A 72089-nucleotide genomic window follows, 5' to 3' on the forward strand; every position below is an offset into this window, starting at 1 on the left:
AACTGGTGGTTCTTCTGGTCTCTATTCTTCAACTAGATCTGGTTCACATTGAATATTTTGTATGATCTAGATTTCTTCTTCATCATCTGAATCAAGCTTTGCATCCTCAATTCTGTTACTGAGATCATTTAGGCTTGAAGATTCATTAGTGACAGATGTTTCATCAAAAACAACATGTATAGATTCTTCAACTGTTAGAGATTTAGTATTATATACCCTACAAGCTTTACTAACAGATGAATATCCAAGAAACAAACCAGCATCTGATCTGACATCGAGTGTAGTCAGATGAGTCTTACCATTGTTGTGAATGAAACATTTGCAACAAAATACCTTGAAGTATGATATCACTGGAACTTTACCATACCAGATCTCATAAGGTGTTTTTCCAACTTTCTTATTAATTATTGATCTGTTCTGAGTGTAACAAGCTGTGTTTACAGCTTCTGCCCAAAACTTTTGTGAAATACCTGAATCAGCAATCATTGTTCTAGCAGCTTCCTTTAGAGTTCTATTTCTCCTTTCTGCAACACCATTTTGTTGTGGCGTTCTAGCTGCTGAATACTCATGCTTGATTCCATGATTTTCAAGATAAGTAGACAGAGTTTGATTTGTAAACTCGGTTCCTCTGTCACTTCTAATTTTATCAATCGATTGAGATTTCTCATTTTGAAGTCTTAAAAGGAGTTTAATCAATTGGGTGGCAGTTTGATCTTTGGATTTTAAAAATATCACCCAAGTGAATCTTGAGAAATCATCAACAATAACCAAGGTGTACTTCATTCCTCCTAAGCTTGTTACTGGTATAGGACCAAAAAGATCCATGTGCAATAGTTCTAAGCTTTTGGAGGATGACTTACATCCTTTGTTTTTAAAAGTTGATCTGATCTGCTTACCTAGTTGGCAGGAAGAACAAATTTTATCTTTTGAAAACTCAATTTTAGGCAAACCTGTAACCAATTCATGTTTACTCAGATTGGCTAAAGCTTTGAAGTTCAAGTGATTGAGTCTCTTGTGCCATAACCAATTTTGGTCCACTTTTGCTGCTACCAGACAGACTGAAGTGGATGGTTGATCCGACCAATTGACTTTATAAGTGTTTCCATTTCTTTCACCTGTCATAATGATTAGTCCAAATTGATCTTTTACAGTGCAAGTGTGCTTTTGGAACTCTACGCAGTAGTCATAGTCACACAATTGACTAATACTAATCAGATTGTATTTCAAATTTTTCTACGAGTAATACATCTTTAATATGAATATTTCCATGGATAAGCTTACCCTTACCCATGGTTGTACCTTTAGAGTTATCTCCGAAAGTAATCTTAGGTCTTGATCCTGGTATATATTCAGATAGCATTCTTCTGTCTCCTATCATATGCCTTGAGCATCCACTATCCAGATACCACACTGTTTGTTTGATCAAATCGCCCTTGTTTTCATACAAAAAGAAAGTAAAATAACTTTGGTCCCCATTCCTACTTGGGTCCACGCTGGATTAATCCCTTTGGAATCCATACTTGGATTATCCTTACAGGCTTTCCATGATGTTGTCCTTTGGGAATAACATATTTATCTGATGACCATTGTGCTTTGTGCTGTGTGTGCCAAGTTTTGTGATCAGATCGATTATTCCCATTTGAATTCCAATACTTTATATACGAGCTGTTAGAATGTGGTTTATGTTGAGTTGACGAAGTTCTCTGTCTTTCAGAACTATTTCTAGACCAATTTGATCCAGATCTAGTCCATCCTGACTTAGATCTATCTGGCTCAACATATCCCAGCCCTCTGTGTAAGAGTTTGCTCTGATGAGGTATTGAATATGTCATAGGGATCTCTGGTTCATATATCGTGCTGGATCTCACAAACTTCATATACTTTAAGCCGTTATTTTCCAGACACGATTGAGTGATTGGAGTAGATGAACTTCCTTCATTTGTGCTGTAGCCTAAGCCAGATTTATCTCCAGCTTTCTTTTGCATTCCGGTAAGTTTATCTAAGGATATCGATGCTTTATTCCAAGAGTTTACTAGATATGTTAATCTCTGATTTTCAGATAAAGTTTCTTGTAGCTTGCTTCTCATATCATTGTTTTCGGTCATTAGCAAATTTATCTGAGCTCTTAGACTGTCTGATCCAGTGTACTCATTCGAGTTACTTTGATCTGACTTATCTATTGTGCTCTTTCCATTTATTCTGACTTCATCAAACTTAAGAGATAGCATGCGATATTCATTAACCATCTCATTTAATGCATTGATAAGATCTTCCTTATTAAATTCATCAGAAGTAAAGTCAAGTACCTCTCCATCATCTGGAATGTCAGCGTTATTAGCCATAAGACATTTGACAGCTTCATCTTCACTTTCACTTGACGATGCTTCTGAGTCGGATGAGGTGGAATCTGATTCTGCCCATTTGCTATTGCTTTCATCTGCTAAGAGGGCCTTTTGTTCTTTCTTCCTGCTGAATCTTTTCCTTTCTTCTCTTGAGTTCTTCTTGTATGATGTTCTTTTCTCATTCTTTTTGGGTTTGGTACAGTCAGCTATGAAGTTCCTTCTTTTCCACAGTTGTAACAAGCTCGATTTTCTTCAACTGGTTCTTTTGGTTTGAAGCTTGATCTGTTAGCTCTTTGGAAACTGTTGTGATTCTTTCTCATGAATCTTCCAAACTTCTTTACAAATAGCGACATTGCATCGCTACTGATTTGTTCTGCAGTCTTGGTTGTTGGAATTTCATCTGCTGCAGTGAGAGCTTTGGTAACTTGTGATGTTGATGTGTCTTCCTCAGTTCGAACTCCCAGTTCGAATTCATAAGCTTTAAGATCTGCAAATAGATCATGTAGTTTGATCTTATTAAGATCCTTGGATTCCCTCATAGCGACTGTCTTTACATCCCATTCTCGTGGCAGAGCTCTCATGACTTTGAGTGTTACTTCACGATTGCTGTAACTCTTTCCAAGTGCATTTAGCTCGATCATAATGCTGCTGAATCTTTCATCAAATTCATTCATTGTTTCTCCTGATTTCATCTTGATATTGTCAAACTTTTGAATAGCCACCATGAGTTTGTTTTCTTTCGTTTGATCATTTCCTTCACATAATTGAGTGAGCTTCTCCCATATTTCTTTGGCAGTAGTGCAGCTTTTGATCTTGCTAAACATGTTTTTGTCCAGAGATTTTTATAGAATATCTCTGGTAACATTGTCAAGATTGGCTTTCCTTTTATCTTCAGAAGTCCATTCAGATCGAGACTTTTCTATCATCTGAGGAGCACCTTCAGTAATAGCAACAGCAGTGTTGACTTTCATAATCTTCATTGGTCCATCTGTTACAACGAACCACATATCATCATCCAGTGCTGATAGATGTGCCTGCATACGAATTTTCCAGTCATCATAATCTTCTTTTGAAAACATAGGGATTTTGCTAAACGATGTCATAGCTAAAGATGCCATAGTTTAAGAGACGATTCAGGTGATAAGCAAGAACCGCTCTGATACCACTTGTTAGGATCGAAATATGTGTAGAGGGGGGGTGAATACACATATTAAATTTTGCGAGTACTTCGATCTGATTTGTAAGATTCAAACAGAAGTTTTGTTTGCTTAAAACTTTTGATCTGTTCGAAAGATCTGAGCAAGTCAGGCGGAAATAATCTTCTTCACAGATTGAATGCCTAATAGTATTAATGCAAATGAAATGAAATAATTGCAGTAAAGAGATAGAGTTGTTTCTGGATGTTCGGAGATGAATTCTCCTACGTCACCCCTTCTTCTATTTCCAGAAGGATTCCACTAGAAGACTGTGACTTATACAATTCCTTTAACAAATCCAATCCAATCAATCCTTTGATAGGAACTCCTAGCAATACTCTAACTCGAAGTAGAACAATTTTTCTACTTAGAGTTTACAAGATGAAGCAACAGAGTATGCTTCGATGGTTTGAACTGGGAAGCTGCAGCTTTGATCTGGATCGATTTTGTAGTGACCCAACCCGGATCCACTACCTAATCAGAGTTATAGTAAAAGCGTACGCAATAAAAGCTTAAAGCGTAAAGTGCGGATAATTAAAATACAACAAATCCAATCGTCAGAATACAACCGACGCTATCACAAGTGTATAAGTACTGTTATATAACCAAATCGAAGGTTCAGGGTAATTAAATCCCTACCCTCTACAACCTCGCACTCTCCAAATCTCAATTCTACTGAGAGCCTCCTGGACCATCCAGCCTCAAACCTGCCCCGCCACAAGGTACACAATACCCAAACACAGGGGCGTGAGCTAGAACGCTCAATACGAAGCAATGATATAAATACAAATATGCGCATACAGATGATTTAAAACTCAAGTGAAAACACTTGCTCATGACGCCGATAATATACAGTACCGGCTAGAGGGCGACTCCGCGGGGTACTCGTATACTCCATATCAGGGCTGAGCCAACCCCATCCTGACCCGAATCCAAAATAGGATACAAGCCTCATATGGAAACTGTCATACCTGACTCAAGTCCAAAATGAGATCATTGTTCCCTATGGAGACTGTCAATGACTCACATCTCTCCGGATGCAGTCACACGTAAAATCATGTATGTGCTAAGACGGTAAAACATGCTAAAACATGATAAAACATATAGCACATACTCATGCAACATACAAGAAAATATATCATGCCGGCTATCTCGGTTAGTACTTACGTACCTCTAACACTGCTGGTCAAACCTAGCTCCACTGACCTAGACTCCAAGCCTACTAGTCCAGTCTACTGCTACTACAATGCAAATATCCATGCATCAACAATAAAGCTCTAAAAGCCTTAATTAAGCTATTGCATACTCCTAAATATTTTTAGGATGCCAAAGCTATACCTGCGTCCGTCGTTAGCCCTTTGCTGTTGATAGCCTCAAAACTAGGCCATAGCTCCGCGACGACGTCTAGATCACTAAGCCACTTCTGGATTCCCCGTAGGATGCCTAGATCTCCCTAGATCTGAGTTAGAAGGCTTAGGAATCAGAGAGAAGAGAGGAAATTGGTGCGAGAAAATTAATTCTCGGACCCTCTATTTATAGACAGCGTTCGGAACGTCCGAACTCGATCGGAATCTCAGATCGCACCTTCGGAGCTTCCGATCGCTCAATATTACGTCATCCATGATGTCACCTTGCTGACATAAGCAATGACATGTGCCCTGGTTCAGATCGGAGCTTCCGATCTCGCCGACGGAGCTTCCGATCTCGATCGGAGCCTCCGATCCTGGCACTGAGCTTCCGATCCACTTCCGATCCTCCAAACTCCTCTTCGGATCGTTCGATCCTGCTGAACCAATTCAACTAATTCGAGTGCTCCGAATCCATTTCTGAAGTCCGTTATCCCAACAGGAACTTACGTAATCATGTTTTACTTAATCTAACTATGATCACATGATTAATTACTCATTAATCACTAATTAGAAATGCGGGTTACTACATTCTCCCCCACTTAAGAAATTTCGTCCTCGAAATTTAAGTATTAGAGGAAAACATAAATAGCCAACCAAACGTTCTTTATTACAACTGAACAAGTATAAACTTGATACAAGGAAATACAGGAGCTTAAAACAACTCGGGGTGTTCGGCTCGCATCCGGTCTTCCAATTCCCAAGTAGCTTCCTCTATCCCTCTGCATTGCCACTGTACCATCACCAACGGTATACGCTTGTTACGAAGTACCTTGTCCTTCCTGTCAAGAATCCGCAGGGGTTTCTCCACATACGATAGATCCCGATCTACCTTTACCTCAGTCGGATGCAAAATGTGCGAGCCACATACTGCCTCAACAAGGACACGTGGAACACATTGTGGATCTCCGAAAGATCGAGTGGCAAGGCCAGACGATAAGAAACATCCCCAACCTTCTCGAGAATCTCGAAAGGACCAATAAATCTTGTTGTCAGCTTACCCTTGCAACCAAACCTCATCACCTTCCTGAAAGGTGACACACGCAAGAAAACGTATTCCCCTACCTAAAAATGAAGTGGCCTGCGGTGAGTGTTCGCATAGCTAGCCTGTCGATCCTGGGCTGCCTTAATCCTGCGTCGGATCAACTCTACTGCATCAATCATCTGCTGAATCATCTGAGGACCCTCAACCTGACGCTCGCCAACCTCGTCCCAAAACAAAGGTGTACGACAACGGCGTCCATAAAGAGCCTTAAATGGTGCCATGCCAATACTGCGATGGAAACTATTGTTGTAGGCGAACTCCACCAAGGGTAAAGGATCATGCCACGCTGGACCAAAATCCATCACCGCCGCGCGAAGCATATCCTCTAAAGTGCGAATAGTACGCTCCGACTGTCCGTCCGTCTCTGGATGATAAGCCGTACTCAATATTAAAGTAGTACCAAGGGCTCGCTGGAAACTACCCCAAAACCTCGAAGTGAATCTTGGATCTCTATCGCTGACAATGCTCAATGGAATCCCATGCAATCGCACAATCTCCCGCACATACAATTGCGCCATCCTATTAAAGGTGTAATCGCGGTTATAGGGAAGAAAATGCGCTGACTTCGACAACCGATCCACGATAACCCAAATAGCATCACAATTCCTGAAATACATAGGCAAGTGGGTGACAAAGTCCATCGTCACATGCTCCCACTTCCATTCAGGAATCTCTAGGTTGTGAAGTAACCCCCCTGGTCATCTAAACTCTGCCTTGACTTGTTGAGACACAAGGCATCGGGATACAAACTGATAAACGCTGCGCTTCATCCCTTTCCACCAAAATCGAAAGCGAAGATCTTTATACATATTCATGCTGCCTGGATGTACAGAGAATCGACTGCGGTGAGCTTGCGATAAGATCTCATCCCTCAAAGTAGAGTCCTCGGGTACCACAACTCGACCAGAAAGACACAACATACCGTCTCCCTGCAAATGGAAACCAGAAGTATTATCACCCTCAGCCAAACGGGTTAACTTCTGCGTCTTCAGATCAGAATTCTGAGCTTCCCGAATTCGTCTGTATAGTGCTGGCTCTGCAAGCACAGAAGAGACACGAATCCCTTGTTGTTCTTTCTTATGACGGAATGTGAATCCTGAAGAACAACACTCCTCCACTGCCTTCGAAACCGAACTGGTACGAAGGGAACTTGCATAAACTTTGCGACTAAGCGCGTCAGCAACAGGATTTGAAGAACCTGGATGGTACTTGATCTCACAATCGTAATCCTTCAACAGATCCATCCAACGACGCTGCCGCATGTTCAACTCAGCCTAAGTGAACAGATACTTCAAACTCTTATGATCGGTGAAGATCTCAAATCGTTCTGCGTACAAATAGTGACGCCATATCTTAAGAGCAAAGACAATGGCTGCAAGCTCTAAATCATGTACGGGATAGTTCTCCTCGTGAGTCTTCAACTGTCTGGAGGCATAAGCAATCACGTGGCCATTCTGATTCAACACACACCCCAAACCCTGGAGAGAAGCATCAGTGAAGACTACAAAACCACCTGATCTAGACGGTAAAGCAAGAACTGGATCTGTCGTAAAACGACGTCTCAACTCACAAAAACTGTCTTCACAAGCATCAGACCAAACGAAAGAAACGTCTTTCTTCGTCAACTGAGTCAAAGACTTAGCTATCTGAGAGAAATTCTCCACAAAACGATGATAGTATCCTGCTAAACCAAGGAAACTACGAATCTCAGAAGCTGTAGTCGGACGTGACCAATTCAAAATAGCCTCTGTCTTGCTAGGATCAACAGATACGCCCTCCTGAGAAATAACATGACCAAGGAACACAACTCGGTCAATCCAGAAGTCACACTTACTCAGCTTTGTGTACAACTGTCTCTCCCTCAAGATCTGCAGTACAGTATAGAGATGGTAGGCATGCTAATCCATGCTGCGAGAATACACCAAAATGTCATCGATGAACACCACCACAAACTTATCCAGAAAGTCGCGGAAAACTCTGTTCATTTGATCCATAAAAACAGGTGGAGCATTCGTCAAACCAAACGGCATCACTAGAAACTCATAGTGTCCATACCGAGTACGAAATGCTGTCTTAGGAACATCCTCTTGTCGAACTCGCAACTGATGATACCCAGACCGAAGATCAATCTTCAAATAGACAGAAGTACCCTGCAACTGATTAAAGAGATCATCTATCTGCGGAAGAGGATACTTATTCTTCACTGTCACCTGATTCAACTGACGGTAGTCAATACACAACCGCATCGAACCATCCTTCTTCTTGACAAACAGTACTGGGGCTCCCCATGGAGAAACACTAGGTCTAATATAACCCTTATCAAGAAGATCTTGCAATTTCTTCTGCAGCTCTTTCATTTCTGACGGTGCCAATCGGTAAGGAGTTCTGGAAATCGGTGCAGTCCCTGGCACTAACTCAATGCCAAACTCAATCTTCCTTACTGGTGGCAAACCTGGAATATCCTCCGTAAACACATCTGGAAAGTCACAAACCACTGGTATCTCTTGGATATCTGTCTCTCCTAAGGATGCGTCAATGGCGTAGATAAGGTAGCCTTTCCCGCCAGACTCTAAAGCACGTCGGGCCTTCAGAGCTGAAACCACTGGCATCGGGGTCGCGCTCCCTCACCATAGAAATACCATGACTCGTCATCCTCTGGACGAAACTGAACAAACCTTTGATAGCAATCCACTATCTCTCGGTAGGTAGTCAATAGATCTATCCCAATGATGCAATCGAAATCCTCCATTGCTAGAATCATCAGGTTAGCACTAAGCTGATGTCCCTCGAAATCCAAAACACAACCCACAACTAGACGCTTGGCTAAAAACTCGCTCCCCATAGGAGTAGAAACCACTAGCAACACGTCTAAAGGAATAAACAACAATCTATATTTCTTAGCAAAATGTGCTGAGACAAAAGAATGCGATGCACCGGTATCAATTAAAACATATGCAGGAAAACCACATAAACTACAGATACCTGCAATCATCCGATCACTGTCAGCCTCTGCTTGCTCCTGGTTAAGCGAAATGACCTGACCCTGGGTACATGGCCTCAAAGAAGAATGACCCCGAGAAGGAGTCTGAGTAAGCTGTCTCTGAGACTGCTGCGGCTGCTGGCGCTGCTGCGAATACTGCTGCTGAAAAGGTGGCTGCTGGTACTGAAGTGGCTGAACAGATGCCTGAGAACCTCCGGAACCACTCACTGCCCCAATCAGCATAGGACAATCTCTCTTCATGTGACCCTCCTGGCCACACTGGAAACATGCAGTGGTCGATCGACCACACTACCCTGGCGGATGTCTGCGTCTGCACTGACGACAACGGTTCGGCCTTTGACCACCAAAGTTATGCACTCCACCAGATCTAGAGGAAGAAGAAGAAGTACCTCCTGGCTTCTTGAAGGACTGCCCCCTAGGGCCCAAAGCACTAGCACTCGCTGACCTGGAAGAAGAAGAGTAAAGTCCCCTGTTCCTCCGAATACTGTCCTCGGCCTGGCGACAACGGTCCACCAAATCCTCGTAAGTCCCATCGCCGCCCACAGCAACCATCCGATGAATATCAGGGTTCAACTCTTGAAGGAAATGATCAAACTTTGCCATAGAACTATCAGCAACATGAGAACAAAAAGGTAGCAGATCAAAGAACTTCTGCTGGTACTCCTCGATCGTCATCGTCCCCTGTCGCAAACTCAACAACTCACTGGCTTTCGCCTGACGAAGAGCTGGAGGAAAATACAGTCTCTGATAAGCAGTACGAAACTAAACCCAAGTATTAGCACCTATAGCTGCTATGAATGGTGCGGAAGTAGATCTCTACCACTTCCTTACTCTGCCCTCAAGCATAAAGGCAAGAATCTCCATCCTATCCTCAGTCGTGCAATGGAACTCCTGGAAGCACTGTTCCATCCTCTCAAGCCAATCTTCCGCCTCTTCAGCTGTCTCATCACCCGTCAAAGGCTTCGGGCTAACCTCCTTGAATCTACGCATGCTCACTCGCCTGCGCTCCTCGGGCTATCCCCGACGTTTATGATCATCCGGATCGCCCCAATGACCGCCGTCTATGCTACCATGGCTCTCTTCGTAATCTGCCATCTGTTGCACAAGAATAGATAATTACTTAATCCGCTTTACGATATTCCCAGTGCAATGCGTCGCTCTGATACCAAAAATGTAGTGACCCAACCCGGATCCACTACCTAATCAGAGTTATAGTAAAAGCGCACGCAATAAAAGTTTAAAGCGTAAAGTGCGGATAATTAAAATACAACAAATCCAATCGGTAGAATACAACCGACGCTATCACAAGTGTATAAGTACTGTTATACAACCAAATCGAAGGTTCAGGGTAATTAAATCGCTACCCTCTACAACCTCGCACTCTCCAAAGCTCAATCCTGCTGAGAGCCGCCTAGACCGTCCAGCCTCAAACCTGCCCCGCCACAAGGTACACAATACCCAAACACAGGGGCGTGAGCTAGAACGCTCAATACGAAGCAATGATATAAATACAAATATGCGCATACAGATGATTTAAAACTCAAGTGAAAACACTTGCTCATGGCGCCGAGAATATACAGTACCGGCTAGAGGGAGACTCTGCGGGGTACTCGTATACTCCATATCAGGGCTGAGCCAACCCCATCCTGACCCGAATCCAAAATAGGATACAAGCCTCATATGGAAACTTTCATACCTAACTCGACTCCAAAATGAGATCATTGTTCCCTATGGAGACTGTCAATAACTCACATCTCTCCGGATGCAGTCACACGTAAAATCATGTATGTGCTAAGACGGTAAAACATGCTAAAACATGATAAAACATATAGCACATACTCATGCAACATACAAGCAAATATATCATGCCGGCTATCTCGGTCAGTACTTACGTACCTCTAACACTGCTGGTCAAACCTAGCTCCACTGACCTAGACTCCAAGCCTACTAGTCCAGTCTACTGCTATTACAATGCAAATATCCATGCATCAACAATAAAGCTCTAAAAGCCTTAATTAAGCTATTGCATACTCCTAAATATTTTTAGGATGCCAAAGCTATACCTGCGTCCATCATTAGCCCTTTGCTGTCGATAGCCTCAAAACTAGGCCATAGCTCTGCGACGACGTCTAGATCACTAAGCCACTTCCGGATTCCCCGTAGGATGCCTAGATCTCCCTAGATCTGAGTTAGAAGGCTTAGGAATCAGAGAGAAGAGAGGAAATTGGTGCGAGAAAATAAATTCTTGGACCCTCTATTTATAGACAGTGTTCGGAGCCTCCGAACCTGGTTCGGAACGTCCGAACTCGATCGGAACCTCCGATCGCACCTTCGGAGCTTCCGATCGCTCAATATTACGTCAGCCATGAAGTCACCTTGCTAACATAAGCGATGACGTGTGCCCTGGTTCAGATCGGAGCTTCCGATCCACTTCGGATCCTCCGAACTTCTCTTCGGATCGTCCGATCCTGCTGAACCAATTCAACTAATTGGAGTGCTCCGAATCCATTTCTGAAGTCCGTTATCCCAACAGGAACTTACTTAATCATGTTTTACTTAATCTAAACATGATCATGTAATTAATTACTCATTAATCACTAATTAAAAATGCGGGTTACTATAGATTTGAAGTGTATCTTTGAGCTTGATCGATCTATGTTGTGTTCTAACTCAAAATATCGATACTTTGATCTGATGAAATAAGTATCTGAGTTGGTATATTGAGTGAAGGCTTTTTCGACTTTTAATTTGATTGCTTTGTAATTTTCACTCTTGGTCTCCTGTCTTGAATCTTCGAAATGCTTGAGTATTTATAGTTTCCAAAAGTAGATAGTGAGCCGCCAACAATTTCTGATATTGGGCTGCCAGCATATCTCATAAATAGCTCACAAATCTTGACTTAAAGCAAAGACCGATCAACGTTCAAATTCTCATTAAATGATTTTGTCGTTTTCTTCAATTACAGCAACGGATAGATTCCTGATGAAGCTTCGATCTGGTTGTTGACCATTTGGTCTTGTGTCAATCGATCCGGTGTAATAAGATCTGTGGAGCTTGATCTGTATCTTGGTTTAATCACGATACTTTGATCTGGAAACTTTCGTAGAAATCTTTAGTCTTTAATATTTGATGAGTCCGATTAATTTATTTACTATGTTTTGTTTTGACTTTGTAATCACCAAAATTCTAGAGTTTGATCTCCAACATACTTGGAGCTCTTTTTGGAGGAAGTTTTATTGTCCTTGAAGTTCAAGGTAGCCTTGAGGAAGCCGAATTTTTGAGACAGAAGTTTTGCGCCCCAGCGGGATAAATCATCCGCTCGAGCGCGAGAATTAGCCGCCCAGCGGGACAAACACACCGCTCGAGCGCGAACCGAGCAACTTGAAAATCTGGGCAGAAACTTTGGCGCTCTAGTGGGAAAAAGACACGCACTAGCGCGACGAGTTTTCACACAGTGCGACGTGTACTATGTGTGAGAGATTTTAATTATTATTTGTTATATTTTTGCCTATTTTGTGTGTTTTAAGTCTACTAGGAAACTTTCTTATGATATCTTTTGATATCTTTTGCATTATATTTTATCTTTTTGAGTTGTAATATAAATACAACATATACATTCATTATTGAATACAATACAATACAATTCAGTTTTTTTTATTATTATCAATCCAAAAATCTTTCTAAAATTTTACTTGAAGCTTTGTGCTTTATTCAAATCAAACTTATCAAAGTTTAATTACTTTGTGGCATTTGTCGGTTGTTCTTCATCATAGATTGTCAAATACAAGTTATTTGAAGGTTTCTTTGAATCACAATTGTTTTTGTGATTATTTATTACTAATTTTTCATCAATTAGGGGTGAATATCCAAACTTATATGTTTATTTTTACTTGTTTCAAGGTCGGGACAAAATCTTTGATTCTTTCTTGTTATTGAATTAAGGGCGCGATTCCTACAATAATCATGTTTGTTTTTCATAGCTAGTCAGATTCATATCAGTTGGTATCAAGAGCAAAGGTTTGAAACAAATAAGTTTTCAGTATCTTTGATTCTTATCAGTTCTTCGTGTTCTTTGTTCTTCGTCTGAGTCTATTCGTCGTTGATTTTCTGCGTCTTTTTTGTCAATCTTGTCGTCCAATTTTCGGTCAAAAAAATATTGAAAGGACCGAAAAGCTTCGAAATAAATTGAGGAAGCAAGATAACTTGTGGTAAATTCTTTTGTCTTTGTTCATTCTTGGGTGCAAGTAAAAAAAAAATTCAAATTTTCCAAAATTCCTTTTGCTTGTTATTGTGCAGTCTACGTGAGTCAATCCTCAAGTGTCTACAAGTTTTGGACTTGTGAGTTTGATACACTTCCATACAAAGTAAAAGCTCTTCCATAAATTTTTGAGTGAAAAAAAGGAGTGTTTGAGTGAATTTCTTTGGAGTGACTTGTGAGATTTTGGGTGAGAAATTTTATTACTAACCTTTTTTTGCAGGTATAATGAGTTCTAGTAGAGAAGGAGGAGATAGCTCGAGCCAAGGATTTTCCAAGGCTCAAGCGGAGGAGTTGTATAGAATGATGAGGGCCGTGATGAGGGCCGAATTGGAGTTGGTGAATGAAAGAATAACTAGGATTGAAGTTAGTGTTAGTGGAGGTAAAAATAAAAATAAAATTTGTGAGGAAGAGGATGATGATGGTGAAGATGAGGATAGTCTTGGTAAAAATTGGGGTAGAAATAGGCGAGGTCAAGAGGGTGAAAAAAAATAAAAAGGGAGCGATGCATGGGAGATACGTTGATGGGGCTAGATAAGATGAAAACATTAGTAGTATTAAGATGAAGATCTCTTCGTTTCATGGAAAATATTATTCGGAGGCATATTTGGAGTGGGAGAAGAGAGTGGAGTTTGTGTTTGATTGCCATCACTATTCTGAGCTTAAAAAGGTGAGGTTGGCGGTGGTGGAGTTTATAGATTATGCTTTAATTTGGTGGGATCAGTTGGTTACCACTAGGAAGAGATGTGGAGAGCGACCTATTGAGACGTGGGATGAGATGAAGCAGGTTATGAGAAAGATATTTGTGACTAATCACTATTATCGTGAAATTTTTAGGCAATTGCAGAATTTGAAGCAAGGTTCGAGGAGCGTAGAGGATTATTTCAAAGAGTTGGAGACTACCATGATTCGAACCAACATTGAAGAAGATGGTGAGGCGACCATGGAACAATTCATGTGGCTTGAATCGAGAGATTCAAGATCAGGTGGAGCTTCGACATTGTTTTGATCTTGATGAGATGGTGCAGACGGCCATGAAAGTGGAGCAACAACTCAAAAGAAGAGGGGCTGGTCGAGTGGTTGCAGATGGAGGTTCGTCGACTTCTTGGCTTCCAAACATTGTAAAACGGAAGGATGACAAGATGGTGTCCAAGCCTAAAATCGACACCAAGAAAGAGACACCAAAGCTAGGAGTGCAAGGTAAGTCTGGAACTCCTAATAATCGTTCTAAAGATATTAAATGCTTTAGATGTCAAGGTTTTGATCCTATTTCTAGCCAATTACCAAATAAAAATTGATGATTGTAAATGCATGTTGATAATTATGATGACATGCCTGCGTTGGAGGATCCAGATGATGTGGGATATGGTGTGGTTGTTGGAGAATTTTTGGTGACTAGGAGGATTTGAATGCTCAACATAAGGAGGAGGAAGATAGCTAAAGGAGAATTTATTTCACACTCAGTGTTTTGTGAATAAAAAAGTTTGCAGCCTTATTATTGATGGTGGGAGTTGCACAAACGTGGCAAGTTGTGAGCTTATGGAGAAGTTGGGTTTGCCTACTCTAAAACATCCTCAACCATATCATGTACAATGGTTTAATGATTGTGCGGAGGTGAGAGTGACCAAGCAGATATTGGTTTTATTTTCTATTGGTAAGTATGTAGATGAGGTATTATGTGATGCTATGCATGCTTGTCATATTTTGTTGGGTAGACCATGATAATTTGATAGGAGGGTGTTACATGATGGGTTCAAGAATCGTTATTCTTTTACTATGAAAAAAGAACCTATTGTATTATTGCCTATGACTTCAAAACAAGTGTTGGAGGATCAAATGAAAAAAAAGAAGAGGCCGAAAAAAAGAGTGATCAAAAAAGTGAGATGGTCTTAGAAAAAAAAATGAGAGAAAAAAATATGAGAAACAGATTGAGAGGAAAGAGGCTGAAAAAAAAATGTATGGCCTAAAAGAGTGAGTTGCGAGAGATTTTACATGCACATGTTCCACTTGTGTTAGTTTTCTATAAGAAGTTTCTCCTCAACACAAGTGATATAGCCGGAAATCTTCCGAGCAATGTTGTCTCTCTCTTGCAAGAGTTTGAAGACTTATTTCCGGAGGAGCTACCTCAAGTATTACCACCTTTGAGGGAGATCGAACATCAAGTTGATTTTGTACCCGAAAGTGTGTGGCCAAATCGTCCAGCTTATAGGATAAACCCGGAGGAAACTAAAGAGGTACAAAGACAGATAAGTGAGATTTTAGATAAAGGTTTTGTGCATAAGTCGATGTCACCGTATGTTGTGCCTATTCTCTTAGTTCCTAAGAAAGATGGTTCATGGACGATGTGTGTTGATTGTAGAGCCATAAATAATATTACCATAAAGTATAGGCATCTCATACCTAGATTAGATGATATATTGGATGAATTGCATGGTTCTAGTATTTTTAGTAAAATTGATCTTAAGAGTGGTTATCATCAGATTAGGATGAGAGAGGGAGATGAATGGAAAACTGCTTTTAAAACTAAATATGGTTTGTATGAGTGGTTAGTTATATCTTTTGGATTATCTAATGCACCTAGCACTTTTATGAGGTTAATGAATCATGTCTTGCGTGCATATATTGGAAAATTTTTGTTGTTTATTTTGATGACATCTTGGTGTATAGCAAGAATTTGAATGATCATGGAACAATTGAGAATTGTGCTAGTCACATTGAAAGCTGAACATTTATATGATAACTTGAAAAAATATGTGTTTCGTACAAGAGAACTTGTGTTTTTGGGTTTTGTGGTAAGTGCTCAAGGGGTGAAAGTTGATGAGGAAAAGGTAAGTGTTATTCGAATTGGCCAACGCCTATTTTTATTGGTCAAGTTCAAAGTTTTCATGGTCTTGCAAGTTTCTATAGGAGATTTGTGATAGATTTCAGCACGTTGGCGGCACCTATGACTGCGGTGATCAAGAATAACGTTCCATAACATTGGGGCGAGAGCAAGTGAAGTCTTTTAATATCATTAAACAACAATTAGTTAATGCTCCTTTACTTGTATTACTTGATTTTGCTAATACTTTTGAAATTGAATGCGATGCATCAGGTGTAGGGATTGGAGGTGTCTTGATGCAAGGTGGACGGCCGATTGCATACTTTAGCGAGAAATTGATTGGATCAGCATTGAACTACCCTACTTATGATAAGGAGTTCTATGCGTTGGTGAGAATGCTTGAGACATGATAGCACTACTTGAGGCCTAAAGAGTTTGTGATTCGCACAGATCATGATTCTTTGAAACATCTTAAGGAACAACAAAAGTTGAACAAGAGACATGCCAAGTGGATAGGGTTTGTGGAGACTTTTTCATACGTTATCAAGTACAAGCAAGGTAAGAAAAACTTGGTAGCAGATGCACTATCATGGAGGTATGTACTTTTAACTACTTTGGATTCTAAATTCTTGGGTTTTGAGCATGTTAAGGAGTTATATGTTGTTGATAGTGATTTTTATGGAATATTTGAGTCATGTATGCATGGTCCAATGGATAAATTTTACTTGCATGATGGATATTTGTTTAAGTAAGATAAGTTGTGTATTCCTAAATCTTCTATTCATGAGTTACTTGTTAGGGAATCACATGGGGGAGGTTTAATGAGACACTTCGATGTGGCTAAAACTTATCAAGAATTGCATGAACATTTTTATTGGCCTAACATGAAGCATGATGTTGAGAAGGTATGTGAGAGATGTGTGACTTGTAGGAAAGTTAAGTCTAGACAACAACCACATGGATTGTATATACCATTTCCTATTCCTAGTGAATCGTGGGTAGATATTTCTATGGATTTTGTTCTAGGACTACCAAGGTCTAAGTAGGGGAGGGATTTTATTTTTGTTGTGGTTGACCGGTTTTAAAAAATGACTCATTTTATTGCGTGTCATAAATCTGATGATGCTTCACATGTTGCTGATTTGTTCTTTAATGAGATTGTTAGATTTCATGGCATGCCTAGAAGTATTGTTTTTGATAGAGATACTCGTTTCTTGAGCTACTTTTGGAAAATATTATGGTGCAAACTTGGTACTAAACTACTATTTTTGACTACATGTAATCCTCAAATGGATGGTCAAACTAAAGTTGTTAATAGGACGTTAGGAACTTTGTTGCATACTATAATTAAAAAGAATTTGAAAAGTTGGGAAGAATGTTTGCTTTTCGTTGAATTTGCATATAATCGTAGTGTCCATTCTACTACGAATTATTTTTCGTTCAAAATTGTGTATGGTTTTAATCCTTTAACTCCGTTGGATTTGATGTCTTTGCCGATGAGTGAAAGTGTTAACATGGATGGTAAGAAAAAAACGGAGCTTGTGAAGAGTTTTCATGAGAAGGTGAAGGCGAACATTGAGAAGAAGAACTTGCAATATACTAAAAAAGCAAATAAGGGTAAGAAGAAGGTTGTCGTTGAACCGGGTGATTGGGTGTGGTTGCACTTGAGAAAGGAAAGATTCTCAGAAAAGCGGTGTTCAAAGCTTCTACCTAGGGGAGATGGATCATTTCAAGTCCTTGAGAGAATCAATGACAATGCCTACAAATTGGACTTGTCAGGTGAGTAAAATGTGAGTACAAATTTTAATGTTTCTGACTTGTCTTTGTTCGATGTATGTGATGATCAAGATTTGAGGACAAATCCATTTCAAAAAGGGGAGGATGATGCAATCATGGAGGGCTCGCGTGTTGATCAAGTGGCTAAGGAAGCTAAGGATCCATTAGAAATGCCGCGAGGACCAATTACGAGAGGCCGTAGCAAAAAGTTCAAGGATACAGTTCAAGGATGTGCTTCAATATTTGATGATAAATTATCAAGAAGGAGTTGGGATACTTGGAGCTCTTTTTGGAGGAACTTTTATTGTCCTTGAAGTGCAAGGAAGCCTTGAGGAAGCCGAATTTTCGAGACATAATTTTCGCGCCCCAGCGGGATAAATCATCCGCTTGAGCGCGAGAATTCGTGCCCCAGCGGGACAAACATGCCGCTCGAGCGCAAACCGAGCAACTTGAAAATCTGGACAGAAACTTTGGCGCTCTAGCGGGCAAAAGACGCGCTCCAGCTCGATGAGTATTCACACAGTGCGGAGAGTACTGTGTTTGTGAGATTTTTTTTATTTTTTTTGATATTTTTTCATATTTTGAGTGTTTTAAGTCTACTAGGAAACTTTCTTATGATATCTTCTGATATCTTTTGCATTATATTTTATCTTTTTTAGTTGTAATATAAATACAACATATACATTGATTATTGAATACAATACAATACAATTCAGTTTTTTTTATTATTATCAATCCAAAATTCTTTCTAGAATTTTACTTGAAGCTTTGTGCTTTATTCAAATCAAAATTATCAAATTTTAATTACTTTGTGGCGTTTGTCGGTTTTTATTTATCGTAGATTGTCAAATACAAGTTATTTGAAGGTCTCTTTGAATCACAATTGTTTTCGCGATTATTTATTACTAATTGTTCATCAATTAGCAGTGAATATCCAAACCTATCTGTTTATTTTTACTTGTTTCAAGGTCGGGAAAAAAATCTTTGATTCTTTCTTGTTATTGAATTAAGGGCGCGATTCCTATAATAATCGTGTTTGTTTTTCATAGCTAGTCAGATTCATATCACCTAAGTTATCATCTTTGATTATTTCTTGTTCATCAATTAGGGGTGAATATCCAACTTATCATCTTTACCCATAGTCAAAATAGAATCAAGTTTGGTTGAGCTCGAATTATATCTGGCAAGAGTTGTTTTTGCTTTTTCAAGTTTACTATTCAGCAAACCTAGTTTCAGATATTTCTTACTCATGAGAACTTCCAGTTTAGCCACATCAACTTTCAATTCTGCATTCTTTTTAGAAAGAGTTGTATTTAGCTTGTTTCTCTTGATCCAGTCATTATACAACTCCTCATAAAGTTTCTGGACACCTTCCAGAGTAAACTCTTCAGCTACCTGCTCTTCATGATCACTGGAATTATCAAAATTAGAAGCCACAAAACATACAGATTTTTTATTTGTGTTGCGCCCAGGTGTTGCAACATCGAAGCCAACACCAAGTGAGTTTACCTGAAAAATTTTCTTACCTTTCAGCAAAGCAGTAAAAGATATAAGGTGTACCTATTCACTCTTTTTCTATTTTTTCTCAGAATCCTCATCACTCAGGGAGACGTTCATACCTTTTCGAAGTTGATTGACACATTCATACACATAATGTCCATATCCATGACACTCCATGCATTGAATACCATCAAAAATTTTACTGGAGTTCTGATTCTTACTCTCATACTTTTGACGAGGTCCTCGAGTAGTCGCTTGTTTCTGAGGTTTTTCCGACGTAGGTAGACTAGAAAATTTTGAAGGTTGTCCACCTTTTTCACTTTTCTTCTTTTCTCTCATCACATTAAGATAATCACCAAATTTCTTTGTAATCAAGGAAATAGAGTCATCTCCTAGATCTGATTCACTTAATTCCTGCTTCATCTCAGAAAAATCACTATAAGAATCATTAGACACTTGAAAGGCCATGGAATTACCTTTGTAATAATCTTGTTCTTCCATCTCTATCTCATATGTGCGAAGAGAACTTATAAATTCATCCAATCACATTATAGATGTATCCTTAGATTCATCTATAGCACATACTTTATTATTGAACCTTTTTGGAATAGATCGAAGCACTTTACTAACAAGCCGTTTGTTGGAGATTGGATCGCCAAGAACAGATGCTTAATTAGCTAAGCCCTTCAATCTATTGGGTCCACCTAGTTCATCATCATTCATTGGTGGTGACAAACCATCTAGAACACGTTGTCAAGCCCTGAAATTGATGGATTGTATGTATATGTTCATCTTCAGTTTCCATGGGCCGTAATTTGTTCTATTCAAAATTGGTGGACGAATTGAAATATTTGAGTACGGAGTATCCATAACAAACCTGCAACAATAACCAGGAACTCACTTAGTAAAGTCGAGAGTTGGCTCTGATGCCACGTGAAAGAAACGTTGTATGCAATTTTTATTTAAACAGGCAGTGTTGTGCTTGGTGTTACAATACCAAAGACAACATATTGCAGCGGAAATAAAAGTGTAAAGTAAATAACACAAGTAATTAATTTTGCACGAGTAAAGAATACTCGTGTGGATGTCTTAGGGCTAAATATTACTAGAAAAGAGTATATCTGTCTTTACAAAGTAATACTTGTGAGAGCCCATTCGTGATTAGTATTTAATGACCATACAATCAATATTGATTAATGTAATCAGCGAAAACGAGTTAAAAATTTTGATTTCGGGCCTATTGAAAATTCGGCATGACCTCCCCGTAAATCAAACATACCGGGGAAATCAAAACTCAGACAGCAATACGTTACTCGAAAATAGAATCCAATTCAAAAACACTAACCTACAGCCGCACTGGCCAGGACTAAACACATGCAAGACGGCAAGGCTAAACACACCAACAAGCAAATCTCAAATATCGTAAAAATATCGATACAGATACACGGGTCATCTCCCCGACAAATAAAAGACTCCAATAATAATACATAATATCTGGGAACTCGATGACGACTTAATACCCTCCCTGGGCTCCACTGGCAGATGCACCACCAGAGGCAACAGAACCACCTGTATTACCTGCCATGGCAATAACAACAAAATCACAGCAGTCCCGAGGGACAAGGGTCAAACCCCAGTACGAATATCAAATAAATTACAACAAAATAAATTATATGTAAAACAACTAATACAATGCAAGTGAATGGTACCAAAGAACATCGGGTATCAAATCTGGATCCAAAGAGTAATATCTAATCTGTGGTCAACTGTGCTAGGGGGACAGTTTCAAACACTGCGCGGCCCTGCATCAGTATGCGTCAAGGGGGAAAATCTGCAGAACTGCGCGGCCCTTACGCTAGCATCAGAGGTGAGAGTCAAAACACCCTCGGCTATGATGTTTAAACAACTCATTAAAGAGTGGATAACAATCTCATAAATAAGAGGATAATGGCTCAATATGAATGCAATGCATCATTCATCACAATCATCATATAAAACATATAAACAAGCCAATACCTCAAATAGCAATTAGACATTTTACATATCCTCATAAAGGTTGTAAGATAGCGATCAATCCGTACCTTAATTTTCAAATAATTACCAGAGTAATTCTTACAAACTTGATGCAAATCCTAATTACTCCAAACCTGAGGCAATTATCAATATCATCAATTCTAACATAAATTTCAATTCCCAAACAATTCAAATATTCAATCCTGAGGTCGAAAATGCCCAAAATCTTATTCTGAAATTCTCGAAAAATTTCAATAATTTCCAGAACTATTATATACTAATTCTAAGGCATTCCAAGACTCAAACATTCGATAATTCAACACCATAATTCAAAAATCCCTAATATATACATACTAAATTTTCGAAATAAATTCCAGAAAAAAAGGAAAATTCGATCGATACCTCCAATCGGGTCAAATATAGCACCTACAACCAACAAATAATCATATATCAATTATCTAGATTCGAATTTAACCAAAAATTCCCAAATTCAAACCCTAACTCGAAAAATATCTCAAGACTTTGAATTAAAGGTCTAAACAACCAGAACAACACTTCTCCTTGCTCCGGCGACGAACGGCGGCAACAGGGGCGGCGAACAGTGGCGTCGATCGAAAAATGAGTTTTTGGCCAACACGAGAAAAGCCTACGAAATTGGTACCAAAAGAAAGCCCTTGTTGCAAGGATTTCGGAACTACGCTCAGAATAATTTTTGGAGCAACGAGCGACGAGAATCAGCAAAAGAAGAAACAAAAATGGAAGAAGAAATGGAACGAGGAAGATGACGCGCGAAGGAGAGAGAGAATGGAGAGATATTATGTATCTTGTATGCATATGTGTGTGTATATATTTAATTGGGTTCAAAGCTTGACCCGGTCAATTTAATTCTAACTCTCGTGTGCCATAAAAATTAAATATGTATTTTAATACCGTCTATACACCGATATTTTTTAATACATATTTTTAACACACAAATTAATTATCTTGCTTAATTATTTTAATTCACCACTTTAAAATAAATATTAACAAATCTAGCCAAATAATAGGGTAATTAACATCGGGTCCATACAATACTAGTGATTTTATGAAAAATCATTAAATCCTAAATTTCTCAACAAGTTCAGAAATCAAACTTGCATCCAAAATAATCAGAGTTTAAAATAAATAGATGCAACTCCCGTAAGACAAAATTTGAAGAGACAGAAAAGATCTTCGAACAACACTGTGTACTAAGTGTTGTCTCCGATATCTTCAACACCAATGGCAACAAGGGGACAAGCAATAATGATGATTGAAAAATTGGCTTCAGAAACCTTCAAATTCTCGAATGGAATTCTTTAGTTGATGCGCAGTGAATTATACGTCTGAAGCTCTTTGCTACTTGTGCGTGGAAATCCTCTTTAAATTTGAATCCAAAAAAAGTTGATTTTCATAAATAGAGTCCTACAAGAATAAAGAAACAATTGTAAATAAGAATAAAAATATATTAAGCATATCAAATCATATCTTGATAATATTACATAAGCATATATCAATAATTTTCCTTATCAATATATATTTGAACAAGACAAATATGTATCTCATAGATTTTGAATTAATCATAGAATATTTACTATACCTTTTAATTTGTCTAGAAAGTAAAATCGAATAATATTCAATTTAACCAAGGTTGATAATTTCAAGGAATTAAAATTCCTTTCAAACGACAATGTTATGATATGATTTTGAAGTGGTAGAAATATGATAAATATGGCCCTCAACCGGTGGGTATAAAACCGTTATATTATCTATTTTGAATTTTGTTTCTGCCATGTTTTGACTCATGTCATGACACGTCCTGTGACATGTCACATCCAGAATCATTCTTATATGAATAATTAATCATGATACGTACAATAATATGAACTTGATGAACTCAGTATTGTACATATATATACGTCCATGCTTAGTTCTAATATGTTTTAAGGTTTCGCTTGCGTACTATATCTATCTTGTCTTGACTCGTGTTGTGACATGTTCTGCAACATGTCACGTCCAGAATTATTTTCCAATATATATATATTTTGTTATTTGGGTTTACAAATGTCCCCCACCTACTGAGTGTTTTTTCAAACACTCACCACTTACTTCCCTCCAAGATAGGATCGAATATCAAGTAGACGAGGATGAACAAAACATGTTTTGGGGTTGGTGATGAAGTTTCAAGACAAGAAGACCTTTGGAATTATTTTTAACTTGGTTTCCTTTATTTTATCGCTTTCGCCCTCATATTTTGCATTGTAAAGACAATTTCGTTTTATGTATTAGATTGACTATATGGTATTTTGATGAACTATGAGGATTATTGTTGCTAGTAAATTGTTTAACAATGTCGGTGTCGCGTCTCGGTCTCGGGGCATGATAGTTTACCAGTTACCAAGTCATTTGTGTGCATCATGTTAGTCTGTATACTCATATTTATGTATTGAGCAAGTGTCGCTCATGTCTGTGTGTTTACCATGGACACCCTATTCGACGAGACAATTGTAGCTAGGTTGCTCAGGAGTTGGACCTGTGCATAGTTGGTGACCTAGGATTGGATGCAGAGGTTGCTGGTAGTTTAGTGTAATATATTTCAGTGGTGTTAATTCGATTTGGTTGTATAATCGATTTTATTTGGGTTTTCAGTTTTATTCCGGTTCTATACTGCTGATTAGTATTTGTTTAAGTTTCCGTCGTTAACTATATTTTTTATTTCTGCTTACGTTAATTACATACCTAAGTTTCTGATTAGTAGTCGATCTGAGTTCTGTCACTACATTTATGAATTAGATCATGCATGTATTAGAATCTTTGGGACATATTTTTTGTTATTTGGGTTAGTGTTTGTTTTTTAGATAACCGATTATGATGATGGCAATAGTCGTGGCAGTAACAGACATTGTGGTGATGAGGATGCCTTGAAACATTCCCGAAGACATCATCATTGTCAAGAGGCTGGTCGTCATATGTTTGATCTGCATAGGTTTATCCGTATTGGACCTAAGCTGATGTTAGGCTGTAGGACTTCTGATGTGGCAGAGAATTGATTGAAGAATATAGAACGTACTTCAGACCATTCCATTCTTTGGAAGAAAAACCTGTGAATATTCTCCAGATGTTGGAGAGAACATTATGAAGATCCTCCCCATCTACCAATTCATCATCCTCAATATTGTAAAGATTGGGTAGATCTTGGTACGAATGGTTTCAACAAGAAGGCTGAAATGAGATTATCACGTTTTGTATAGGCAGAATGTAATGTATTAGAATTCGGATTGTAAGTATAGAATAGCTTGTAAGAAACAAACTTGATGTAAAGAATGTGTTTTATTGTATAAGCATTTGAATCATTTGTATTATTGTTTTCGGACATTTGTATATTAGTTAGCAATATTATTGCACATCTTTCGATGTTGATTGATTAAATTAAATGCTAAGTATTTATCAAGTTATCATAAATTTATTAGAACAAGACGATTAACTGATCTTGATGTTTGTTTCTAATGATGACTATTTGCATCATAGGCATGGTTTTTTAAAGGATATCGAGTTCTGTTGACTGTATTGTTTCATAGGGAATGATTGTCTTTGATTTGACTATAGAGGGAGCGCGACCATATGCCAGTCTTTTACTTTAGAAGTTTATCGTGCTTTAGAGATTGTACATGGGAGGCTACCTCAGTCTTGATAGATTACACAGTCAGAGCAGGTTTAGATATCCTAGCATTTCAGTGGCGAGATTTAGTTTGGTACTGGATTTAGTGCCAATGGTTAACTCTTATCCTCTAACATTGTCAAATATAATGAATGTGAGATCTTTGGTTGTGAGATTTCTTTGATTGTAGTTTCCTTGGGATAAAGTAGTTCCTTATGAACACATTTTAAGATTTGAATAAAGTGAAACTATAAGTTCAGGGTATGCTGATCAATGGTGTAAGATTCCAGAAAGAACCAGAACAAAAAATTGTTTTTTTAAGGCTATGTACAGATCCACTATGGATTGATATCAGTAAATGGTTTCGTTTTGTTCGGTAGGTGACGATATGTAGTTTTGTAATGAGGAACATGAACCCCGATGTCGATTGTAATTGTTCTAGAAGTCTGTCGTGCTTTAGAACCCGACGGAGGAGGAAAGTTACCCTTTGGAGACCATCGATCCATCCATGGAAAGTGTTGATACTAAGGAAAAATTACATTTTGGTCCAGTAATGTGCATTTTTTTTATTATAATTTTAGTGTTATTATGAATCAATTTGAAGTATTCATGCAATGATTTACAATTTTCCGTTTTCTGTGTTTTTTTGCCCAAAATAAATTTTTTCACGACTAATTACCTAGCTGTCAGTCGGGAGTGCTGAGTTGGTTAATGCAAATAGGAACAATCTAGGGCAAAGTACACGTGATCCTAAAAATAAAATTCAAAAAAAAATTAATGAAATTTACGTCTTCTCAATGGACTTTGGTTTTTCTTTTCTTTTCTGTTTTTTTTTATTTGCTCAAGTGGGAATTTTATTTTATTTTTTTTAAAAGAGACATGGATTATTTTCCTTTAACAAATTTTCTCAAACTCAGCTTACTTGGCCACCAGCTAGGTAATGTCCGGTGACCAATTTCAATTTTGAACCAAAAAAAAGGGTAATTATTTTAAAATCCCTAAACTTAAACATAAATTTCTCCTAACTCCCTACATTCAAATTTTTTAGTTTGAACTCTCTAGTGGTCCCCAATTTTGATTAAACAAGTATTCAACTAATCTTTTGTACTTTGGCGTTGTTTTACCTATCGAACCAGTTCATGTCGTGAAGAACTATTGGTTGCGCAAGGTTTCCAGCCTATATACTTTAGATTAGGGTCCAACATGCTTCCGTAAAGTAAATCAAATTTAAATACCTCTTTGACCATAATGTCGTCGGGTCATACCTGCCGAGTTTTACGAAGTGCTCATCACACTCGAACCACGCAGTCGCAACAGATGGTTTCTGCACAAGCTCCTTCAACGACACCCAGCACAGCCTTAATTCATTTTCTACCTTAAGGCGTATGGTATATAAATTTAATTATAAAATATGAACATGAAAGAACAAGAGACTTTAGAAAAATTATTCAGACATAATATTATTACATAAATCAACTCCTTTGAAGAGCAGAAGACAACTTGTTTAGCTACTCATAGTAGCCTCGTTCTTGAAATACATAAACGAAAACTTATTACAATAGAAAAGAAATATTACAACAATTTTATTCGTAAGAAAACTGAAGGAAATGATCGATGTCTTCAACTTCCTCAAATGCCTGTATTTATAGCTGTAGTTCCACTCGTTTCACCGAGAAACTTCAGGGAATCTTACAGCTGTCTTGTATTTCTTTATGCCATTATTGATGGCATCTTTTACTAGTGGAGGAGGCAGTTGTCTTAAATTTTTTTTTTTATGCCATTATTGATGGCATCTTTTACTAGTGGAGGAATCACATGCCTGCCACTTTCTTTTGGCTTTATTCTCCTCACATGCCTGCTTTATTGTTGTCGGGGCATCTTTTGCTTTTGAAGTAGACCCCTGTGAAAACGCATCTTTGGTGGTCCTTGTCCACCTTTGCTTGTCTCGGAAAAATCCTTTCGATCCGTTCGGGGTCTAAAGGTTTTTCCAAATTCTGGCTCCTTCTGATTTGGGCATTCTGGGCAGATATTCTCTGACCATCGTCCAATATGAGTCATGTTACAAAATTTTCGGCGAGTTTCTTTACTCCCTGACAGCTTGTTGTTCCACAAAATATTTCTCTTCTTTTCGAAGAGTTCTTCCGCAAATGCTGTAGTTTTTCCTGTCATTGTGTTCAACAGGAACGATCCGTTCACAGAATTCTGATAAAATTTGAATGGAAACTTGAATTTTTCCATCTCAGTAAGACAGACCCAAATACCCCATGCCCTTCTGGTTGAGATCTCATTTTCCCCAAAAGTGGACACCAAGGGTATTTCTTCAGTTTTAGGATCCTTGATAAATTTATGACTGTTTATATCAGGTCTCCTCAGCTTGATAAAATGAAAGGGTTCGTGTGATCCTTTCACTGTTGGTTCTGGAGCTGCACTGAAAAAATATAACTCAAGCACATCTCCTCTGGACAAATGATCATTATTTGCTCATGTTTCTTGGACTGCTTCCTGAATCCATTTTGGTAACTGTGATATCTCCAGAAAGCTTGGTGACGTTGTATAAACTGAGGTCAAAGCCCCAAATTCATACCAGAGTTTTACATCTTTAGGATTGACATTTTTTTTTAGCCAAACCCTTGGATATATTCCTGCAACATCAACCCTGCAAGTGTTCGGGTTGATTTCATTCCTTGTATTCAATTTCTTCCACTTCTGTTGATAAACCTGGAATGGAGAAATAATAGATGGATTAGTATCAATCTTAGATTTTCCCTTGTCAGTGTTGGGCCTAAGATTGATCTCTTTCTCTTTTACCCCAGAGGCGGAGGGTTGACTTGATGAGTTATCCTCATCAATTATTGCTTCATCCAGATCATCAAAGGCTGATGATAGATTAGCTCTTGTTTCTTGAGTTTTAGATTCCTCAACATCTTGTTTCACAACCGGTGGTTGTATTTCTTGTTCTTGTAAAACCAATGGTTTTAGTATATCTTGTTTATGAGAAACCAATGGTTTCTCTATAGCCTTCACAATTGGCCCTTGAATAGCAGCCCATAGTTGTGTTTGAGCTTGCATACATTCTATAATTCGATTAGATACTTTGATCCGATCAACTTGTTGTAATCTGCCGGCCATTTCAACATTAATGGCTAACTGGTTGAACTCGTTTTGAAGCAACCCAAGGTGTTCCCTGAGATGCCTCTGCATTTTCAGGATGGAATCCACGTCACTGCCTTCCATCTCTTGTTAAAAAATCTGCAAGAATATTTTCATGAGATTTAATAATAACAATATCAAAAATATAATTTTGACATAATGCTTGCCATCTTAATAACCTAGCTTTCTCAGGTTTAGATTCAATCTTATTCTTTAGGAAAGCTTTTACCTGGGTGTTATCAACCTTCAGAGTGAATTTTTTAGCAAGTAAAAATAATGGCCATTTTTCAAAAGCCCTTTTAACCGCATAAAATTCCTTCTCGTTGATATGCCATCTAATGGCCTCAGATTTTGAAAAAAGGCCGCTACAGTATCTGCATGGTATTTCCCCATCTGGAGTGATTTTGGTAAGGACTGCCGCCCACCAATCGTCACTGGCATCTGTAAATAATACCAGATCATCTTCATCTACGGGTATAGCCATTTTTGGGAGATTCTTACATATCTCTTTTAATTGGTTTACCCCTTTAGTATGGTCATCGGTCCATATAAACCTAGCATCCTTTTTTAACAAAGGACTGAACACCTTTCCGTACATTGCTAGATTGTTAATGAACATCCCTGCAAAATTAACTACTCCAAGAAAACTCTGGAGTTTTTTTACATCTTTGAGTTTATCTGGAAAATTCTTTACCTTTTCCACAATATGGGGTTGTAGAATTATTCTAGTTTCATCAATCTCAATACCGAGGAATTCAATTTTCCTTGTTGCTATGACTGTTTTCTTTTCAGATAACACCAGTCCTTCTTGTTTACAAATTTTAGAGAAAATCTCTAAGTGTTTAACGTGTTCGTCTATATTTTTTGATGCTATAAGAATATCATCAATATAAACAAACATAAAGTTGAAATAATCTTTAAAAAGGTTATCCATCTTTTTTTGAAATATCTGGGGTGCATTAGCCAATCTATAGGCATAACTTCCCAAATATAGTGTCCTTGTGGAGTAGAGAAGGCTGTGAATTTCTTACTGCCTTCTTCCATTCTTATCTGGTAGAATCCAGACTTACAATCAAATTTTGAGAACACTCTAGCATTTCGTACACAACTAATTAGATGTTCTCTACTAGGTATGAAGTACCCGTCAAACTCCAGGATTTTATTAATACCTTGGTAGTTAATAACTAACCTGGGTTTTCCTCTTTTTATTTCACCATGATTTCTGACCAAAAAACATGGGCTACTATATGGTGAAACTCCTTCTTTGATTAGACCAAGGTCCAAATGTTCCTTGATAATCATTCTCATATCCCTTTGATCTGTTATGTTCATCGGGATAGGCTTATACCTGACGAATTCATACTCTTTGTCTTCCTTTAGAGTAAGGCTGGCTTTGAGTTGATTTCTATCCCACCATGCCAAAGGATGCTCATTATAACTTTCTTTGAGCCTCTTTTTGACATCTTCAAGGGATACCTTATTTTCTAACTCTATATCTCTATGATTTAGAGTTACCTTGAGAAGCTCCATATCCTCTGTTTGGATTTCTTGTTCTGTTGTTATTTTCAACATGGTTTCTCCAAACCTTCTTGGATCTTTCATTTTTGGGTGAAAAAGTTGTCCCTTATCACCACGCTAGCTACGAAATATTATCGGCAATTGTCGATAAAAAGCAACTTTGAGTCTTTGAACGATAATTTTATGATCACAAATTGTAGTGAACATAAGTCTACTTGACTCATTGTCTTGTGTGTACTTCTTAAACATTTGTAAGAAGTTATTTCCTAACATAATATCAGCTCCTGTATCATGGAAATAGATTGGTGGTGTCTTTACTGTTGGAAAACTGGCGAGTTCCCAGACCAATTACGATTGATACCCGGTGCAGCGGAAGTTTAAAAATTTTTTTCTCATGGAACGATTCCATGGTGTGGGTATCAACCATACAACGATTGAATTATTGTGTGTGTAAAATTTAAATAACAATTAAATAAATTTTACCTCAAATCTCGCAACGAGATTAATGGACACCAACAGAACAATTCTGCTCTTGTTGTCTCTCCCTGGAACCGATGAACGCCTTCAATCAGGTCCACGAACAGAGGTTTAATCCCTCTGATAGATTGCACTAGAAAATCTATCAGAAGTTTTCTGCGAAGAGAATACACGAATTTGATTCGTTATTCCTTACTGCGATTCAAAATCACAGACCGGAAAATCTCGGGCAGAGGTAGGGAGGGGCGGCCGAAATATTCTTAAGAGAGGCTAGGGTTTTTCGAAAATTAGCTCTCAAAAATTATGACCTGTTGTGTAATTTCTGTACTGAAATAACTTATTTATAATGCAGGCCACTAACACCTTAGGGCCCATTAGTCATAAGCTGGGGCCCGACAAGCAAAGCCCGCTCGTTCAGAAATTAATATAAAATTCATCGTGACTCCGATTGATGAAACGATTTCACCAATGTGCACAGAAACTATTTCTGCACGTTTTAAAGTCAAAATAAATTTTCCTGAATCCGAATTCAGTGGTTTCCAAAAATGTCCATCCCTATGTCATTTTAGGAAATCCTACTCCCTTACTCTTATTTAAGAAGTCCAACTCCTTAGTTCATTAAATTTAACTCTTTAAATTTAACTATCTCAACGGGGATTAAAACTCCATTACACTGTGTGACCCTCAATGGTTCAGGGATACAGCTAGCCGTGGGCTCACAACTCCTTGTGACTCGGAACAACACTTTCCGACTTGCCCAACGAATCATGGTAAAGCGCCTAGCAACATCGCCCCATGATTCCCTAGGTATCACTGATAGTGCCTACAAGAACCAGTAGATTTTGGTTAACGTACAGTACGGTCCCTTCATCCATATATCCCGATCGAATCAACAACCATTGGTATATCGAGAGTCGCTCAAGATTCGATAACTATGCAATACATCTTGAAGATCAAATTAGTGACATCGCATGTGCTACTAAGAAACCATTTCTTAAATCACATCAAGTACTCTGGCCAGAGATTTGTCACACTAATATCTCCTCAGATCGCATAGGATATCCACACTCGCAAGTATGTGGTGAATCCTTGACAACAATGCATTGACTCCTATATGTGTCGTAACTGTACCCAATCTCGACACCTGATGACCCCCTCAGAGTCGGTAAACGAGTCAAAGCACAGTACTAGCATATAGAGTCTCCATGATGTTTCAAGTCGTAAGGACTAATGGTGTACAACCAAAACCGCGGACTTTATCCACTCGATAAGTGATAACCACTTGGAAAGTCCGGATAGGGTAGTTCGACTATTCATCCTATGAATATCCATTTGCATGCTTCGAACATCTCCATGTTCCCTACCAATGAAACGTGGTACTCCGCATCGCAAATGCTAGTCTCAAACTCGAGCGATCCTTATCCTTATTATCGGACGGCTCAATCGACTAGGAACGGTTTTAGAATATACAGTGACTATAAGATGTATTTCATGATAGACATCTCCATGTTCTACCACATCTTACATACACTATAGTATATTCAAGGTCTTTATCAAAACAACAATAGTATATCACAATATAACAATATGAAGTAATATAAAGTCATTGCCATAAAAGTGTAAATAATATTAAACAAAAGATTGTTTATACAAAGAGTCAACAAAGCCCATAGCCACACAGTTGGCTCACTGGGCACCCACTCTTACAATCTCCCACTTGCCCTATAGCCAACTAGTCATACTACGTAGACCCATTGCTTCGCGATGTTTGTCAAACAATGGTCCTGGCAAAGGCTTAGTAAGTGGATCAGCGATATTGTCTGCAGAGGCCACTCGTTCGACACTGATGTCTCCTCTTTCCACAATCTCCCGGATTATGTGGTATTTCCTCAGTACGTGTTTGGATCTTTGATGAGACCTTGGTTCCTTTGCTTGAGCAACGGCACCCGTGTTGTCGCAGTACACCGGGACTGGACCAACAAATTCAGGAATGACGCCCAACTCTTGGACGAAATTCCTCATCCAAACGGCCTCTTTAGCAGCAGCTGATGCTGCAATGTATTCAGCCTCAGTGGTGGAATCCGCTGTGGTGTCCTGCTTGGAACTCTTCCAAGAGACAGCACCGCCATTGAGCATGAACACAAATCCAGAGGTTGACTTCGAGTCATCCACATCACTTTGGAAGCTAGAGTCGGTATAGCCTTCCAGTTTGAGTTCTCGTCCTCCATAAACCATGAACATATTCTTAGTCCTTCGCAAGTACTTAAGAATGTCCTTCACGGCTTTCCAATGCATCTGACCAGGATTAGACTGATATCTGCTCGTGACACTCAGAGCAAATGCTACATCCGGTCTGGTAGATATCATCCCATACATGATACTACCTATAGCTGACGCATATGGTACATGTGTCATATTCTCTATCTCTGCATCAGTCTTGGGACACATAGACTTGGATAGAGAAACTCCATGACACATGGGTAGATGTCCTCTCTTGGACCCATCCATTGAAAACCGTTTCAATATGGTATCGATGTAGGTTGATTGAGTGAGTCCTATCATTCTCTTAGATCTATCCCTATAGATCTGTATCCCAAGAATGTAGGATGCCTCACCCAAATCCTTCATCGAAAATCTACCTGATAACCATATCTTCGTTGACTGCAACATCCCTACATCATTCCCAATGAGTAGGATGTCATCAACATAAAGTACTAAGAATGTCACCGCATCCTTAACTACTTTCTTGTACACGCAAGGTTCCTCCGGGTTCTTGATGAAACCAAAATCTTTTATTGTTTCATCAAATTTCTGGTTCCAACTTCTTGATGCTTGTTTTAGACCATAAATTGATCTCTGAAGCTTGCATACCTTATGCTCGCTTCCCATGGATGTGAACCCCTCAGGCTGCCTCATATAGATTTCTTCCTTAATGTCTCCATTAAGAAAAGCAGTCTTCACATCCATCTGCCATATCTCATAGTCATACCATGCAGCTATGGCAATTAGGATTCTTATGGACTTGAACATTGCAACTGGTGAAAAGGTTTCGTCATAGTCAACTCCTTGCCTTTGAGTATAACCTTTAGCCACCAATCGCGCCTTGTAGGTCAATACCTTACCATCAGGCCCAAGCTTTCTTTTGTAGATCCATTTACACCCTATTGGAACAATTCCATCGGGAGGATCCACTAAAGACCAGACTTGGTTAGTATGCATCGAATCCAATTCTGACTGCATAGCTTCAAGCCATAAATTCGAATCCGCATCAGAAATTGCTTCCTTGAAGCTTCTTGGATCACATCCAATGTCGGGTTCATCTTGACCCTCTTCAAGAAGAAGACCATATCGAACTGGAGGTCCAGAAGTCCTTTCGGATCTTCTAGGTGCAGGCGTGTCCAGCAATGGTTCCTGAGGTGTGGGATCGTTATTTTGTATTTCGGGTTCTTCTCGAACTTCTTCGAGTTCCATCATCTCGCCTTTCTTATCCAATAAGAACTCCTTCTCCAAGAAGGTGGCATTCCTAGAAACAAACACCTTTGTTTCAGCAGGATAATAGAAATAATATCCGATTGAATTCTTCGGATACCCCACAAAATAACACAAGCTGGATCGACTATCCAACTTATCTCCCACTGTCCGCTTCACGTAAGCAGGACATCCCCAAATCCTCAAGTATGAATACTTAGGAGCTTTGCCATTCCATAACTCGTATGGTGTTTTGTCCACTGCTTTAGTGTGGACGTTATTTAACAACAATACCGCCGTTTCAAGCGCATAGCCCCAAAACGAAGGTGGAAGCTCAGTGAAGCTCATCATGGATCGAACCATGTCCAACAAAGTTCGATTACGACGCTCCGATACACCATTAAGCTGTGGTGTCATAGGAGGAGTCCACTGAGAGAGAATCCCATTCTCTTTTAGATAGTCCAAAAACTCGGTACTCAAGTATTCTCCACCTCGATCCGATCGAAGTGCTTTAATACTTTTACCTAGCTTGTTTTCTACTTCAGCCTTGAATTCTTTGAACTTTTCAAATGCTTCAGACTTATATTTCATTAAATATAAATACCCATACCTAGAATAATCATCAGTAAAGGTAATGAAGTAGGTGTGGCCATGTTGAGTCCCTACTCTAAATGGACCACAAACATCTGTATGGATCAAATCCAACAGATTTTGACTACGCTCAGGCTTCCCCTTAAAAGGAGATTTAGTCATTTTTCCTTTTAGGCAGGATTTACAAGTAGGTAGAGAGTTAATATCAGACATATCAAACATGCCCTCTCCCACTAGCTTGTTCATCCTCCTTGAGGAAATATGACCTAGTCTAGCGTGCCATAGGTTTGCCGGGTTTTGACTATCGATTTTCCTTTTGTTTGTTGTTGCCGGTTTGTCAATACAATTCACTGGAACGTCTTTTAGTTTTAAATTATATAGATCGTTTTCAAGTTGTCCATTTCCAATTAAACATTCATTCTTGTAAATACTGCAAATCCCATTCACAAAATTACAAGAATAACCATCTCTATCAAGCATAGAAATAGAAATAATGTTTTTAATTAAATCTGGCACAAATAAAACATCTCTCAACAATAATTTAAAACCATTCTGCAAAATCAAACAAACATCTCCAATGGCCGTAGCTTCAACTCTGGAACCATTCCCGAGCCTCAGCTGGGTCTCACCCATTCTAAGCCTGCGACTTCTTGTCATCATCTGCAAATCATTGCAAATGTGAGATCCACATCCGGTATCCAATACCCAAGAAGTTGTATTAAGTGACATGTTTATTTCGATATAGAACATACCCTTTGCAGTTCCTAACTGCCCAAGATACTCCTTGCAGTTGCGCTTCCAATGACCCGGCTTCTTGCAGTAATGGCAAACATCCTTGGATTTTCCATCGTTTGAAGCCTTTGTCTTTTGCTTCTTCTCGGGTTCCACTTTCTTGGGTGGGGCAGAACGTTTCTTGCCCTTCATACTTGGCCCCTTCTTAGCAGAAGATGAGGAGCCCACCAAGAAAGCTGGCTTATCCTTCTTAAGTGTGGATTCATATGTAACGAGCATATTGACCATCTCTTCAAGGGTGGCCTCTATCTTGTTCATATTAAAATTTATCACGAATCCATCAAATGAGGAAGGAAGAGATAGAAGCAACAAGTCCACATTGAGTTCATGCTCCAACACCAAATCAAGGGTCGCTAACTTCTGTATGAGCCAAATCACTCGTACCCCATGATCACGGACCGAAGTCCCTTCACGCATGCGGCACGTCATCAACTCCTTAACAGTAGAGAACCTTTCAGCCCTCGACTGAGCCCCAAAAAGTTCCTTGAGTTGCGTGTGAATGTCAGCAGCATTCACCGTGTCCTCAAATCGCCTCTGGAGTTCATCAGACATCGAGGCTTGCATATAGCATTTGGTCTTGATGTCATGGTCACACCATGCATCAAGTTTGGCCAATTCCTCCGGACTTATGTCAGCTGGTGCTTCCTTCGGAGGTGCTTTCTCTAACACGTAGAGCATTTTCTCCGAAGTTAAGACAATCTTCAACTTCCGGAACCATTCCGTATAGTTGGCGCCAGTCAGCTTGTTTTGTTCGAGGATCGAGAATAAAGGATTTCGCGAATTCATTGTATGAAATACTGAAAAGGAAAACAGACATATATCAATGATTGTTTAACAATTTACTAAGACATAAAATAGGCGAATTTAATTTTATGAATCTCACTCCCACTATTTTAACGATTTCACCACCCTCTAGTGAAAACGGGAAACTTTTTCCTTAGTGAGAACATGGAGTCCAATTGACAAACTTATGGTCCCGAATAATATCAGCCAACCATAATTCTCAAAAGGTAGAGCCCAATTGCTTCCAAAGCAACCCCCATGCATTTACCTCATGTCCAATAAGGGCCCAATAATATGACGCCGTTTAAAGTGACATGTCAAGATGACCCATCAATATTAAGTTGTGATGGACGGTCGCCATGTGGATCCCCAAATAATATGAGCCGATCCCATGGGAGTTCCACCCAACTTACAACATTTGTCGATCCAATGTACAGCTTTCCGACGGACGGGCCCCCCCAATAATATGCGCCGGACCGTATCCGCGGGTAGCATCACATACATTGACCGTTGATGGAAGGTAGGAACATTTAAACAATATTTAAATTTCCTTTATTTATCTTGATATAAATTTTAAATCATATTTAAAATGAGGGATTTTATTTATAAAATATTTGTCTCATCATATTTAATTTATTGCATGCATTGCCGGATTCACGCAATTTATGTCTAAACATGCATACAATCATAATATCACATATTATATAGGATGATCGATTCCATTTCTAATTGACCCGTGGTTGCCAATCACGGGTCTTAGTCCAATCCTAGGTAATATGCAGTATGCAAATGCAATCCTATTACATATGCTTCCAATTTACATTTCTTCAGTCTTCATTGTCTGCTGGGCCCACCATCTTCAAATCTTGATCTCCCACTAAATCTAATGTATTTACAATAAATAACAATGACAAGTAGGGGATACATTTTTAGGGGGTGGGAACGGGCTATAAACCAAGCCCACTTTTATTACATATGACATTCATATCGGGCCATAAACCAGGCCCATTAATAAAACCAACAACAATAAAGACAAAATGTAAATTCCTAACATACACCTACAAAATTGGTCATGGCAATCGATCATCCTTATCCAATAACATTTAATTCAAAATTAATTTATTGGATAACATGCTGTGGCAATTCAAATTTAAACAAGATAAAATCATATTTTATATATAAAATCACATTTCACATATAAAATCATATTTTATCTCCATATCAAATAAAATCATATTTTATCTATAAAATCCAATTTTACAAATAAAATCATATTTTATCTAATATATCATAAGATCATATCTTATCATCAATTGTACCAAAATAATTGATTTCAAAATTCAATTTACGGATAAAATATTAAAATTTTCCAAAAATTCAAATTTATCCAAAATCAATTTTAAAATTTACGGACTCGAACAATTCGATCCGAAATCTCGTGAACCAATCAAAAACAATTTTTGACCGGACCAAAAATAAAATTTTAACATATTAAAATTAATTTTAATAAAAATAATAATTTTTCCCGCGGGCCGCCCGGGACACTCCCGGGTTGGCCCGCACCCGGGGCGCGGGCCGGGGCAGCCCGGCTGCCCCCTTAGGGCAGCAACACTTGCTGCCCTGGCGGCGCCTGGCGCCGCCGCTGGGCGGCGCCGTGCGTCGCCCTGGGCGGCGCCGAGCGCCGCCCTGGGCAGCGCCGAGCGCTGCCCTGCGCAGCGCCCAGCGCTGCGCTGGGCAGCGCACAGCGCTGCCCTGGGCAGCGCCGTGCGCCGCCCTGGGCGGCGCCGTGCGCCGCCCCTGGGGGCAGCGACCATCGCTGCCCCCTCCGGGCAGCGATCCAATCGCTGCCCGGGTTTCGCCCCCGAAAAAAATTTTTTTATTAAAAATATTTATTTTGTTTCAAAAACCGAGACTCAAAAAATTTTGTACAATTGATTAATTCAATCGATTGATCTGAGCAACCTGGCTCTGATACCACTGTTGGAAAACTGGCGAGTTCCCAGACCAATTACGATTGATACCCGGTGCAGCGGAAGTTTAAAAATTTTTTTCTCATGGAACGATTCCATGGTGTGGGTATCAACCATACAACGATTGAATTATTGTGTGTGTAAAATTTAAATAACAATTAAATAAATTTTACCTCAAATCTCGCAACGAGATTAATGGACACCAACAGAACAATTCTGCTCTTGTTGTCTCTCCCTGGAACCGATGAACGCCTTCAATCAGGTCCACGAACAGAGGTTTAATCCCTCTGATAGATTGCACTAGAAAATCTATCAGAAGTTTTCTGCGAAGAGAATACACGAATTTGATTCGTTATTCCTTACTGCGATTCAAAATCACAGACCGGAAAATCTCGGGCAGAGGTAGGGAGGGGCGGCCGAAATATTCTTAAGAGAGGCTAGGGTTTTTCGAAAATTAGCTCTCAAAAATTATGACCTGTTGTGTGTAATTTCTGTACTGAAATAACTTATTTATAATGCAGGCCACTAACACCTTAGGGCCCATTAGTCATAAGCTGGGGCCCGACAAGCAAAGCCCGCTCGTTCAGAAATTAATATAAAATTCATCGTGACTCCGATTGATGAAACGATTTCACCAATGTGCACAGAAACTATTTCTGCACGTTTTAAAGTCAAAATAAATTTTCCTGAATCCGAATTCAGTGGTTTCCAAAAATGTCCATCCCTATGTCATTTTAGGAAATCCTACTCCCTTACTCTTATTTAAGAAGTCCAACTCCTTAGTTCATTAAATTTAACTCTTTAAATTTAACTATCTCAACGGGGATTAAAACTCCATTACACTGTGTGACCCTCAATGGTTCAGGGATACAGCTAGCCGTGGGCTCACAACTCCTTGTGACTCGGAACAACACTTTCCGACTTGCCCAACGAATCATGGTAAAGCGCCTAGCAACATCGCCCCATGATTCCCTAGGTATCACTGATAGTGCCTACAAGAACCAGTAGATTTTGGTTAACGTACAGTACGGTCCCTTCATCCATATATCCCGATCGAATCAACAACCATTGGTATATCGAGAGTCGCTCAAGATTCGATAACTATGCAATACATCTTGAAGATCAAATTAGTGACATCGCATGTGCTACTAAGAAACCATTTCTTAAATCACATCAAGTACTCTGGCCAGAGATTTGTCACACTAATATCTCCTCAGATCGCATAGGATATCCACACTCGCAAGTATGTGGTGAATCCTTGACAACAATGCATTGACTCCTATATGTGTCGTAACTGTACCCAATCTCGACACCTGATGACCCCCTCAGAGTCGGTAAACGAGTCAAAGCACAGTACTAGCATATAGAGTCTCCATGATGTTTCAAGTCGTAAGGACTAATGGTGTACAACCAAAACCGCGGACTTTATCCACTCGATAAGTGATAACCACTTGGAAAGTCCGGATAGGGTAGTTCGACTATTCATCCTATGAATATCCATTTGCATGCTTCGAACATCTCCATGTTCCCTACCAATGAAACGTGGTACTCCGCATCGCAAATGCTAGTCTCAAACTCGAGCGATCCTTATCCTTATTATCGGACGGCTCAATCGACTAGGAACGGTTTTAGAATATACAGTGACTATAAGATGTATTTCATGATAGACATCTCCATGTTCTACCACATCTTACATACACTATAGTATATTCAAGGTCTTTATCAAAACAACAATAGTATATCACAATATAACAATATGAAGTAATATAAAGTCATTGCCATAAAAGTGTAAATAATATTAAACAAAAGATTGTTTATACAAAGAGTCAACAAAGCCCATAGCCACACAGTTGGCTCACTGGGCACCCACTCTTACATTTACCTTGTACCAAGGTGTCTGACCTGCTCCTCCTATAAGGATCTCTGCTTGTTTTATTCCTTTTCAAAGAATTAAAATTCTTCGATAGAAATCTCGTCCAGCAATTTTTGGCAAATCTTCTTCACATTTTTCAGGGAAGACTCCTCTTTTTGCTGTACAAATTCCTGCTCCCGAATCAATATAAGCTGCAAAGTATTCAGCCTTATATTGTTCATACAACATCCCTATCGGAATGTATATGGAGAAAGGACTTGCTGTCATTTTTTAAAGGGATTACTAAATGGCCCTGCCATTTTTAACAGACTGTGTTGTAACTCAGTAATCCGATTAAGACTATTCACCTTTAGTCTTCCTAAGGCTTCAGAAGGTAGAGTATGGTTACTCTTTTCTACCTCTTCAATGCGATCTAGTAAATCATGTTCATGACTTACTAATATCAACAGCTGCTTCTTCCTCTGTTTGTAAACAGAGTTCTCGAATCTGATTAAGGGATTGTCCCTTATCCAATTCTCTTGGTTTTCCATTTCGTAGAATTCTTATTGAATCCTCCAAGTCTTTTCTTTTTCCATGAACTCTATTCCTTTTTCAAGGCGTTTCCATGGTTTATGGTCCTCCAGAAACTCTAGGCCAAGAATGAGTTGATCCACTTCTTTTCCTGAAATTCCACATATTTGAACTTCCAATTCTCCAATATTTATCAATCCTTGGTAAGTTCCTTTTTCATGTTGTTCCAAATAGTAAATCGAGTTACAAGGGAACTGGTTCCGATGACTTGTAATATCGAATACTATTTTCACTTCTTTCCATCCTTCTGGAGATCTAAGTTTTCCTATTATAGAAAACTCTTTTTCTTCAGGTGGAATTTCTTGAATAGGAGATTTGTCCCATCTCCTACTTGTCATTTGGTTTCCTTGAAAAGATAACCTTCGAGGTTCTATTTTAAGGTCTCTGTATAGAACCGGTCTATCTTGGATTTGAATGTCTGTTTCCTGAATTAAAGGAAACTCGATTCTTTCTGGGTATATTGCATGAGCAACTTTCCCAAAGATCTCTGGAATTTCAATGAACTCATTTCTAATAAATAATTCAGAATGATGAGTATTAGAAAGAGCATATGAAATTTGATATGTAATAAAATATGGTCTATTACCTTCCTTCATTAGTCTCTTTTTCTTGAAGTTTTGATGCAACGTCAAGGCTCGACTAAAGTCCCTGTCAGCTAAATTGTAGTCTATTCTTGGATAGATAACTCCTACAATTTTTCATGCACAAAGATTTCCTGAGATAGTACCCAGGACAGCATCTTGAATATTCTCCATTCTTCTATCGCATACTACGATATCTATGGGTGAATCTATTCCTTCTTTAAAAGTTGCCTTGATCATTATTTGGATTGCTCCAATATGAATCCAAGACATCGTCCTTGCTACCTCACCTTTCAACTTTTGCAATTCCTCTCTTATTTCTTCAAAAGGAAATAACTGCATCTCTATTTGATTACTTGTTAACTCCATGGGGATTGCCATTTTCCTTCTGGATACTTTGTAAATCAAATTATGTCTTCTTTGTCTAAGCCCTAGGTTGCCTAAGACTCTTTCTACTTGTCCTGCCAAAAATTCCTGGTACTTTTGTAACGTTGGATTTTCTCTCATAATCCTTTGGACCATATTATGAGATATCGTGGTTTGGCTAAAGAATCCAGCCAAACTTTCATGTGTTTCATGCCGAAACACTTCTTCTTTATTCTGATTCTGATTCTGATCCATCCTCAGAATCTTCTTGACTAAACAATATCTCTTCTTCGTATATGCTTTCATCTGAGGGGATATCCTCAAATTGATATACTTGGACTAGATCTTGAAAGAAGACCGCATCATCCATATCTGGTGTTGCTTCAAAGAGTTTAACTCTTTTTTTCTCGTTTTCTGGACAATTTGTAGATATATGTCCTCTTGCTCCACATGTCCAACAGTTGCAATCCTTGAAACTTTCACTTGCTCTTGTATGAGTTCTTCTGAAAGTTCTTCTTGATGGTGTTCTTCCCTTGCTTTGTGATGAGCTTGTTACTGGAGATGTTCTTGTAGGTCCACTTCTTCTTCCTGGCCTATAAGATCTGGCCTTTTATTTGGACCAAAATGTTCTTGGTTTCCAAGAACTTCTCATTCTTTTATTGTAGGGATTACTTCTGAATTTATTCCTTTTAAATCCCTGTGATCTGTTTCCAATTATCGTTGGAAGATCATTATCTTTACAACATAAAGGTGTACGTTTATTTATACCCCTTATTTTCTTGTAGTTCTTCTGTAATGCTGCCATATGGCACCATTCTGCCAATTTTCCTTTCAAAAAGGACGCGCGTCTTGCCAAAGTGTCAAGATGACCTGGAACGTATTCTTTAATCAGCATTTCTCTCCAGGGACTTGGCATTTTTGCAAAAAATAGCTGAATAGCTACATTTTCCTCGACTCCTGAATTCCATCTGTATTTAGTGAATAACATAATGTATTCATCAACTAAACAGATATCATGTAACTCGAGGCTATACAGAGCTTGAGTATATCTTCTCTTTTTTTCTGTATCTTGATTGTTGAAATAGTCTACCCCTATGAATTGTGCTTTAAATAGGGTGGCCATTCTTTCTCCAATTTCGCTGAGGGATTCTCCTGCTAAGATTGATTCTTTCGTATCTGGCATAGTCATCTCCCAAGCAATCTTGACAGATCCCATTAGACTCATTTCTAGAAGTTTAATGAATCCTTCTTTATTGAGATCTAATGTCCCTGCTGCAATTCTCATAGCTGACGTCCAATCATCTATAAGATCTTCTTTATTTTTGAAGTCCAAAACATCAAGGTTTAACATAACCCCGTAAGGATGTATTGGATCTAAAACAGTTTTTCCGTAAGGAGTTTGATGGAGTGGGATTTTACTCCTTCTTGATCTGGTTCCTGCTGGATGTGAATTTTCTCCAACCTGAAACTCATTATATGATTCTTCTGTTTTAACCGCATATCTTGGGGGATTTCCTATGGGTTGTTCACCCTCAGGGGAGTTCATTTTTAGATCTACTACTTTGAGATTCGCAAAAGAATCCGCGAGATCTTGTAGATCCTCGAGATTTAATCTCTCTAAAGTAGTCATCAGATAGTGTTTTTCTCTGATACTGCTTTTATAAGATTAATCATCCTTTCATCATCAGTTAAAGGTTTTTGAACCATTTTGGTTTTACCTTTTTGATGTAACAATGGTTCGGTACCAAACGAGAGTGGTAACCTTCCTCCTGTATTTCCTTTTCTAGAACCTGAAGTTTGTTCTAGATTTGTGATTTTAGTTTGAAGATCCTTTAGGGTTACAAGAATTTCTTCTTGTTTTTTAAGGATTCCTTCAATCTGCCGAGGTATTTCATACAGCTGATTGCTGTAATATTGTACCATCTTTTGAATTTCTCTAAGATCTCCGGAGAGTTTAGAGGAATCTGGGGTAATTTCTAAAAATTGAGAGTTAGAAATCATCTTTCTGTCGTAAGTAATCTATTGTGAGCAGATTAACTTGTTTATAGGATTTCATATAAATAAAATCCTCTTGATTCAAACCTTCGTTTGAAGTCATCTTTTGTAAAAAATCTTCTCCTCAACAAAAAAAAGTATGAGTTAACGAATAATATTAAGTCTGAATATTTAACCTAAAGCTCTGATATCATTTTTGCACATAATTCTTTGTTCCAAAATAAGCATTAAAACATGAGATATAAGCACAGAGATCTTTAGATATAAGTATAAAACCTTCAGATCTAAGCACAAAACAACCCATATTGAGTACAAGAATTAAATATTAAAATAATCAAGTTTTGTGATCCTTAGGGAGTGCAAAGAAAGAATCTTTAAGGGAGGGAGTTGGGTGAAAGAAAGGTTTGGGTTTGGAAATTTATTCATAATTGACTCCCAAAAAAATGACCCAAACCGGAAAAAATACAAGTTAATATACTAGCACTGTAAATTGACTTATAACATAATTAATTAAAAATTATAAAAATGCAAGTTGCGAGATGAAAAATATATAAATAATCCTTTGAAAAATGTAAAATTATAACATATGTATGAGAGAATATCTGTACGTCAACGCTGAATAAATTTTTTTTGACTTTAGCCCACATGGATTGTGGGGTTCTATTATATTTTTTTTCCAAAGTCTGTTCTTTTTATCCAAATTAGTGGTACTATTTGGCTGGTTGAGCTATTATGTATGTTTTATTTTTTAAAGATTTAAATCCTAAGTTCCTAAATAGGGTAATGTTATTTATTTAATTATTCTATCTAAAGTAATATCCCACAATAATGGACCATCGATCTGTCGCATAATTTTAAGAGTCTGGCTAGTTTCTCAAATTGTATCAGGAGTGCTTTATCATGTTCCCACACAATTGTTGACCATGTATACCTTGCGATTTGGCAATTAAATCCTTTCGTTTTCAAAGAAAATTAATTATACTAAGAATTTTTTTTTAAAAAAAAAATTCAATAGTTCATATTGCAATGATGGTTAGTATAATTTGGCTGCGTTAGCTAAATTGAGCGTTGAATTCCCCAATAAAAAGTCTTGGTTTTGTTTTTGGCTTAGGCTTATATATACTTCTCATATAATTTTCTTGTACTAATTAATGAAAGATTGTAATTTTTCAATTAAATACTTCTCATATATCCTAAAGACCTAAACAATAATTAGATATATAATGAATACATAAAAATTTCTATGAGATGGATTTCTTATTTGATTTAACTCATAAAAATAGTATTATTTTTTATATCAAATTTATACTTTTCATCGTAGAAATGAATTTGATCGACAAGAGACCTACTATGATAAATATATCTTATATATATATATAACTAATCAATTAATTACAAAAACCTTTAGCACTTTGGTCAAACATGTTACTTTTCACATGTTTGTATCTGTCATTGACTTACGGGTAATTGCAAATTTTTCTCTTGGAGTCTTGTCGACTTGTTTCCCAATCGAACCGATGTTTCTACACGGGTTAAATATTTCAAATCTCTCCCGTTGTGTACGTGTGTGTGTGTATATATGCATGTGTGTGTCTTGCAAATAGAGATATACATATTCTCCATCCATCTTTTTGCATAGGATCACTTTTTATAAATTCTTCACACTTAAAGAATTTATAAATGGTTTTCAATTACCCACCCAAGAAACTTGTATCAATTTTCAAACTCTAGCTAATATTTCATTGAATCCCAAAACCCTTATTCTTATACTATCTACGTTCATCTTCATCCCCAACTTCAATTACATATCAAAATTTCCTTCATTAACAAGATATATACAACATGGAAGACGAAAAGCTTAGGGGAAACAAGAAAACCCTCGTACCCAAAAAGCTAGCGAGGCTTTTCACAATCAATAAGCACGAGAAATCGTCGTCATCATCCGATGAGACTCTACTATCCAAGGAATCATCGAGAATGCAGGCCGATTCGAAGCATAAAGCCACTCCAAAGGGCTGTTTTTCGGTGTACGTCGGATCAGAGAAGCAAAGGTTCGTGATCAAGACGGAGTCCACGAATCACCCTTTGTTCAGAATGTTGCTGGAGGATGCTGAGTTGGAATATGGATTCAATAGCGAAGGCCCTTTGCATATCCCATGTGAAGTCGATCTTTTTTGCAAAATATTGGTCGAAATGGAGAGTGGTAAAGATTTGGATCAATTTTCTTGTGGCTTCTGGAGTCCCTTTAATAGCCCCTTCAATTCTAAGAGCCGTTTAGGTAGTAAAAGTGACATGGCCAAAGGTAGTAGATCGTACCAACACTTTACTCCTCCAAGGTAATAATTAAGCAAAAGGCCGGGGACAGAAAAAATTCTAGATTTTATGTACAACTGATTTTTCGAATTAAAAGCTGCAAGTTTTAGTTTGTTCATATGTCTTGTCCTAATTGAAAAATCAAGTGTAAAATACTAAAATACACAAGATGTACGTAGTTTAATCATGTAAAAAAACAAAAAAAGTGTTTGGCATATGCATGTTTTTCTTTTTTTTTTTTAGGTAGTTAGGATATGTGTTTGTTTCGAATGTGAGATCGATCTTCTCCTAAATTGAGATTTTGATATGTGATGAGTTATAAGTCATGGATGTTTGTTTTCACAAACGTTGAAATAATAATAATAAATTTTTTTAAAAAAAAGCAATAGTTAGTACTTACGTTGGTTAATTAATTTTACGAATGTGCGTTTACCATACAACGTTTTATCCTTTTCATATTTCAGTGGAATGGTTAGATTTTCAACATTTGGCGTACGAAGTTTACGTCAACAATTTGTAAAATAGCTTCTTCTTTTTTTTTCCAAATGTAATTTTGGCATTTGGTCTCTCAAATCATGCTGATCCGAAGCGAAACCTATAGCATCAGTGATATATATATTCTCGAAAATAGAAAATCAAGCTTTTCAAAACATCGGTGAAACTTCTCCAAAGTTTTTTTCTTTTTTAATCACAAGGAATCTCTATTTTAAAGAAAAAATAATAATAATAATAATAATAATAATAATAATAATAATAATAATAATAATAATAATAATAATAATAATAATAATAATAATAATAATAATAATAATAATAATAATAATAATAATAATAATAATAATAATAATAATAATAATAATAATAATCATTTCTTCAGTACCATTTCTATTACATTCATCTCTACCTCCTTATGTCAAATATCTTCTCCTTTCTTCTTGGAAGGTGTGTAAGATTGAGAAGGCATGCATTTGGAAGGTTCAATATGAAAAAAAATTATGAAGAATATAATTAAACATGATTCATAATTTTTTTTTTATTTGGATTTATCTACAAAAAGTTCGGAAGATGAAACCAATGAAGGTGAAGAAACTTTTTTTTAAATAGGTTATATGGGAAAAAATTCTTAATTAATTTGCAAAACTTAATTACGTAAAAGCAGAAGTCCTAAAATCATGTTTAATTTCAAAAGAAGTCGCCTAATTATTCACATCTTCTATTCATTTAGTAGATATATATATATATTATGTTAAAAAAAAACTCTCTCAAGGTTTTCATTAATACAACATGAATATTTCTTGACATTTTAAATTAAGTCTAAATTAAAATTCTTCGTCTCCCCTTCTTTTGTTTCAAAAAAATTTCTATTTATATAACAACTTTCACAAACTCAATCTAATCAACTCTCTATTAGCTCAGTCTAAAAAGACTCTTTCTCTAATCAAAACCCTTTCTGATAGAATTACAATAACAATAACAGAATTATTGAGCTTAGTGAGCTCTCAAGTGCATCACAGATTGATGACAAAAATTGATATAGTATCACAGTATGTGTGTGTTTGCAGTTTGAAAATTTCGATCTGATCTCTTTTGAATGCTTTGAAAACTTAAAATGAAAGATATGAGTAAATTAACGATTGTCAATTCAAAAGGAAAAAATCCCATAATCCTTATTGCTCTTCAAGTATTCATATGCACGGAGATCCAACATTATAAATTTTAGAAATGAATGTGGCGCCTTGATTGAACACACCAATTCAATCATATGGCCGAGAATCGTTGTATCTTGGGTAATATATTGTCAATAGTAGTAACTCATAAGCAAAATGGTGGGCCAATAACATTTTAAAGAAAAAGATCATTAATCAAACTCTTGGCTCGACTGTTTTTTCATTGTCATTTTCGCTCACCCATATATAGCACATATATCCCAGGCATAACAATATTTTCTCCAACACCTCATACATTTTATATAGTTAGAACATTTGGATTATACATATTATAACTTTTAGTAAAATAATAAGCAAATAAGTCTCAAATTCAGCTAGGATGTTCGATAATTGGGACTCACTTTGTCTCCGTACAAATGCATATCAATTGATATATATCATATAATTTAAATACACGTTAAAAGTGAAATACTTAATTTAATTTAATAGGAATAATATTATCTAGTTTTATTACTGTGAGTTATGATTCAATTCAACTATCTCCCAAGTCCAAGTCCAATTACTTGAGCGACGGAATATCATCACAGACAAGTCTTGGAGCATGTCACTCACTTTACTTTGTGATACAAGTAACAATCCATGAAATTCATTCTCCATTCTTGTTCTAATATTATTAATCTGGCCACGCACGGATCTCTACGAACCACTCGTATTTTCTCCAATAGGTAACAACAATTTTTTGCTACATCAGCTTGACGCCGTCGACGGAAAACATTATCTCATCATTTGAGAATGCATACTAATTCGCACACCTCTCGTGGTGCTGACCGCAATGAGCACTTGCCATGGTTTATAAGCAACAACCAGAGTTGTGTTTCACCCAATAAGAACTAAAGACACTAATGGAGGAGGCAACCATACGTGCTACAGCCGAAACGGTGGCTCGCTTCTCTTCAGCATAATAGTGCTAACAAAACAACTCCAAGCGAAAAGTCATCAAGGCGTGAATCCAACGAAGATATATTGAAAAAACCATTAGCTAAAACGAAAGCTACCACGCTCAATTACAAAGATAATTAATTAGGTGTGACATATTCTTGAATTCCTCAATCTATTAAACTTTTTTCTTAATGTTTGAAATTCAAATATCCCTTCAGTCCTGTAAATGACGATGTAAAAGCCAGCTTCGTGATCATAGAAATAAAATAAATAATAAAAAAATGTGCTCAAATTGATCAACTTAATTGCGAGGAGTCGGCCGTCAAGTTTAATAAAAATAGACATCCCAAGTATTATAAATTCAACGAGGAAGAGTAAGACCACAAAAAATAAAAATAAAAGTATTACAAATTCAATGAGTAAGACCATAAAGTAAATATTTAACCAATATATATATATATCCAGATTCAAATTATACAAAGTGGGATGTGTACTCAGGGACGGATACAGAAATTAGAGATTAGGTGGGCTTGAACTTAATCAATAAGTTATATATTATTTTTAAAAAAAATCATTACATTGTACTACTCACAAAAAAATAGAAAATTTGTGTTTTTGGTCATACATGTTTGTCTTTAGGATTTTGATCCTCTATATTGTCAAATTTTAATTTTAGTCCGCAATCTTTGTTTTTTTTTTTTTTTTTGCAACTGTCATCTTTCTTTCGACTTGGCTCTAACATGAAAACAATGCAGTACTGGTATGACACTGAAGTGTATAGTGTCACATTAGCACTTCAAATAAAAAAAGACTAGAATTACCCAAAAAAATTGCGTGACTAAAACTGAAATTTGATAACATAGAGAATCAAAATCATAAAATGACATATTTGCAGGACCAAAATGCAATTTTTCTCCCAAAAATGAAGTTGTGCACTAGAATTAAGAAGATTGGCTAGACTTAAGATGTCAAATGTAAGTTTGGATTAATTAAAACCACTTACATATAACTAGCTTAAGCTAGATCCTTCCTTGGACGTGGTTGCTGTCAACTTTCTAATGCCTAATATACGACAAATATGTCATTTTAAAAATTTTCATAAACAGTTGCTCATACTTTAACTTTATTTTGTCAATTGCTCTTTGACAAGGATCTTGTATGATTGAAAACTCGCTTGATTTTATCCAAATTAGTATGAATAGGGCTTTTGTGAAACGGGTCAATCCAACTCTTATTTACAATAAAAAGTAATACTTTTGGCATCTCACGAAATTGATCCGTGAGAAAATCTCACAAAAATTTATCTTGTCAAGATAATCACGTAACTCAAATTTTTTTGAGTTGGTCTATTGTGAGACGGTCTCATAGATATTTATTCGTAAGACGGGTCAAATCTATACATATTTATAATAAAGAGTTATACTTTTGACATAAAAATAATACAATATCATGGGTGACTCAACTAGGAGAACTCATCTCACAAAATTTATCAGTGAGACTGTCTCACAAGAGTTTTTGTGATTTTTTTTAATAATAGATTAAGTTAATGTATTATGGTTCGATTAATTGATAATTATTTTTCTTCTTTCCTAGATAAGGTAAATGTCCAATCAAGATGATGATATTAGATAAAACCACAATATATATTCTATTCAGAGTGTATGAGACAAAATGTTAACATTAATAATATTTTCTTGATTACGCCATAGCAACTATAACACAACCTTTAGTAAGATCGTTATTGATAAAAAAAATTTAACAATTATTGAGACAAACGTTTGTTTTATGAATTCAGAGACGTATTGTTTTTTTCTTCTTTCTTTTTTTTTAATTACAGAGACGTATTGTTTTCATATCGTGGAGAAATAATTGTTGTTATTAAGATGGTCATGTTTGTGTTGTATGAGTTGAAAAGTTTAATCTATCATCGGTGATAGTTTTACATAAAGCGACTAGCACAATAAAAAGTTTAATTATTTAACCTATATATATATAGCTATATATATATATATATAGATATTCAGATTCAAATTATACAAAGTGGGATGTGGACTCAGGGACGGATACAGAAATTAGAGTTGTGGTGGGCTTGAACTTAATCAATAAGTTATATATTATTTTTAAAAAAAATCATTACATTGTACTACTCACAAAAAAAATAAAAAATTTGTGTTTTTGGTCATACATGTTTGTCTTTAAGATTTTGATCCTCTATATTGTCAAATTTTAATTTTACTCCGCAATCTTTGTTTTTTTTTTTTTGCAACTGTCATCTTTCTTCCGACTTGGCTCTAACATGAAAACAATGCAGTACTGGTATGACACTGAAGTGTATAGTGTCACATTAGCACTTCAAATAAAAAAGACTAGAATTACCCAAAAAAATTGCGTGACTAAAACTGAAATTTAATAACATAGAGAATCAAAATCATAAAATGACATATTTGCAGGACCAAAATGCAATTTTTATCCCAAAAATGAAGTTGTGCACTAGAATTAAGAAGATTGGCTAGACTTAAGATGTCAAATGTAAGTTTGGATTAATTAAAACCACTTACATATAACTAGCTTAAGCTAGATCCTTCCTTGGACGTGGTTGCTGTCAACTTTCTAATGCCTAATATACGACAAATATGTCATTTTAAAAAAAATTTCATAAACAGTTGCTCATACTTTAACTTTATTTTGTCAATTGCTCTTTGACAAGGATCTTGTATGATTGAAAACTCGCTTGATTTTATCCAAATTAATATGAATAGGGCTTTTGTGAGACGGGTCAATCCAACTCTTATTTACAATAAAAATTAATACTTTTGGTATCTCACGAAATTGATCCGTGAGACAATCTCACAAGAATTTATCTTTTCAAGATAATCACGTAACTCAAATTTTTTTGAGTTGGTATATTGTGAGACGGTCTCATAGATATTTATTCATAAGACGGGTCAAATCTATACATATTTATAATAAAAAGTTATACTTTTGACATAAAAATAATACAATATCATGGGTGACTCAACTAGGAGAACTCATCTCACAAAATTTATCAGTGAGACTGTCTCACAAGAGTTTTTGTGATTTTTTTTAATAATAGATTAAGTTAATGTATTATGGTTCGATTAATTGATAATTATTTTTCTTCTTCCCTAGATAAGGTAAATGTCCAATCAAGATGATGATATTAGATAAAACCACAATATATATTCTATTCAGAGTGTATGAGACAAAATGTTAACATTAATAATATTGTCTTGATTACGCCATAGCAACTATAACACAACCTTTAGTAAGATCGTTATTGATAAAAAAAAAAATTTAACAATTATTGAGACAAACGTTTGTTTTATGAATTCAGAGACGTATTGTTTTTTTCTTCTTTCTTTTTTTTTTAATTACAGAGACGTATTGTTTTCATATCGTGGAGAAATAATTGTTGTTATTAAGATGGTCATGTTTGTGTTGTATGAGTTGAAAAGTTTAATTTATCATCGGTGATAGTTTTACATAAAGCGACTAGCACAATAAAAAGTTTAATTATTTAACCTATATATATATATATCCAGATTCAAATTATACAAAGTGGGATGTGGACTCAGGGATGAATACAGAAATTAGAGTTGTGGTGGGCTTGAACTTAATCAATAAGTTATATATTATTTTTTTAAAAAATCATTACATTGTACTACTCACAAAAAAATAGAAAATTTTTGTTTTTGGTCATACATGTTTGTCTTTAGGATTTTGATCCTCTATATTGTCAAATTTTAATTTTAGTCCGCTATATTTGTTTTATTTTTTTGCAACTGTCATCTTTCTTCTGACTTGGCTCTAACATGAAAACAATGCAGTACTGGTATGACACTGAAGTGTATAGTGTCACATTAGCACTTCAAATAAAAAAGACTAGAATTACCCAAAAAAATTGCGTGACTAAAATTGAAATTTGATAACATAGAGAATCAAAATCATAAAATGACATATTTGCAGGACCAAAATGCAATTGTTCTCCCAAAAATGAAGTTGTGCACTAGAAATAAGAAGATTGGCTAGAATTAAGATGTCAAATGTAAGTTTGGATTAATTAAAACCACTTACATATAACTAGCTTAAGCTAGATCCGTCCTTGGACGTGGTTGCTGTCAACTTTCTAATGCCTAATATACGACAAATATGTCATTTTGAAAATTTTCATAAACAGTTGCTCATACTTTAACTTTATTTTGTCAATTGCTCTTTTACAAGGATCTTGTATGATTAAAAACTCGCTTGATTTTATCCAAATTAATATGAATAGGGCTTTTGTGAGACGGGTCAATCCAACTCTTATTTACAATAAAAAGTAATACTTTTGGCATCTCACAAAATTGATCCGTGAGACAATCTCACAAGAATTTATCTTGTCAAGATAATCACGTAACTCAAATTTTTTTGAGTTGGTCTATTGTGAAACGGTTTCATAGATATTTATTCATAAGACGGGTCAAATCTATACATATTTATAATAAAGAGTTATACTTTTGACATAAAAATAATACAATATCATGGGTGACTCAACTAGGAGAACTCATCTCACAAAATTTATCAGTGAGACTGTCTCAAAAGATTTTTTGTGATTTTTTTTAATAATAGATTAAGTTAATGTATTATGGTTCGATTAATTGATAATTATTTTTCTTCTTCCCTAGATAAGGTAAATGTCCAATCAAGATGATTATATTAGATAAAGCCACAATATATATTCTATTTAGAGTGTATGAGACAAAATGTTAACATTAATAATATTTTCTTGATTACGCCATAGCAACTATAACACATTCTTTAGTAAGATCGTTATTTATAAAATTTTTTTAACAATTATTGAGACAAACGTTTGTTTTATGAATTCAGAGACGTATTATTTTTTTCTTCTTTCTTTTTTTTAATTACAGAGACGTATTGTTTTCATATCGTGGAGAAATAATTGTTGTTATTAAGATGGTCATGTTTGTGTTGTATGAGTTGAAAAGTTTAATTTATCATCGGTGATAGTTTTACATAAAGCGACTAGCACAATAAAAAGTTTAATTTATCATCGGTGATAGTTTGTGTTGTATGATTGGACTTAAATGAGTTTGGATTTGTCAATTAATAAAAAATTAAATTTATGAGCTTTGTATATATATGTTTGACCTAAAATACATACAATACATATAAAAGGGGAGATGAAGAGTTGCAAGACAAGATGCACAATATACAATGCATTTTTTAACTTTTGTCATAACATACTTCTCTCCAAGAACCAAAAAAAACTCTCCTCGCTCCTCTTGGCTGTCCACCACCTCTATTCTCCTCCATTTTTTCGCCCTGTTTTAGGGTTCCGGCAAGGGATTCTCATCGACAAGTGCCCTATATATTCTAGTGCATATATAGGGTGGATCTTGTTTGACTATTCGTGGACCTAATTTGAAGGAGAAGTCATTTTGAGCAAGGTGTGTTTTTGGAAGTTTGTTTTATTTTGAGCAAGGTGTGCTCTTGGAAACTTTGTTTCTTTTGAGCAAGATGTGCTCTTGGAATCTTTTAGAGGAGGTTTACCTTTTCTCAAGTGCAAAGGTGTTTACAACTTGGTTGGAGCCAACAACATCAATTTTTTAAGATTGATATGTAAAAATTCTTAAATACCTTATGGATGTTTATATTTTTCGAATACTACACGAGTTCCCGAAATTTAAAATTTTGAAACTTCCTTTGCGCTTCTGGGCACAAGGAACCGATACTCCAACACGTAGCTCATGCTTGCACGATTGAATCCAATCATGTACAGTCTTGATATGATCTTGATCACTCCAGCCTGACTTAATTACCCCGCTGCAGTCCCCTTCCATCAACCAATATTTTCAAAGCGAAAGAGATTATTCACATGAAGCTGCATCGGTTTGTGATAAATAAAATTTCCTATCATCTAGGGCGGTGATCACAATGATAAAAATCGAGAGATGAGGCTCTGAAATTCAAAAATATTTGTCTCCAATTCAAATTACCCACAAAACGATCCAGCCATTCAAATATTAGATTTTCTAAGTTTCCACGATTAACCCAAGTGAAAGGATCACTGTGACAATGGATATCTTGGAGTTCACAAAACTCCATCATATCACAAAAATACTACATTTGATATGGCACCTAACACCCCTAAATTTTCACTGTCATAATAGATTTCATTGAAGTCACCACCAACTAACCATAGAACACCAAGAAGATTCGACATACCTTTGAGTTGGCGGAGGATATCTCTTGAGTATTGGTGTAAGGAGGCAGTAGGGTGCCATAAATGCCTATGAATCTCCATGTATCATCAAAATACTGGATAATTCAATCAATGTGGCATGGATAGAAAGATTTTATAGATACTATCACTGAGTCCTTCGAAAGCAAGGAAAGTCCACCACTCTTTCCTATGCTATCAACCACAAAATGTCCAGAAAATCGCAATAATTTTCTCCAAAATCTACCGTGTGCCTCTCTCATTTTAGTTTCACTCAAGTCCTTTTCGGCCACTAAGCTCCATAGTTCCCATAACGCCTAGGGTTCCCAAGCCCCCGAGAATTCCAAATGATGATATTCATAGTGATCTACGGGGTTGCCCCGCAACACCCACGTTACATCCACCGAAGCAATTCCATCACACTCACCCTTGGCCCTTTTCTTCTACGAGCTTGTACCACCCCTGATCGAGATATCATCTCCACCCATAGCAAGATGTCTCTTACCACCATTTACCTATCGAGTTACCATATCATAACCCGATTCTTCCCCACGTCTCGAGCTCGAAACTTCTAGTGTTTCAATGTTTTCATGTATGTGATTCAGTTTTAGAGACATGTTCATCTGATTTTCTAGAATTAAACTCCTTTGCCAACTTCGAGTCAAATATTGAAAATTTCTCTTTCATATGTTCATGCGAGTCTGACTAAGAACATACACTTTTCAGTGCCATCTGTTTATGATCGATCCTAATTGTCTGGTTCTGGTGTGACTCCATATTATCATCATTAGGTACATCCATGAGCATCAGATCTTGGTCCAACATATGCATATTCAAACCAGCTGATGTTTTAGTATACTTCGTCCCATCTGGCAAGGGTTTCTCCCGTTGGGATTGATCAGATTTTGGCTCGCTGGAGTGACATTTTCCTACCCCCCCCCCCCAACCAATGTGTGTTGAGGCTCACATCCACACCCCATAGCCCATAGGCTGGTTTTGTTTTGTCCGCCTTATCATATTCACAAACTCAGATTGTATGTCAAAGTTCAAACCTTCCGCAGGCATAACAAAAATTCGGTAAATGCTCGTACAACAATAATACAATAATGTCATCTTCAGTCCTTTTTGCATTTAATTTGATGAATTTTAGCAGAGGTTGAGATAGATTCATCTTAACCCTTATTTGAGCGAATCTGCCAAGGAACACTCCACTATCTCTGGGTTCCAACTCTTCTATTTGCCCAATTTGGCGTCCCATTTTGATCAAGAGGTCTTCCTGCATGAGTGCAATTGGTAGGTTGTTACACTTAACCCAGATTGAGGTTTCTTCAAAGCGCATGGAATTAGGGTTTTGTCACCCAAGATTTTCCTTGAAGATCACTAAGTTACGAAAAAAATGTCAAGGCCCATTTGACAGTGCCCTCTTTCAATCCTTTTGTGAGTTCAAGTTGCAGACGAAGACGTTATCTCCCATAGCTTCTATATTTACTCTTCGTGTTGCTTGGATGATTCGTGATATATGTTGACAAAAATTATCCCGGTTCATGGCTTTAGGTGATAAAACCTTAGTCACCAAGTAATTCGCGAGGCGATCAGCCCAACCAGCTTTTCAGCTTCATATGGGTTATGATTTCTTTAGTTTTGGTGTAGAGAGCTTCATCTCCTCTACCAGACGAGCGATTTCATCTGGAACTATATTACCCAGATAACCAGATAAACAAGAACCAACGCACAAACCAAAACAGTTTATTGAACGGGAAAAACTTCAGTGTACATAGGGATGAAAATGGGGCAGGTTTTTTTACCAAAATTTTAGATCCAGACTCGTCCCGCCTCTTTTTTGGACCCTCCCCCACCCCGCCACATAACCCGGCGGGTCCAACCCGGGTTTGGACTCGCGAACCCATTAACATTTATTTAAAATAAAAACTTAAATAAATTATTCTTTATAATATTATAAATATATATATATATACATATTTATTTATATGATATATATATATACAATATATAACTGTATATATGGGTTTTTATTATTTTTAATGTAAAAATTACATTCAATTTCAAAAATAATGTGAAAATAAAAAATTTGCAACAATAACGTAAAACACCAATGTGAATGGCGGACAGCTGCCAACAAGGCAGCGTCCGCTGCACATCGCAGCGGACGCTGCCTTGTGGCTGCCATGTAGGCAGCGTACCTTGCACACCGCAGCGGACTCTTCCTTGTGGCGGACGCTGCCTACATGGCAGCCACAACGCAGCGTCCGCTGCCGTGTGCAGCGGACGCTGCCTACATAGTAACCCCCAACCAATCGATGTTAATGCGTATCAAATTCAACGGTGGAGGTGCGCTGATATATCTGCTCAATTATTCGGATGACTTTTAAATACACTTCGCACAATCTGCTCAATTATCTGTCTCGTTCTCTCAAATCTCTCTTCAATTTTTTTCTCTCAAATCTCTCTTCAATTTTTTGTTGCTCGTCGGGCTCAATATTCGTCTAATCTCTTATCTGAATCTCTCGTTTATCGACTTCAATTTTTGTCTTCGTAATCTGCAAATTCAATTAAACTAAGTATATTGTTTTATTCATTTTAAATAATTTTACATTCAAAATTATGTTTTATATATGCGTAATCTCTCGTATATTATTTATATATATTTTTTGTATATATTCATATATATATATATATATATATATAGATCAAAGACATTTATATTATTATATATATATATTTATATTTATATATGTATAAACGATATTTATATATATATATGTATATATACGATAGATGAATTATGGGTGCAGGGAAACATAGAATGGCATCCCATGCGTATTTTTTTTTTTTTTTTTTTTAAGAATTAAACGTGGGAATTTGACAAACATGAACACATTTTTCCTTTTTCCTTCAAATCGCGATTTCAGAAACACACGCATCTTCCCGGCGACCGTCCACCATCGGCGACGAACACCACCACATCTAAATTCTTCACCACCCTACCCATCACCGCCATTACCTCAACCCACCGTCACCCCAGGAACCTTCCACCACTACCACCACTAGCACCCCCCACCCGGCCAACCCTAACCACCATCACCTCCGCGGCGCTCCGCCTACCCGTCACCCCCGGCCAACCCTCATCGTCATAACCTCCGCCCATCGCCACCCCCTGACCAAGGCACTGTAGATCTGATTTTTGGAGATGGGATTTTCCGCAAGAAGCAGTCGTGTTGGCTGCGGCGGTGGTGTTTGGGAGATGCCTCGGACTTCTTTCTTCTTCTCCCGATTTGAGATCCTGCCTTCATAAATTGTGATGGTGAAGATTGGGAAGGAATTGAAGAAGACGAAGAAGACGTACTTCTTTCTGTCTTCATAAATTTTGGGCCCAATTTTTCTAAAAAAAAAATTAAAAAAAATAATACACTTGCTGACGCCCAAGATTCGGGGTGCAGGGGAACACAATTCTACGATATATATATATATATATATATATATATATAGTTTTTTATGGTGCCCAATACTATATGCCCACTTCATGCCCACCATGTACAAGTCAACTCATCTATTGTACCGGTCAACTCATCTATTGTACATGGTGGGCATGAAGTGGACATATAGTGTTGGGCACCATAAAAGAACTCTATATATATATATAGATTTCATATTTTTAGCACTCATTATATATATATTTATTTATATATATATATATATATATTAATATTTATATATATGTATCTTGTATATATATATTGTAAGACCCGAAAATATTAAGTTCTTAATGACGAGATTTAAGATTTAAATTCCGAATAAGAGTGAAAAGATGAATTTAAGAATTTATGAAAATTAAATATTTTAATTTTGGGTCCAAAATATTTAATTTGAGAATGAAATCCGAGCAAGGGCCAATTTGCAAATATTGAGAAATTCAAGGACTAAAATTCGATAAGGTTCGAAATGATTTAATTTTAATTCGAGAATATTTAATTTGAGAATTTTTAGAATTTAGAATTAAATTCTAATATTCTTAAATTATTGAGGATTGAAATTGAATTAAATCGCTTGTCCGAGGACTAATTTGCAAATATGCCAAAGTTCAGGGACTAAAATGCAAATAAGTCTATATATATCTACTTTTACACGTGAGAATCAGATTGTTTCAGCCCTCAATTCAGAAAGTGGCCGAGAGTTCTGAAAAAAATTCCAAAGCCATTTTCGATTCTTTTAACTCTGATAAAAATTGATCCGCTCGGTAGAATTTTCGATTGATCGTATATTTGCGATCACGGCTCCGAGTGCTACGTTTTGACGTAAGTTTTATGAAGTTCTACCATGTTTGAATTTTAAGTTGTTCGAATTACGATTTAATTTTTTACACATGTTCTAGTATATACGATGATAGTATATCTACGACGGATCAAGAAAATATCGTCGTTTGAGCATGTTTATGAATTTTTGAAGACATTTGTGAAATCTGAATTTTGAGGGCTGAAATTCACGTGAATGGGATGTTAATTTGGAGATGTCATATTATCAAGATGATGATCATATTGATATTTAAGCTTTTGGAATTTCCGATTTTATACCGTTACGCTGTCGGTTCAAGAATTTGATAGCAATTGAATTAAGATTGATTGATCTGAATAAGAATTGAGTGTGCTTGATATGTTTAGCTTATGAACATGTCATTTCAGATTTTATAGAAGTTTGATGACTCGAGAATCCAATATTTGAACCGAGAAAGAAGGAAGCAAGGTGTGAAGCTATTTAGAATTGCAAAATTTCCAAGATTTGGAATAGCTTTTGATATGAATTATTGATACATATTATTCTGACTTGGAGCGTCTCAGATTGCGAAGAAAAGGTATGAATAGACAGTACTAAGATGGGCAGAATAACTCGAGTTTGTTTCTGATGATCGAGTTGCCTAAAATCACATACATGAATGTTTAATATATGTTATTGTTTACGTTTAAATAAATGTGATAGATTATTCAAGATAGATATCTTCTTGAATTCCCAGCATATTTATGTAAATGTTTACTTGTCTTCTTTGGTTTATATTAATTTCTGTATTGAACATGTTTTACGTATTCCAGGTGATGCTTACAGATTTGTCGGTATCCTTGAGTGATTATATGATCATATGATTATATGATTGATGTGTTCAAGATGGTGTGTTTAGCTTATGTATGATTTAATGCATCCAGATTCTATTGCATTCATCTTGAACCCTACCTTGATAAGCACAGAGGGCTGAATGGCCTAGAGTGTAGATGATGTTTGGAGAACTGTAGTTGAGTGACATGGAATGTAGATTTACTTCCAGAGTTAGATGACTCATGGCACGGAATATAGATTTATTTCCAGAGCTAGATGACGACTCACTATAGTTGCACCAAATTTAGGGGAATTGAGATATTTAACACCACCTCGATTGGGAGAGTCGGTGGTTAGTTAAAGATTTTATTTTCCCGGGATCCCAGAACTACGATTTATTGATATCAGATTTGATAGCATATTCCTTGATACATGCATTGCATTTGTGCATTAACCTAGAGATTTCTATGGTTTAAAATATGCGTTTATAAATGCTAGCATGTTGTTATATGACATTCAAGATTTGAATGAGGTTATATGCTTGGTATTATTGTATCATAGATGAATGAATATACTATCATGCTTTACCTGTTATTATATGTTTTGAGATTTAAGATTAATTTTGCATATAGATATCTTATGCTTAAAATGATGTATATGCATGTTGTTCATACTGAGATTTATTCTCACCGGAGTAATCCGGCTGTTGCTTTATTTGTATGTGTGCATTGCATCAGGTTGGGGCATAAGCAAGTCAGATTTGGCTTGGATAGCACGAGATTGAAAGATTAGAAGAGGTGACTCGGGTTTTAAGCAGATGACATGTAGTCCATAATTTGATAAACATGTTAGAACAACAAGCACTTTTGTATATGTTGTTGTCGAGTATTGATGTATACTTGAGATTTTATGTATTGCAGATATGTAAATGAAAGAGTGGGTGCCCGGTGAGCCAACTTGTGGCTAAGGTCTTTGATGACTCTTTGTATAAACAATCTTTTGTTTAATATAATTTACACTTTTATAATGACAATGACTTTATCTTTCTTCATATTGTTATATTGTGATATACTATTGTTGTTTTGATAAAGACCTTGAATATACTATAGTGTATGTAAGATGTGGTAGAACATGGGGATGTCTATCATGAAACACATCTTATAGTCACTGTATATTCTAAACTGTTCCTAGTCGATTGAGCCGTCCGATAATAAGGATAAGGATCGCTCGAGTTTGAGACTAGCATTTGCGATGCAGAGTACCACGTTTCATTGGTAAGGAACATAGAGATGTTCGAAGCATGCAAATGGATATTCATACGATGAATGATCGAACTACCCTATCCGGACTTTCCAAGTGGTTATCACTTATCGAGTGGATAAAGTCCGCGGTTTTGGTTGTACACCATTAGTCCTTACTACTTGAAACATCATTGAGACTCTATATGCTAGTACTGTGCTTTGACTCGTTTACCGACTCTATTGGGGTCATCAGGTGTCGGGATTGGGTACAGTTACAACACATATAGGAGTCGATACTTTGTTGTCAAGGATTCACCACATACTTGCGAGTGTGGATATCCTATGCGATCTGAGGAGATATTAGTGTGACGAATCTCTGGCCAGAGTACATGATGTGTTTTAAGAAATGGTTTCTTAGTAGCACATGCGATGTCACTATTTGATCTTCAAGATGTATTGCATAGTTATCGAATCTCGAACGACTCTCGATATACCAATGGTTGTTGATTCGATCGGGATATATGGATGAAGGGACCGTACTGTACGCTAACCAAAATCTATTGGTTCTTGTAGGCACTATCAGTGATACCTAGGGAATCATGGGGCGATGTTGCTAGACGCTCTTACCATGATTCGATGGGCAAGTCGGAAATTGTTGTTCCGAGTCACAAGGAGTTGTGAGCCCACGGCTAGCTGTATCCCTGAACCATTGAGGGTCACACAGAGTAATGGTTTTTTAATCCCCGTTGAGATAGTTAAATTTAAAGAGTTAAATTTAATGAACAAAGAAGTTGGACTTCTTATTTAAGAGTAGAGGAGTAAGATTTCCTAAAATGACATAGGGATGGGCATTTTTGGAAATCACTGAATTCGGATTCAGAAAAATTTATCTTGACTTTAAAAGGTGCAGAAATGGTTTCTGTGCACATTGGTGAAATCAGTTTATCAATCTGAGTCACGATGAATTTTATATTAATTTCTGAACATGCGGGCTTTGCTTGTCGGGCTTGAACTTATGACTAATGGGCCTTAAGCTGTTAGCGGCCTACATTATAAATAAGTTATTGCAGTACAAAAATTAGACAACAGGTCACAAATTTTCGAAAACCTAGTGATTTTCTCTCAGTAGTGGCCGCCCCCTTCCCCCTCTGCTCGGCAAAATCCAGTCTGTGAATTTTGAATTACAGTCTGGTTTAACGGATCAAATTCGTTAATCTCTTCGTGGAAACTTCTGATAGATTTTCTAGTGCAATCTATCAGAGGGATTAAATATCCGTTCGTGGACCTGATTGAAGAAAAGTTCGTCCATCAGTTCCAGGGATATACAACAAGAGCAGAGCAATCTGTTGGTGTCCAAAATCTCGATTCGAGATTGAAGGTAAAAATTTATAATTGTTATTTAATTTTTACACACACAATTTAATCGTAAAAGTTTTGATACCCAATATGGAATCGTTCCATATAAAATTTTTAAACTTCCGCTGCACCGGGTATCAATTCTGATTGATTTAATCGCCGCGTTCTCCAACAGTAGAATCATGTTGAAAAGCTTATATGAGAGATTATATCATTTTTCAGACTTGATAGCTTAAGAAGATTGAATTTTATGTGCAGGGTACGGACCCCGTGCATGCCATGTGCCTAGGTTCGGATGGACTCTGTCCCAAAAATATTTTGAGAAAAGGAGGCACGGACCCCGTGCAAGCCTCCGTGCAAGGGTCCGGACCAGGATCCATGTGTGAGCTGAATTTTTTTTTTTTTTAAAAAAATTCAGTCTTTAATTTTATTCGTTCATATGTGATTCCTTTATGATTAAATGTTAATTTTCCTCTTAAGATAAGATTAGCACCCGAGTTCCCACAACAGGTGGTAACAGAGCATAAAATCTTGGACTAAGATAGAAGTTAAGCGGGGTAGATTAAGTCGCATGCATTTATGGCATTGCATGATTATGCTTTACTTGACTTGAGAAATTGTATGCGAATATGATATATTGTTTGAACACTGCTTGCTTCACCGATATGCGAATTACATGCTTATATGCTGATATGTATGCATGATTTATTGAATTCATCAGGATAAGTGAATTCGTTGGAAGCATGCATTATTTGAAAAGCATGAGCATTTGCAAGCATGTGTTCGATTCAGAAGCATGAGATTATATGTATGTTATACTGAAATTGTATTTTATAATATCTGCCATATATATTGCTTCTGTTATCGAATAAGACAGATTGTGCAGTTAGCATGAGAACCTCAGACATAACAGAACCGCAGACATAACATAACAGAGTTGAGGTAAGTTTTTGAGCCGATCGATATGATGATTGCATTGAGGAGTATGTGAGGTGAAAAACTCCAAAGATATTAATCACCAACTCAGAAAGATACAGAATATGCTATGTCTAGAAAGGGGTTGAGTTGAAAAGCTGGATCAGTTGTTCAAGTGAAGACTATTTAGGTGAACATAGATCCAGCCTGATTTTATATCAACTCCATGGCTTAGCAAGAATTTGGTGAAGTTGACAAAAGAACTGATGAAAGAGCAGATGTATTGAAATGGTTTGGCAGGTAATTAAACAGAATTATTTCTTTTTGTAAGTAGTAGAAAAGATATAAAAGCAGAATTTATCAAACAGAAGAATAACCACTTGAATGAGTTCATGGAAGCCAATGAAAGAACAAAGTAACTATGAATCAGGTATCTGAGGCAGAGTAGAATTTTGTTCACGCCTCTGTAATTGCGAAAACTATGATCATCACCTTCACTACAGATTCCATAGTAATATAGCTATGAAGCAATAGATAGTGACAATAGCAGCAAAGATCGATTTAGCCTAAACTCCAGCAGATGAAGAAATATAAGCATAGCTCCCCTAGCTGAAACAGATCAAGAGAAAATTTGAATGATAGATAATGTCATAGGCAATAAACAAGTATAGAAAATGAGGCTCAAGTTGCACCAGATAATGAGATTGCAGGTAATTGAGTAATTGACTGAATCTGCTTATATCTTGCTTGCATAGCATACATTCATAGATAAATGATTTGTTATATATGCTACAATCTTTATCTGTTGAGCCTTTATTCATTGTATGTGTGGAGTCTTTGCCTTTGAGTAGATGGAAAATATTTAGCAGATTAGACAGAACAGATAACATACCGATTTGAGGAAATAAGATTGAATGTAATGATATACGACTTGGGTATTAAACTAGCATGTATTATAGATATTAATGCAATAACTGAGTACCAGTTAACAGCAGATTGAATCCGTGCACTGATTAAGCAATAGAAAAGATTAGAAAGTTATGATATGAGTTTCAGAAATTAGATTTTGTTATTTCGGTACTGGTTATATCATGATGACCATAGAAGAATTTCGGAAGAATTTTATTCGATCTACTGAACTAGTAGAGAATTCACCTAGAAGTGACAGATATGTCAGTGGTTAGATTGTACAAAAATAGTTCAATGACATATTCCGACCTTTCTACGATATGAACGCAGTTCTATATAGAGTGGTGACTTAGTACGAGAATCTTATGACAACTCATATAGAAAAGCACTACTTGAACTGAAGAATTCCAAAAACAGCAGAATATGTACCGAAGTAATTATTAATTCTATGACAACAAGTTAAGTCGAAAAGATAATATTCGACTATTGTCAAAAGGGAATTAATAGCTAAACTCATATCAATAGAGAAGAAGAAAAATCAGTTACAGTAGAGCTTTTTCTTCAATTTTGCTGAAGCTATTCCATCATAAAAATCTTGTTTCTTGAATTTCTTGATATCAATTTTGAGGTTTTTGTATTCGACCTCGATCGAGTTTGATTGACTCATATTCCTTTGCTAGAGTCTGATTTGATTTACTCGCTTTAAGTTTTGATATGCAAGTGAGTTGTTTTCACTGTGCAGATTTTGTCATTCAGAATATTTGATTTTGGGTGACCTTGACTTGAGAGAGTTCCTTTGATTTGAAATTTGAGAATTATTGATTATTTGATGTGTCTATTCAGTGTATCTTGAATTATTTGGCTCGTAACTGATAGAAATTCAGATTCAGACCATCAACAAGAATTATGGGTTTTAGATAATTTCTTGATTGATTGAGTACAGATCTGTACTTGTTGTATGTTTGTGCTTGAGTTTCTAGACAGATGCTCAAACAATCAGAATTGTTGCAATCCAAGCTAAACTCGATTGGTTTGAAAGAAAAAAAAAAAGCAACATTGATATTAGATCAAGCAATGAAAACTCGATTGAGAATGCTAGATTAAGATATGAGACAAGACAGCAGATCAGAACAGATGAATTTTGCGGTGAATAAATCGTTTGAGTATGCCAGATATTCTAGATATGGAATACCAAATTCTGAAAGAGGCATATGACAACAGATTGAATATCCATTCAATTGTTTACACATGTATGACTTACATGTAATCATTACTTGGAAATTAGTATTGGTGAAAAAAAATGAAAGCAGATACGACAGAATTGACATTACCAATACAAAAAAAAATATTCTAGTAAAAGAAGTAGAAAAGAAGAATCCAAGTGGTTTCTGTAATAGATTAGTTACATAAGAGCTGAAAGAAGATCAACTTTTCGAAAGAATTGAGTTCGAATCTACTCAAATCGTCATGATTTTGCGATTTAGATTGTAGTAGATGTCGACAGATTCAAGAATATGTTGTATTAGATATAATACAAACATAAAGAGACACTGGTTATGAATTTAACAAGATGATCAGATTACAGGAATTATTGAAATCTATTGTCGAGATAGAGACTTTAGATTTGTTTTCTAGATTGTGGCATTGATTGTTAGATGTTCTGAGTATTTGGTTGTATGAGATTTCATTATACCATCCTCCGATTAGTGGACTATCAGATGTGATTATCCAGATTTTCGAGGATATGCTCAGAACTATAGTACTAGATTCAGTACTAGATGATTGATTATTGCCACTTGATTTCCATAATTCCTGTGACAGATATCTGATAGTTATAGAGATAATATTTGATGATTGATTGATAAGAAAAACAGAATTGTCTTTATATTGAAATGATATTTCAGACGTATCAGCTATCAGACCAGATATAATTCAAGAAAATATAGAGAATTTGAAGATTGATTTGAACAAAATAAAAACAGATCAGCATAGATAGAGTTAGCAAATGAGCAATAGATATAGATTTTGAAGCCTGATCAGAATGATCAGAAAAGAAGTTCTTTCCCGAGTTTCATTAGGTTCAGAAAGAGATTTCAGAAGTGACATAATCATTGATCTCTATGAGTATTTGATTTATCTTATTGATTCATACTCAAACGCATCGGCTGAAGAATATCAGCTAGAATATGTATGTGCATTCAAGTCAGATAAAGCAGAAGCCGATAAGATTGTAAGCAAGGCAGACTAACTGATGCAGAGGTAAATCACGAGAAAGAGCAACTGAGAGATAAGTTGACTCAGTGATTATATGTTAATGAAACTAGATATGATTGCAGAAGCGATCAGAAAGATGAATAAGATACTATAGAAGAAAAGATATCAGAATAGATATCGAAAGCTCAGAGAATTGAAGTAAATATTACGTCAGTCAGCTATACAGCTTACAAGATTCAGTAAACAGATCGAATGCGATTTCGAGGACGAAATCATTCCTTAGAGGGGAGGAATTGTAAGACCCGAAAATATTAAGTTCTTAATGACGGGATTTAAGATTTAAATTCCAAATAAGAGTGAAAAGATGAATTTAAGAATTTATGGAAATTAGAGATTTTAATTTCGGATCAAAAATATTTAATTTGAGGATGAAATCCGAGCAAGGGCCAATTTGCAAATATTAAGAAATTCAAGGACTAAAATGCGATAAGGTTCGAAATGATTTAATTTTAATCCGAGAATATTTAATTTGAGAATTTTTAGAGTTTAGAATTAAATTCTAATATTCTTAAATTATTGAGGATTGAAATTGAATTAAATCGCTTGTCTAAGGACTAATTTGCAAATATGCCAAAGTTCAGGGACTAAAATGAAAATAAGTCTATATATATCTACTTTTACACGTGGGAATCAGAATGTTTCAGCCCTCAATTCAGAATGTGGCCGAGAGTTCTGAAAAAAATTCCAAAGCCATTTTCGATTCTTTCAACTCCGATAAAAATTGATCCGTCCGGTAGAATTTTCGATTGATCATATATTTGCGATCACGGCTCCGAGTGCTACGTTTTGACTTAAGTTTTTTGAAGTTCTACCATGTTTAAATTTTAAGTTGTTGTTCGAATTACGATTTAATTGTTTACACGTATTCTAGTATATACGATGATAGTATATCTACGACGGATCGAGAAAATATCGTCGTTTGAGCATGTTTATGAATTTTGAAGAAATTTGTGAAATCTGAATTTTGAGGCCTGACATTCACGTGAATGGGATGTTAATTTGGAGATGTCATATTATCAAGATGATGATCATATTGATATTTAAGCTTTTGGAATTCCCGATTTTATACCGTTACGCCGTCGGTTCAAGAATTTGATAACAATTGAATTAAGATTGATTGATCTGAATAAGAATTGAGTGTGCTTGATATGTTTAGCTTATGAACATGTCATTTCAGATTTTATAGAAGTTTGATGACTCGAGAATCCAATATTTGAACCGAGAAAGAAGGAAGCAAGGTGTGAAGCTATTTAGAATTGCAAAATTTCCAAGACTTGGAATAGCTTGTGATATGAATTATTGATACATATTATTCATACTTGGAGCGTCTCAGATTCCGAAGGAAAGGTATGAATAGACAGTACTAAGATGGGCAGAATAACTCGAGTTTGTTTCTGATGATCGAGTTGCTTAAAATCACATACATGCATGTTTAATATATGTTATTGTTTACGTTTACATAAATGTGATATATTATTCAAGATATATATCTTCTTGAATTTTCAGCATATTTATGTAAATGTTTACTTGTCTTCTTTGATTTATATTATTTTCTGTATTGAACATGTTTTAAGTATTTCAGGTGATGCTTACAGATTTGTCGGTATCCTTGAGTGATTATATGATCATATAATTATATGATTGATGTGTTCAAGATGTTGTGTTTAGCTTATGTATGATTTAATGCATCCAGATTCTGTTGCATTCATCTTGAACCTTACCTTGATAAGCACAGAGCGATGAATGGCCTAGAGTGCAGATGACGTTTGGAGAACTGTAGTTGAGTGGCATGGAATGTAGATTTACTTCCAGAGTCAGATGACTCATGGCACGAAATATAGATTTATTTCCAGAGCTAGATGACTCACTATAGTTGCACCAAAGTTAGGGGAATTGAGATATTTAACACCACCTCGATTGGGAGAGTCGATGGTTAGTTAAAGATTTTATTTCCCCGGGATCCCAGAACTACGATTTATTGATATCCGATTTGATAGCCTATTCTTTGATGCATGCATTGCATTTGTGCATTAACCTAGAGATTTCTATGGTTTAGAATATGCGTTTATAAATGCTAGCATGTTGTTATATGACATTCAAGATTTGAATGAGGTTATATGCTTGATATTATTGTATCATAGATGAATGAATATACCATCATGTTTTACCTGTTATAATATGTTTTGAGATTTAAGATTAATTTGGCATATAGATATCTTATGCTTAAAATGATGTATATGCATGTTGTTCATACTGAGATTTATTTTCACCGGAGTTATCCGGCTGTTGTTTTGTTTGTATGTGTGCATTGCATCAGGTTGGGGCATAAGCAAGTCAGATTTGGCTTGGCTAGCACGAGATTGAAAGATTAGAAGTGGTGACTCGGGTTTTAAGCAGATGACATGTAGTCCATAATTTGGTAAACATGTTAGAACAACAAGCACTTTTGTATATGTTGTTGTCGAGTATTGATGTATACTTGAGATTTTATGTATTGCAGATATGTAGAATCATGTTGAAAAGCTTATATGAGAGATTATATCATTTTTCAGACTGGATAGCTTAAATTGACTGAATTTTATGTGCAGGGCACGGACCTCGTGCATGCCATGTGCCTAGGTCCAGATGGACTCTGTCCCAAAAATGTTTTGAGAAAAGGAGGCACGGACCCCGTGCAAGCCTCCGTGCAAGGGTCCGTGTGTCCTCTGTTCCGTAATTCATTTGATTTCAATTTTTGCATGGGCACGGACCCATATCCAGAACAGGCACGGACCCTGTGCCCTGGTCCGTGCAAGGGTCCGGACCAGGGTCCGTGTGTGAGCTGAAATTTTTTTTTTTAAAAAAAAATTCAGTCTTTAATTTTATTCGTTCAAGTGTGATTCCTTTATGATTAAATGTTAATTTGCCTCTTAAGATGAAATTAGCACCCGAGGTCCCCAAATATATATACATATATATATATTTATATATTTTTATATATATAAAAATATATATATATGATAAATCGATATATGTATATATATTTATTCATATATATATATCGTATATCGTGTATAAATATATACGTGTGTATATATATATATATATATTTATATATACAAGATATATATATATATATTTATATTTTATATAAATTATATTTATATAGAATATTTATAAAAAAACAATGTTTTAAATATATATATATATATATATATATATATATATATATATATAAATATAAAGATTTCATATTTAGAACACTCATATTATCTGCGATGTGGCGTTATATATATATATATATATATATATATATATATATATTATATCGTGTAAAAATATATACGTGTATATATATATTTATATATCGTATATATATATACATACATATATATATATATATATTTATATATATATATGTATATATATATCTATATATTTATATTTTTATATAAATTATATTTATATATAGAATATTTAAAAAAAACCAAGTTATATATATATAAATATATAGATTATATATTTTGAGAACTCATATTATCTGCGATGTGGCGTTATATATATATATTTATTCATATATATTTATTTATATATTTATATTTATATATATGTATCGTTTATATATATATATATATACACACATATATTTATTTATTTATATATATATTTATATATATGTATTGTTTATGTATATATATACATATATTTATTTATATATATATATATATAAATATATATCCTATAAATCGATATTTGTATATATTTATTCATATATATATATATATATTTATATATTTATATATATATTGTATATCGTGTATATATATATATTTATATATACGATATATATATATATTTATTTATTTATAATTTTATATAAATTATATTTATATAGAATATTTAAAAAAAACCAAGTTATATATATATATATATATATATATATATATTTAAATATCACTATTTTTTTATTATCATATTATTAGACCAAGTGATTTCATATTGTTAGGTTAATTTTTGATCAATTATGGTAACTAATTTTTTCAGGATGACAAAAAATCGAAGGCCAGAAGATCCAAGTGTTCTATATTTACAAAGAACACATATTTCGTCAACAGTTTCTACAGAAAATGTTGATAAGATAATTAGAGTCAAATGATTAGATAATTTGATTTGCGGTTTATGTAATGAAAATGGTTTGCACAGTCGTGTGATAACATATTTAAATTACATGGGGGATATATGGTGTTTTGCTGTGTGAGTCTCGAATTTATGATAATCATTTGATTACTGCTCTTGTTGAACGATGGCGACGTGAGACACTCACGTTTTACTTTAGATGTGGTGAAGCAACCATCACTTTACAAGATATTTCCATTATTTGAGGTCTGTCTATTGATGGTGAGCCAGCAACTGGTATAGATGTTTCACACAAAGTTGAAGAATGACAACATATATGTTTGAATTCGTCGGGTTTTACGCCACTGACATCACATTTTAAAGGTGGTCACTTGTCGATGATCACTTTATATGAATATTGCACGGCTGCACCTATCAATGATAATAGTCCAGAAGATGATGTCGTAAAATATACCCGTTGTGTTGCATTAATTATTATCGAATGAATCATGTTTCCAAATTATCAAGGAGGATCTGTTAGACTGATTTTTTTGCAACTACTCCGAGATATTAATCGCATCAGATCTTACAGTTGGGGAAGTGCAGTTTTGGCGTTCCTATATCGTGAGTTATGCAATGCTACACGTATAGGAAAAGCTACAATAAGTGGACATCTATATATCCTTCAGGTATAAAATAAATTTTTTTGAGATATAATATCATATCATATTTTAATAATTTTTTGATTTTATTCATTATTAATAACAGATATGGGCATGAAGCAGAATTAAATTTGTTAACCCTGATCTGATTGACTTATCTTTTCTTGTGCCTCAAAATACAGAAGATGAAAATATTTCATTTGCTCCTTATGGTGCAAGGTAATATTTAAAAACTTAGTATCATTATATAAATTATAACTTTATTTTCTCGTAACTATAATAATATTTTTTTGTAGGTGGTTAAATGTGTTTCGTTACACTCATACACCAACACACTCTCTTAGAATTATAAGAGATAGTTTTGATCGTATGAATAATGACGAGGTGCGTTATTTGGCTTATCAAATCGTCACAATTATTTATGCGTGAAAAAATAGTATCGTATTCAATTATTTACGCGTCAAGAAAAGGTACGCGTAAAAACCGTGTTCCGATCATTTATTAAAAAAATAGATGGGTGGGTGGAGGATGGATGATGGATGATTAGGGGTAGATAGTGGTTGAAAACGGTGGTTGACAGCGGGGTGGATGGGTGGCGGACTTGCCATGTAGGCAGCGTCTGCTGCCACTACAAGGGGACGCTGCCAACGCTTGTAGTGGCAGCAGACGCTGCCTACATGGCAGCATCCGCTATCAAGCATGGCGGACACTCGATTAAAATAATCGAGCGTTCGCCATTCACAATGACGTTTTACGTTATTGTTGCAAATTTTTTAATTTCACATTATTTTTGAAATTGAATTTAATTTTTACATTAAAAATAATAAAAACCCCTGTATATATGTATTTTAAATATATAATATATATATATATATTAAAATATAATATATTGTATATCTAAAATATATATACTATATATATAACAAGGTTTGAACCCGTCCTGGACATGAGGTCGGGTTTAAACCCGACCCATTGTCATCCCTAGCAGTACACAATGTTCCAGCTCTTGACCCTTAAGAGTTTGCAAACCCTAGAAAGTTCACATATGCAAATGGATGAAAACAACTTGATTTTCTCTGCACAACTTGATTTAAACATTGAATAAAGCAAATATATAAAAACAATCAATATTTGACGAACCGGTGCTCAAAGTGCATAAAACATGAAATTATTAGCTATCGAAATTTTAAATATATATTCGTCGTTTTA

The sequence above is a fragment of the Henckelia pumila genome, chromosome 2 (genome assembly GCF_033568475.1).
Source record: "Henckelia pumila isolate YLH828 chromosome 2, ASM3356847v2, whole genome shotgun sequence".
In the NCBI taxonomy this organism is placed as follows: Eukaryota; Viridiplantae; Streptophyta; class Magnoliopsida; order Lamiales; family Gesneriaceae; genus Henckelia; species Henckelia pumila.